The sequence below is a fragment of the Odocoileus virginianus genome, unplaced genomic scaffold (genome assembly GCF_023699985.2).
Source record: "Odocoileus virginianus isolate 20LAN1187 ecotype Illinois unplaced genomic scaffold, Ovbor_1.2 Unplaced_Scaffold_6, whole genome shotgun sequence".
Classification (NCBI taxonomy): Eukaryota; Metazoa; Chordata; class Mammalia; order Artiodactyla; family Cervidae; genus Odocoileus; species Odocoileus virginianus.
Genome location: NW_027224268.1, coordinates 331,620 through 403,708, shown reverse-complemented (window position 1 = coordinate 403,708; position 72,089 = coordinate 331,620). Strand labels below are relative to the sequence as shown.

Here is a 72,089-nt window from a genome sequence, read left to right as displayed (position 1 = left end):
AAACTAGACAAAGATACCATGAAAAAAGAAAATTACAGGCCAGTATCACTGATGAACATAGATGCAAAAATCCTCAACAAAAATTCTAGCAAACAGAATTCAACAACACATTAAAAAGATCATACACCATGATCAAGTGGGTTTATCCCAGGGATGCAAGGATTCTTCAATATATGCAAATCAATCAATGTGATACACCATATTAACAAATTGAAAGATAAAAATTGTATGATAATATCAATAGACGCAGAAAACACTTTTGACAGAATTCAGTACCCATTTATGATAAAAAAACTCTTCATAATAAAGGACATACTTAACATAATAAACTGTAACATAATAAAGGCCATATACAACAAACCCACAGCAAACATTATTCTCAATGGTGAAAAACTGAAAGCATTCCCTCTAAGATCAGGAACAAGACAAGGGTGCCCACTCTCACCACTTATTATTCAACACAGTTCTGGAAGTCCTAGCTACAGCAGTCAAAAAAGAGAATGAAAAGGAATCCACATTGGAAAGGAAGAAGTAAAACTCTTAACTATTTGCAGATGACGTGTTTCATTCTTTTAAATGGCTGAGTTATATCCCATTGTCTCTATGTGCCACTTCTTTATCCATTTGCTGTTGATGGACATTTAGGGTGCTTCCATGTCCTAACTATTGTAAATAATGCTGCAATGAACAATGGGGTGCATCTGTCCTCTCGAACTAAATTTTTCTCCGAGTATATGCCCAGGAATAGGATTGCTTAGTCATATGATAACTCTATTTTTAGTCTTTTAAAAAGGAACCTCCATACTTTTCTCCATAGTGGCGGTACTAGTTTACATACCCACCAACAGTGTAGGATGTTTCTGTTTTCTTCACACCCTCTCCAGCATTTATTTTTTGTAGATTTTTGATGATGGTCATTCTGACTGGTATGAGGTGATATCTCATTGTAGTTTTGCATTTCTCTAATAATTAGTGATGTTGAGCATCTTTTCATGTGCCTGTTGGCCATCTGTATGTCTTCTTTGGAGAAATGTCTATTTAGGTCTTCTGCCCATTTTTTGATTGGGTTGTTTGTTTTTTGATATTGAGCCCAATGAGCTGTTTGTAAATTTTGGAGACTAATCCCTTGTCAGTTGCATCATTTGCAAATATTTTTTCCCACTCTGTGGGTTGTGTTTTCATTTTGTTTGTGGTTTCCTTTGCTGCGCAAAAGCTTTTGAGTTTAATTAGGTCTCATTTCTTTCTTTTTGTTTTTATTTCCCTTACTCTAGGAGACAGCTCAAAGATACTACTGCAATTTATGTAGGACTGTATTGTTTTCCTATGTTTTCCTCTAAGAGTTGTATAGTATCTGATCTTACATTTATGTCTTTAATACATTTTGAGTTTATTTTTGTGTATGGTGTTAGAGAATATTCTAATTTCATTTTTTACATGTAGCTGTCCAGTTTTCCCAGCACCATTTATTGAAGAGTCTACCTTTCCTCAATTGTATAGTCTTGTCTCCTTTGTCAAAGATTAATTGACCTGGAGGCATGTGGGTTTATTTCTGGGCTATCCTGTTCTATTGATCTATATTTCTATTTTTGTGCCAATGCCATACTGTCTTGATTACTATAGCTTTGTAGTATAGTCTGAAGTCAGGGAACCTGATTCCTCCAGCTCTGTTTTTCTTTCTTATAATTGCTTTGGTTAGTCAGGGTCTTCTGTGTCTTCATACAAATTTTAGTCATTTTGACAATATTGATTTTTCCAATCTAAGAACATGGTATATCTTTCTATATGTTTGTGTCATTTTCAGTTTCTTTCATCAGCATCTTATAGTTATCAGAGTACAGGTCTTTTGTTTCCCTAGGTAAGGCTTATTCCTAGATATTTTAGTCTTTTTGATGCAATTGTAAATGGGATTGTTTCTTAATTTCTCTTTCTGATCTTTTGTTGTTAGTGTATAGAAATGCAACAGATTTCTGTATATTGATTCTGACATCCTGCAGCATTACTGACTTCATGGAGCTCTGGTAGCATCTTTAGGATTTTCTATGTATAGTATCATGTTATCTGCAAACAGTGACAGTTTTGAAATCATTTTGGTGTTGTTTAGGGGAACTTCAAAGAGCTCCTGGTCCTCTATGTCTAGCACAGAAAAGAATTCAGCGAGAGGTACAGTGATAGATTAGAAGTGATTTATTAGACTAGGACACTTGTAAGGTTACAAATGGGTAGACTAGCGTTGTGCCGCCTCAAGTACTCAGTGAGTTACATTTTTTATGATCAAAGGAAGAGAGGGGAGCGAGGGAGAAGGCCTTCTTTGTCTTTTTTGAGTAGATGTCACACTTCCATCATCAGTTTCTCCCCCAGTTTGGGCAGAGGAGTTTTCTTGTCCCTATATGGTCAGGCCAGGACTGTCATAGCACTTTGGAAAAATATTTTCAGGTCTCAGTACAATGAGGGTCTTTCATTTTGAAAAGTCACCTTTCCATAAATGATTGTTTTTTGTGTGCACAGAGCATGTCCTAGGGGTCATTAACTTGATGACACCATTGGGCAGGTTGTAGGCCATATTCTCTACTATTGTTTTATTGTTTGGGGAGCATTGTGCAAAAAACACGTCTTAGGGGCCAGAGAACATGTTTTGATGGTCGTGAACTCACTGAGCAGGATGTAGGTCTCACGCCACCATTGTTTTATTGTTTGGGGCATGTCTCATGCTTCTGTTGCATGGTTTTGTTGCTAAGTGAATGAGCTTGATTTTATTGTTAAGCAAGTTGGTGTGGCTTTGATGCTAAGCCACTTGTTCTGCTTTATGAGTCAAGCAAGCCCACATTAATGCTTCAGTGCTTCAGTTGCCTCATCTATAAATTGGGAATGTGTGTAACACCTTCTTGTAGATTTTCTATTTAATTTATTAAAACAGAGCATGTAAGACACCCAGGACATTGCTTACTAGAACAAGCAACATGCTTAATTTTAAAAAATAGAATAGAAAATTTTTTCCCCCAACAATTTAGGTAGACAATCCCCGTCCAACAAGCTTACTTTTATAGAAAAATACGATCACCAAAACGAATTTCTTTCAATTACTAGTAATTTCATTAATGCCTCTGTGCTTCAGTTTCCTCATCTTTGAAATGGGATGTTGACAACACCTCCCTTGTAAATATTCTTTTTAATTAAATGAACCCAATCATGTAAAACACCAGTGACATTGCATAGTAGATCTAAGTGACATACTTATGTATTTTTCTTTTTAGATACAATTGATACTGTGTTTTTCTCACCAAAAATCTAGACAGTCAATGATGTTTTGTGAAAATTGTACTATATGTCCATAAATCAGCTCACCAAATAGCATCTATTTCATTTACTAGTAAATTCATTAATGCCCCTTTGCCTCATTCCTTGTCTATGAAATGGGAATGTTGATAACACCTTCCTAGTTGATATATTTTTATTATTAAATGAGGCAGAGCATGTAAAACACCTAGGACATTGCTTAGTAGATCTAAGTAACATATTTAATTTTTTTAATAGAATTGAAACAGAAAACCACAAAATTCTGTAAAGCAATTATCTTTCAATTAAAAAACTAAAAAAAAAAAGAGACTTACAGGCAGTGTGCAGAGCAAGGCCTAAGATGTCAAGGTGGCTTGGTGTGTCTGAAGAAGAGTAAAGAAGCAAGCATATGTTGAAGGAATGAAGAGATAATAGGCAAAATCAGAGGGTTAGTGAGAGCCTAGAAAAAGCAAAAAAAAAAAAGGAATTGAAAGTGGGATTTTTTCCCCCCAACAAACTAGACAAAATGCCCTTTCCTACAAAGTTTTCTAAGTATAGATAAATACACTCACGAAAAAGCATCTCTTTCATGTACTATCAACTTCGTTAATGCCTCTGTGCCTCAGTTTCCTCATCTTTAAAATGGGAATGTTGGACACCTTACACATAGGGTTTTTTTTTTTTCAGCTAAATGAAGCAGAGGGTGTAAATCACCTAGTACATTCCTTATTATAACTAAGTAAGATACCTAATTTTGATTTGTTTTTTTTTTTTTCGTAGAATAGAAGTCGATTTTCTCCCCCAACAATCTAGGTAGACAGTCCCCTTCTGACAGCGTTTACTTGTATAGATAAATACACTCACCAAAATGCATCTCTTTCAATTACTAGTAACTTCATTAATGCCTCTGTGCCTCAGTTTCTTCATCTTTAAAATGGGAATGTTGATAACACCTTCCTCATTTATTTTCTGTTCAATTAAATGAAGCAAATCATGTAAAACACCAAGGGCATTGCTTAGCGGATCTAACATACTTAATCTTTTTTTTAATAGAGAAAATTCAAATAGAGACTTATTTTGCTCACTATCTAGATTGCCAGTGCCCTTTTTCATGAATTTTAACAAGTGTCGATGAATACACTCACCAAAAAGCATCTCCTTCACTTACTAGTAACTTCATTAATGCCTCTAGCCTGAGTTTCCTCATCTATAAAATGGAAAAGTTGATAACACCTTCCTTGTAGATTTTCCTTTTAATTTATGAAGCAGAGCATGTAAAACACCCAGGACATTTCTTAGTAGATCTAACATACTTAATTTGCTTTAAGACAGACAGACTTGAAATTGAGATCTATTTTGCTCACAATCTAGATAGTCAAAACCCTTTCCCACGAATTTTACTAGGTATTGATAAATATGCTCACCAAAAAGCATTTCTTTCACTTACTAGTAATTTCCTTATGGCCTCTAGACTCAGTTTCCCTATCTATAAAATGAAATGTTGATAACACATTCCTCGTAGACTTCCTTTTTAATGAAATGAAGCAGAGCACATAAAACACCCAGGCCATTGCATAGTAGATCTCAGTAACATATTTGATTTTGTTTTTTTTAATAGAATTGAAATCGAGTTTTATATCACCCACAATCTAGATAGTTACAGCCCTTTACCACAAAGTTTGCAAAGTTTCTATAAATATGCTCACCTTAAAGCTTCTCATTCAGTTTGGTAACTTCATTAATGCCTCTGTCCCTCAATTTCCTCATCTATGAAATGGGAAGTTTGATAGCACTTTCCTCATCGATATTTATTTAATTCAAAGAACCATAGAATGTAAAACACACAGGACATTGTTTCATGTAACATATTGATCTATGTAACATACTGAATTTTGATTTTTTTAAAATATAGAGTTGAAATCATGTATATTTATGCAAGAATCTAGATAGACAATGACCTCTCCTACAAAGTTTACTAAGTATAGATAAATACACTCACCAAAAGTATCTCTGTCACTTGCTAGTAAATTCATTAATGCCTCTGTGCCTTAGTTTCCTCATCTGGAAAATGGGAATGTTGATAACACCTTCCTCCTAGATTTACTTTTTAATTAACTGAAGCAGTGCAGGAAAAACACCCAGGACATTGATTAGTAGAACTAAGTAACATACTAAATTTGTTTTGTTTAATAGAGAGTAAAGAAGTCAATTTCCCCCCCAACAATCAAGATAGATAATGTTCTTCCCAAAACGTTTATTTGTGTATATGAATATGCTCACCAAAACATATCTCTTTCACTTACTAGTAACTTCATTCATGCATCTGAGCCTCAGTTTCCTCATCTATAAAATGGGAATGTTGATAACACCATCCTCATAGTTTCTTTAAAACTAAATTAAGCAAATCATGGAAAACACCCAGGACATTGCTTTGTAGATCTAAGTAACATATTAATTCCAGTTTTTTAAAATCAATTGATTGGAAATCAAGTTTTTTCCCCCCTACAATCTAGATAGACAATGCCCTTTCCACAAAGTTTACTAAGTATACACAAATTCAATAACCAAAAAGAATCTCTTTCATTTATTATTATCTTTTTAACCCCTCTGTGCCTCAGTTTCATCATCTATAAAATGGGAATGTTGATAACACCTTCCTCGTAGATTTTGTTCTTAATTAAATGCACCCAGTCATGTAAAACACCAAGAACATTGCATATTAGATCTAAGTAACAAACTTATGCTTGTTTTTTTTTTTTTTTTCAGATAGAATGTCAATTGCTTTTTATTCACCAACATCTGGATAGTTAATGACCTTTTGTCAAAATTATACTAAATGTCCATAAATACATTCCCAAATAGCATTTTTTTCACTTACTAGTAAATTCATTAATGCCCCTTTGCCTCAGTTTCCTCATCTATAAAATGGGAATGTTTATAACACATTCCTAGTTGATTTTTTTAATTAAATGAAGCAGAGCATGTAAAACACCCAGGACATTGCTTAGTAGATCTAAGTAACATATTTAAATTTTTTTTTATCAAATTGGAACAGAAAAACACAAAATTCTGTAAAGCAATTATTGTTCAATTAAAATCTTTTTTTAAAAAAAAGAAAGAGAATTACAGGCAGTGTGCACAGCAAGGCTTAAGATGGCAAGGTGGCTTGGTGTGTCTGAAGAATAGTAAAGAAGCCAGCACATGTTGAAGGAATGAAGAAATAGTAGGTAAAATCAGAGGGATAGCTAGGGCCTAAAATAAAAATAATTGAAAGTGATCTTTTTTCTCCCAACAATCTAGATAGAAAATGCCCTTTCCCATGAAGTTTTCTAACTATAGATAAATACGGTCACCAAAAACCATCTCTTTCATCTACTGTTAACTTCATTAATGCCTCTGTGCCTCAGTTTCCTCATCTTTAAAATGGGAATGTTGAAAACACCTTAATCGTAGAGTTTTTTTTATTTTTGTTTTTCAGTTAAAGGAAGCAGAGTATGTAGAACAGCCAGGACATTGCTTAGTAGACCCAAGTAATATATTTAATTTAGGGTTTTTTTTTTTCCATAGAGAGAATTGAATTCTGCGTTTTGTATCGCCCACAGTCTAGGTAGTTAATGCCCTTTCTCCACAAAGTTTACAAAGTTTTGATAAGTATGCTCACCAAAAAGCATCTCATTCACTTTGGTAACTTCATTAATGCCTCTGTGCTTCAGTTTCCTCATCCAGGAAATGGGAATGTTGATAACACCTTCCTCGTCTATTTTTATTTAATTGCCTGCACCAGAGCATGTAAAACACACAGGATATTGCTTAGTAGATCTAAATAGCATACTTAATATTGATTTTTTTTTAATATAGAATTGAAATTGAGTAACTTTCCCCTATAAATCTAGATACACAATGTCCTTTCCCACAAACTTTACTAAGTTTAGATAAAAGCACTCACCAAAAAGCATCTCTTTCACTTACTGGTAACTTCATTAATGCCTCTGTACCTCAGTTTCCTTATCTATGAAATGGGTATGTTGATAGCTTCTACCTTGTCGATATTTATTTGATTAAATGAACCAGAGCGTGCAGACCACACAGGACATTGTTTCGTAGATCTATGTAACAGATTGAATTTTGATATTTTTTTAAATATAGAATTGAAATCAAGTATATTTACCCTAGATTTTAGATAGACAATGCTCTTTCCTACTATGTTTATTAATTATAGATAAATACGGTCACCAAGAAGCCTCTCTGTCACTTGTTAGTAAATTAATTAATGCCTCTATGCCTCAGTTTCCTGATCTATAAAGTGGGAATGTTGATAACACATTCTTCATAGATTTTTTAAAAATTGAATGTAGCAGAGCATGTAAAACACCCAGAACATTGCTTACTAGATGTAAATGAATTGCTTACTTTTCTATTTTTTTTTATTAGATAGAATTGAAATTGAGTTTTTCCCCAACAATCTAGATGAACTATGCAGTTTCCTCCATAGTTTACTAAGTACAGATAAATACATTTACCAAGAAGCGTGTCTGTCACTTACTAGTAAATTCATTAATGCCTCAGTGGCTCAGTCTCCACATCTATAAAATGGGAATGTTGACAGTACCTTCCTCAATGATAGGTGTTTAATTAAATCAGAATGTTGATAACGCCTTCAAGTAGATTGAAGCACCCGGGGCTAGCTGCACTGGAGCAGCAGGCGGCTTGGGTGGTGCTAGAGCGGCTGTGAGGAGATACCCCCACGTCCAAGGGTGAAGGAGAAGCCCCAGCAAGACAGTAGGAGGGCGAAATCACGTTTAGAATCAAACCCCATACCCGCCAGAGATGCTCAGAGGGCTCAAACATACCTTGTGCGCACCAGGACCCAGAGACCCCACAGAGACTGAGACAGAACTGTGTTTGAGTGTCTCCTGAGGAGGTACGGGTCAGCAGTGGCCTGCTGCAGGGGCAGGGGCTCTGGGTGCAGCAGACCTGGGTGTGGCATAAGCCCTCTTGGAGGAGGTTGCCATTAACCCCACCATAGAGCTGCCAGAACTTACACAGGACTGGGGAAACAGACTCTTGGAGGGCACAAACAAAACCTTGTGTGCACCAGGACCCAGGAGAAAGGAGCAGTGACCCCACAAGAGACTGACCCAGACTTGCCCGTGAGTGTCCAGGAGTCTCTGGTGGAGGCATGGGTCAGTGGTGGCCTGCTGCAGGGTTGGGGGCACTGAGTGTAGCAGTGCATGCATGGGACCTTTTGAAGGAGGTCGCCATTATCTTCATTACCTCCACCATAGTTTGGCCTCAGGTCAAATAACAGGGAGGGAACACAGCCCTGCCCATCAACAGAAAATTGGATTAAAGATTTACTGAGCATGGCCCCGCCCATCAGAACAAGACCCAGTTTCCCCTCAGTCAGTCTCTCCCATCAGGAAGCTTCCATAAGTCTCTTATCCTTCTCCATCAGAGGGCAGACAGACTGAAAACCACAGTCACAGAAAACTAACCAATCTGATCACATGGACCACAGCCTTGTCTAACTCAATGAAACTATGAGCCATGCCGTGTAGGGCCACCCAAGATGGACAGGTCATGGTGGAGAGTTCTGACAAAACATGATCCACTGGAGAAGGGAATGGCAAACCACTTCAATATTCTTGCCTTGAGAACCCCATGAACAGTATGAAAAGGCAAAAAGATAGGACACTGAAAGATGAACTCCCCAGGTCGGTAGGTGCCCAATATGCTACTGGAGATCAGTGGAGAAATAACTCCAGAAAGAATGAAGAGATGGAGCCAAAGCAAAAACAACACCCAGTTGTGGATGATGACTGGTGATGGAAGCAAAGTCCGATGCTGTAAAGAGCAATATTGCATAGGAACCTGGAATGTTAGGTCCATGAATCAAGGCAAATTGGAAGTGGTCAAACAGGAGATGGCAAGAGTGAACATCAACATTTTAGGAATCAGCAAACTAAAATGGACTGGAATGGGTGAATTTAACTCAAATGACTATTATATCTACTACTGTGGGCAAGAATCCCTTAGAAGAAATGGAGTAGCCATCATAGTCAACAAAAGAGTCCAAAATGTAGTATTGGATGCAATCTCAAAAATGACAGAATGATCTCTCTTTGTTTCCAGGGCAAACCATTCAATATTACAGCAATCCAAGTCTATGTCCTGACCAGTAATGCTGAAGAAGCTGAAGTTGAACAGTTCTATGAAGACCTACAGGACCTTCTAGAACTAACACTCCAAAAAGATCATTTTCATTATAGGGTACTGGAATGTTATAGTAGAAAGTCAAGAAATACCTGGAGTACCAAGCAAATTTGGCCTTGGAATACAAAATGAAGCAGGGCAAAGACTAATCCAGTTTTGCCAAGAGAACGCACTGGTCATAGCAAACACTCTCTTCCAACAACACAAGAGAAGACTCTACACATGGACATCACCAGGTGGTCAATACCAAAATCAGATTGATTATATTCTTTGCAGCCAAAGATGGAGAAGCTCTATACAGTCAGCAAAAACAAGACTGGGAGCTGACTGTGGCTCAGATCATGAACTCCTTATTGCCAAACTCAGACTTAAATTGAAGAAAATGGGGAAAACCACTAGACCTTTCAGGTATGAGCTAAATCAAATCCCTTTCAATTATACAGTGGAAGTGACAAATAGATTGAAGGGATTAGATCTGGTAGACAGAGTGCCTGAAGAACTATGGATGGAGGTTTGTGTCACTGTACAGGAGACAAGGATCAAGACCATCCCCCAGAAAAAGAAATAGAGAAAGGCAAAATGGTTGTCTGAGGAGGCCTTACCGAAATAGCTGAGAAAAGAAGAGAAGTGAAAGGCAAAGGAGAAAAGGAAAGATATACCCATTTGAATGCAGAGTTCCAAAGAATAGCAAGGAGAAATAAGAAAGCCTTCCTCAGTGATCAATGCAAAGAAATAAAGGAAAATAACAGAATGGGAAAGACTAGAGCTCTCTTCAAGAAAATTAGAGATACCAAGGGAACATTTCATGCAAAGATGGGCACAATAAAGGACACTAATGGTGTGGATCTAACAGAAGCAGAAGATAGTAAGAAGAGGTGGCAAGAATACATAGAAGAACTATACAAAAAAGATCTTCATGACCTGGATAACCATGATGGTGTGGTCACTCACCTAGAGCCAGACATCCTGGAATGCAAAGTCAAGTGGGCCTTAGGAAGCATCACTATGAACAGCTAGTGGAGGTGATGGAATTCCAGTTGAGCTATTTCAAATCCTAAAAGATGATGCTGTGAAAGTGCTATACTCAATATGCCAGCAAATTTGGTGAAAACTCAGCAGTGGCCACAGGACTGGAAAAGGTCAGTTTTCATTCCAATCCCAAAGAAAAGCAATGCCAAAGAATGTTCAAACTACCACACAATTGCACTCATCTCACATGCTAGCAAAGTAATGCTCAAAATTCTCCAAGCCAGGCTTCAACAGTACGTGAACCATGAACTTCCAGATGTTCAAGCTGGTTTTAGAAAAGGCAGAGGAACCAGAGATCAAATTGCCAACATCCATTGGATCATCAAAAAAAGCAAGAGAATTCCAGAAAAACATCTATTTCTGCTTTATTGATTACACTAAAGCCTTTGACTGTGTGGATCACAACAAACTGAAAAATTCTTCAAGAGATGGGAATACCAGACCATTTTGAGAAATCTGTATGCAGATCAAGAGGCAACAGTTAGAACTGGACATGGAACAACAGACTGGTTCCAAATTGGGAAGGAATATGTCAAGGCTGTATATTGTCACCCTGCTTATTTAACATATATGCAAATTACAGTATATTCAATAGCTTGTTTTCATTTTTAGATTCCACATATAAGTGATATCATACACTACTTTTCTTTCTCTGTCCTACTTACTTCATTTATTTCACTAAGCATAATACTCTCTGAAGCCACTGAGCAGCAGCAGTCTAAACCTCTCTGATCTGCAATCTAAGGCAGTGGCCAGGGCTTCAGCTCCAATGGTGTCAGCAGACGAGCCACAGAGTCCTGGGCCCCCATGACTAAACCTCCCTGCCAACACCAGCTCTGTCTCTATAACCATCCCAACGGTCTCCAAGGACAGCTCTTATTTACAAATCAAGCCCACTCCTATTGATTATTTACTGTGCACTGAAGATGGATCGTTCAAAATGGGTCCCGTTCCCCTCAGTATGATTTTAAAAGGCACCCACTTTATCCTGTGCTCAACTTCCCCCATCATGAAGGTGCTCCTCCCCAGTGAGTGGGGTTCGTGGCAGGAATAGTAATAGGTGGGAGGACAGATGAGGCCATAAGCCAGTCCAGATCCTGGGACATCCTGGGCAGTGCTCACTTGCTTGGGGTGGAGGGGTGGGGGGCTGATGGGAGGCCCTTTAAGTAAATGTCCTAAAAATTTTTAACCAGAAGGAAATAGCTTCTTCTCCTGGTGCAGTTTCCCATCTTCAAGTCACTGAAAGTTCCCTGCTCCATTTTCTCCTGTCTGACATTAACTGCTCCTTGTACTAACCCAGCCCCCTTTTCTGTCTGATTGGAGGTGTGGTTTAAGCATAGATGGGACAAGTGAAGGAAATATCAGAGAGCACTGAGGTTCAGAGATGCGCCCCCTCTGCTCCCGGCCCACCCTGTGGTCAGCAACTGGGGTGGACCCTGCAACACCATCCTCATTCAGGAGCCGAATTGGGTCTGGGTTCTTCTGGAGCTGATGCCAGTGCTGCCCTTGCTGCCATGCTACCCTTCCCCCTCTGTTTCAGAAGAATAGGTGTTAACTCTCTATGCTTCAGGGAATTTGCCTGTGAAGCCATCTGGTCATGGACTTTTGTTTGTTGGGAGTTCATTTCTAGAGGCTGGAAAGTCCAAGATCAAGGTGGCAATCAATTCAGTTCCTGGTGAGAGCCCTCTTTCTGGTTTGTAGATAGCCACCTTCTCACTGTCTTCACATGGCACAGAGAGAGCGAGCCAGCTCTCTGGACACTAATCTTTTTGGATCAGGGCACCACCTTTAGGGCCTGATTTAACCTTAGTGACATTCTTACCCAAATATAGCCACACTGGGGGTTTGGGCTTCAGCATATGAATTTGGGGTGAAGACAATTCATTCCATAGCACAGTGCATCTCAAAAGTATATGTGCCAAAGCACCAAGTTGGTTTTGTTTGTTTGCTTTGGTTTTAAGTTTAATCTCTTCTAGACCATTCTTTTTATACAAATCCAATAGAAATGAATCCCTAGAAAAAAGGGAAATAGGAAGCAAACCTAGACATGCAAGGTATAAAACCTGATTTTTCTATTATTAGACCCAATAAATATAAAATTACTCTGTAAATAGTTTCTAAAAATACTTTTTATTGTGGTAAAATATATATAACAAAAAATATATAGCATAAAACTTATCATTTTAACCATTTTTAAGTGTACACTTCCCTGGCATTAAGTTCATTCACAGTGTTGTACAGCCATCATCACTATCCATTTCTGGAATTCTTTCATCTTCCCAAGTAGAAACTTTGTACCCATAATACTAATTCTCCATTCCGCCCTCCGTCAGTCCCTGGTAAGCACCCTTCTAACTTTCTGTCTGTATGAATTTGCCTGTTCCGAGTACCTCACATGAGTGAAATGATACAGCATTTGTCCTTTTGTGTCTGTCTTATCTCATTTAGCATATTTTCAAAGTTCACTCATGTTGTAGCTTTTCAAATGCTCCATCAGGCTCTTGTTCCCAGTTTCTCTACTTACTTGCTGGGGGTGTTAGCTTATTGTCTGTGGGCCAGCGTCAGCCCACAGCTTGCTTTCAGACCACACTCTGAATAGTACTACTCTAAGCTATTAAGTAACCAGATGTACACTTATATGCCTACTTTACTAGACATTATCCCTCAAGTAAAACCTGGGAAGGTTTGGATAATGCCAGGGAAAGCAAGAGCCATTTGTTTAGTAGGTAAGATTATCGTCATCCAGGATAACGCTCAGTGAAAAACAGAGAATCTTCTCTTGTATTTACCAAATCATAGGTATGTTGTATTAGCACTGCCAGTATGGTGGGTTGATGATCAGATTCGATGGGTAACATTAAATTAAGCAAAATTTTGGTACATTGAAAGCATAAACTTTATACAGGCAGTTGTACAGTTTTCCTCTTTAGAACCAAGCCTCCAAGCTGCTGCTTATTAGTATGTATTCTGTTATCAAATGGTCTAAATCCAAAACCATATTCTATTAGCATTCTAAGAATCTTGAGAAATTATCACCAGAGGATTCAATATGGTGGTGTGAGCACATGTCTATCTCCTCTTCCTCCTAAAAAACCCTCACTCCTCCAGTATGTATAATTTCCAACCATTTTCCAGTTCAAAACAAATCTCTCCCCCCCTCTCTCTTGCTGTTCCCAAAACCACTTGCTTCTCCCTAGCCCCATCACCTTCCCTTATGTGACCAAATTGAAATTTTGTGGCCTGTAAAAATTCTGTGAAGCAAGGAAATATTAGGGCTTGTTGGAAATAAAAGAAATGGATACTGAGGAGAGAGTAAGTAAAAATTCATGCTATAATAAATCAACTTGTCATATTCTTCCTCAATGCCAACTTAAACCTGGGTGAGCTGACTCAGAGAGGTCAGGCAGATGTGCTCACTGTTCTTCTCCTTTCTAGACCCAGATCCTGGAATTTCCCATCCAAAAGGCCTCAAGCCTACTTCTAGGACCTGAGCAAACATATTCCCTAAGACCCCCAGCTAGGGTGTACTGTGCTAGATTTCCGTTGTTGGCAAGAGATGGGTGGAGCTTTAATGTGTGGCCTGGGGTATCCACATGCGTGCATGGGGTCCTCTCCTGGTAAGGGCTAGACCCTAAAGAAGGAGGGGAAAGGGGGAATCCTCTATGTTGCCACCATGTGTTGTGGAGCCCGGAATCCAAGAAGCCTATATTCCAATCTGGCCTGCCAGCCACAACAAGGCGTATCTGTCAAGGCAGAGGACATATCTTCCTTATATTTATTAGCTTGACTGGCACCTTTTAGCCATTTAGACATAAAAGTGTGTGGACATTCTTTGTTTTCTTGCCTCAGGCACCAAAAATATTATTAGGACCCTGTCTCTCTTAAAATATTCTCATTCTGCTAGTGACAGTTCACTTTCTTGCAGCTCTCCTTGCCTGGCGACATTACAGGGACTGTACAACCAGGAGGCAGAGTCCAAATTCTGTGCTCTAAAGTTGATCAAATTGCCAACATCCATTGGATCATTGAAAAAGCAAGAAAGTTCCGGAAAAACAACTACTTCTGCTTTACTGAGTATGCCAAAGCTTTTGACTGTGGATCACAACAAACTGTGGAAAATTCTGAAAGAGATGGGAATATCAGGCCACCTTACCTGCCTCCTGAGAAATCTGTATGCAGGTCAAGAAGCAACAGAACTGGACATGGAACAATAGACTGGTTCCAAATGGGAAAGGAGTACATCAAGGCTGTATATTGTCACCCTGCTTATTTAACTTATATTCAGAGTACATCATGAGAAATGCTGGACTGGATGAAGCGCAAGCTGGAATCAAGATTGCCAGGAGAAATATCGTATGAATAACCTCAGATATGCAGATGACACTACCCTATGGCAGAAAACAAAGAACTAAAGAGCCTATTGATGAAAGAGAAGAGTGAAAAAGTTGGCTTGAAACTCAACATCCAGAAAATTAAGATCATGGCATCTGGTCCCATCACTTCATGGCAAATAGATCAGGAAACAGAGACTATTTTGCGGGGGCTCCAAAATCAGTGCAGATGGTGACTGCAGCCAATGAAATTAAAAGATGCTTGCTCCTTGGAAGAAAAGCTGTGACCAACCTAGACAGCTTATTTAAAAGCAGAGACATTACTTTGCCAACAAAGGTCCATCTAGTCAAAGCTATGGTTTTTCCAGTGGTCATGTATGGATGTGAGAGTTGGACTATAAAGAAAGTTGAGTGCTGAAGAATTGATGCTTTTGAACTGTGGTGTTGGAGAAGACTCTTGAGAGTCCCTTGGACTGCAAGGAGATTCAACCAGTCCATCCTAAAGGAAATCAGTCCTGAATGTTCATTGGAAGACTGATGTTGAAGCTGAAACTCCAATACTTTGGCCACCTGATGTGAAGAACTGACTCATTTGAAAAGACCCTGATTCTGGGAAAGATTGAAGGTGGGAGGAGAAGGGGATGACAGAGGATGAGATGGTTGGATGGCATCACCGACTCAATGGACATGAGTTTGAGTAAACTCCAGGAGTTGGTGATGGACAGGGAAGCCTGGCATGCTGCAGTCCATGGGGTTGCAAAGAATCAGACACGACTGAGCAACTGAACTGACTGAAAGTTGCTTGAAACATGTTTCCTGTCCATATGGCCATATTATCAATTTGATATTGACTTAGAGATGTATTTCCTTTTATTTTCAAGTTAGGCATTTGTTGACATTCTGAAATAATTTTACTTTTTGAATATGTAAAATATTGACATGTTATGTAAAAACATTAACTCAGTTAAGTCTTCCTTCCTTCATTCTCATCCTTCCCACCTCCCACACGCTAGAGGCAACCATTTTAATAAGTTGTTTATTTATTCTTCCCAGCATTTCTCCCTGCAGATAGAAGCAAGTATGTAGATGTGTTCTCATCTTCCACCCCTTTGTTGCACAAAATATAGAGTACTGCATACACAGTTCTGCATCTTGTGCTTTGTCGTTGAACAAGATAGCCTGGAGACCACACTGTACCAGTAGCTTTCTCAGTCCATTTTTATGGCCACATGGAACTCCACGGTATGAACATGACATAGTTTATTTTCACTAGTCCTATATCATGCATATTTGGGTTATTTACAATGTTTTGCTATTCAGATAATACTGCAGTCAGTAACCTTGTCATCTGTCATGTCATAAATGTGCAAGAATATCCTTAAGATAGATGACTAGAAGAGGGATTCTTGGGTCAAAGAATAAATGCATCTTTAATTTCATTAGACATTGTGAAACTCCCTTTCATAGAAGTTTGCTTTCCCCCCAGTAGTGTTTTTTAGTGCTCTTTTCCATAGCCTCGCCTATAGAGTGTGCTGTCAAACTTTGGAATAGAAATGATCTCTCAGTGTATTTTAACCTGTATTTCTGCTATTATTGGTGAGCTTGGTCATCTTTTTAGGTGTGTAAAGCCCTATTTACATCTCTTTTGCTATACTGTCTATTTGTCTATTTTGCTTTTGGTCTTTTTCATATAAATTTTGGGCTTCCCAGGGTGGTTCAGTTGCCAATGCAGGGGACACAGGGGACTTGGGTTTGATCCCTGACTCAGGAAGATCCCCTGGAGGAGGGAATAGCAACCCACTCCAGTATTCCTGCCTGGAAAATCCCAAGAACGGAGGAGCATCAGGCTACAGTCCATGAAGTCACAAAGGAGTTGGACACAACTGAGCACACACACACAGATTTTAGAAAAGATATTAACCTTAATTTTGTGATATAAATTACAAAAGCTTTTCCCAGATTGTCATTTGTCTTATGCCTTTTTTTATTGTACTTTTAGCCAGGCAGTTTTTTTTTCTTATTAAATATAGTCTAATATGAAACTAATCTTTTTTGGCTTCTGGGGTTTGTCATAATTAGAAAGGCTTTCATCACTCCCAGGTTATAAAGGAATTCGCCTTTGTTTTCTTCTGTTTTTTTTTTTTTTAATTGAAGGATAATTGCTTTACAGAATTTTGTTGTTTTCTGTCAAACCTCAACATGAATCAGCCATAGGTATACATATATATATCCCCTCCCTTTTGAACCTCCCTCCCACCTCCTGCCCCATCCCACCCCTCTAGATTGATACAGAGCCCCTGTTTGAGTTTCCTGAGCCATACAGCAAATTCCTGTTGGCTATCTATTTTACATATGGTAATGTAAGTTTCCATGTTACTCTTTCCATACATCTCACCCTCTCCTCCCCTCTCCCCATGTCCATAAGTCTATTCTCTATGTCTGTTTCTCCACTGCTGCCCTGTAAATAAATTCTTCAGTACCATTTTTCTAGATTCTGTATATATGCATTAGAATATGATATTTATCTTTCTCTTTCTGACTCACTTCACTCTGTATAATAGGTTCTAGGTTCATCCACCTCATCAGAACTGACTCAAATGCATTCCTTTTTATGGTTGAGTAATATTCCATTGTATATATGTACCACAACTTCTTTATCCATTCATCTGTCAATGAACATCTAAATTGCTTCCATGTTCTAGCTATTGTAAATAGTGCTGCAGTGAAGAATGGGATACATGTGTCCCTTTCAACCCTGGTTCCCTCAGGTTATATGCCTAGGAGTGGGATTGCTGGGTCATATGGTGATTTTTTTCCTAGTTTTTTTAAGGAATCTCCATAACGTCTTCCATAGTGGCTGTATCAATTTACATTCCCACCAACAGTGCAAGAGCATTCCCTTTTCTCCACATGCCCTCTCCAGCATTTATTCTTTGTAGACTTTTTGATGATGGCCATTCTGACCGGTGTGAGGTGATATCTCATTGTAGTTTTGATTTGCATTTCTCTAATAATGAGTGATATTGAGCATGTGTTTGTTAGCCATCTGTATGTCTTCTTTGGAGAAATGTCTGTTTAGGTCTTTTCCCCACTTTTTGATTGGGTTGTTTGTTTTTCTGGTATTGAGTTGTATGAGCTGCTTGTATATTTTGGAAATTAATCCTTTGTCAGTTGTTTCATTTGCTATTATTTTCTCCCATTCTGAGGGTTGTCTTTTCACCTTGCTTATAGTTTCCTTTGCTGTGCAAAAAGTTTTAAGTTTTAATCAGGTCCCACTTGTTTACTTTTGTTTTTATTTCCATTACTCTAGGAGGTGGGTCATAGAGAATCTTGCTTTGATTTATGTCATCAAGTGTTCTGCTTATGTTTTCCTCTAAGAGTTTTATAGTTTCTGGTCTTACATTTAGGTCTTTAATCCATTTTGAATTTATCTTTGTGTATGGTGTTAGGAAGTGTTCTAATTTCATTCTTTTACATATAGCTGTCCAGTTTTCCCAGCACCATTTATTGAAGAGGCTGTCTTTGCCCCATTGTATATTCTTGCCTCCTTTGTAAAAAATAAGGTACCCATAGGTGCATGGGTTTATTTCTGGGCTTTCTATCTTGTTCCATTGGTCTATATTTCTGTTTTTGTGCCAGTACCACACTGTCTTGATGACTGTAGCTTTGTAGTATAATCTGAAGTCAGGAAGGTTGATTCCTCCAGCTCCATTCTTCTTTCTCAAGACTGCTTTGGCTATTCGGGGTTCTTTTGTGTTTCCATATGAATTGTGAAATTTTTTGTTCTAGTTCTGTGAAAAATGCCATTGGTAATTTGATAGGGATCACATTGAATCTGTAGATTGCATTTGGTAGTATAGTCATTTTCACAGGATTGATTGTTCCCACCCAGGAACATGGAATGTCTCCACATCTGTTTATGTCGTCTTTGATTTTTTTTCCTTAGGGTCTAATTTTCTGTGTACAGTTTGTCTCCTTACGTAAGTTTATCCCTAGATATTTAATTCTTTTGTTGCAATGGTGAATGGGATTGATTCCTTAATTTCTCTTTCTGATTTTTCATTGTTAGTATATAGAAATGCAAGTGATTTCTATGTATTAATTTTGTATCCTGCAACTTTGCTAAATTCACTGATTAGCTCTAGTAATTTTCTGATACTATCTTTAGGGTTTTCTATGTACAGTATCATGTCATCTGCAGACAGTGAGAGCTTTACTTCTTTTCCGATCTGGATTCCTTTTATTTCCTTTTTCTTCTCTGATTGCTGTAGCTAGGACTTCCAGAACTATGTTGAATAATAGTGGTGAAAGTGGACCAAAGAAAGTGGACCAAAGATAGTCTTGTTCCTGATCTTAGGGGGAATGCTTTCAGTTTTTTCACCATTGAGAATAATGTTTGCTGTAGGCTTATCATATATGGCCTTTACTATGTTGAGGTAGATTCCTTCTATGCCCATTTTTTGAAGAGTTTTAATCATAAATGGTGCTGAATTTTGTCAAAGGCTTTTTCTGCATCTATTGAGATTATCATATGGTTTTTATCTTTCAATTTGTTAATATGGTATATCACATTGATTGATTTGTGTATATTGAAGAATCCTTGCATCCCTGGAATAAACCCAACTTGATCATGGTGTATGAGCTTTTTGATGTGTTGCTGAATTCTGTTTGCTAAAATTTTGTTGAGGATTTTTGCATCTATGTTCATCAGTGATATTGGCCTGTAGTTTTCTTTTTTTGTGTGTTGTCTTTGTCTGGTTTTGGTATCAGGGTGATGGTGGCCTCATAGAATGAGTTTGGAAGTGTTCCTTCCTCTGCAATTTTTTGAAAGAGTTTTAGAAGGATAGGCATTAGCTCTTCTCTAAATGTTTGATAGAATTCTCCTGTGAAGCCATCTGGTCCTGGGCTTTTGTTTTTTGGGAGATTTTTGATCACAGCTTCAATTTCAGTGCTTGTAATTGGGTTGTTCATAATTTCTGTTTCTTCCTGGTTCAGTCTTGGAAGATTGAACTTTTCTAAGAATCTGTCCATTTCTTCCAGGTTATCCATTTTATTGCCATATAGTTGTTCATAATAGTCTCACAGTCTTTTGTATTTCTGCATTCTTTGTTGTAACCTCTCCTTTTTCATTTCTGGTTTTGTTGATTTGAATTCTTTTTCTCTTGATGAGTCTGGCTAAAGGTTTTCAATTTTGTTTATCTTCTCAAAGAACCAGCTTTTAGTTTTATTAATCTTTACTATTGTTTCTTTCATTTATTTTTCATTTATTTCTGCTCATATCTTGATTTCTTTCCTTCTACTAATTTTGGGGTTTTTTTAGTTCTTCTTTTTCCAGTTGTTTTAGGTGTAAAGTTAGGCTGTCTGTTCGATGTTTTTCTTGTTTCTTGAGGTAGGATTGTATTGCTATAAACTTCCCTCTTAGAACTGATTTTGCTGCATCCCATAGGTTTTGAGTTGTGTTTTCATTGTCATTTGTTTCTAGAAATTTTTTATTTCCCTTTTGATTTCTTTAGTAACCTGTTGGTTATTTAAAACGTGTTGTTTAATCTCCATGTGTTTGTGTTTCTTACAGTTTTTTTTTTTTTTTTTTTTTGTAATTGATATCTAGTCTCATAGCATTGTGGTCAGAGAAGATGCTTGATACAATTTCAGTTTTCTTAAATTTACTGAGGTTTGATTTGTGACCCAAGATGTGGTCTATCCTGGAGAATGTTCCATGTGCACTTGAGAAGAAGGTGTATTCTTTCTGCATTTGGATGGAATGTCCTGAAGATATCAATGAGATCCATCTCATCTAATGTATCATTTAAGACTTGTGTTTCCTTATTAATTTTCTGTTTTGATGATCTGTCCATTGGTGTGAATGGGGTGTTAAAGTCTCCTACTATTATTGTGTTACTGTCAATTTCTCCTTTTATGTCTGTTAGTGTTTGTCTTATGTATTGAGGTGCTCCTATGTTGGGTGCATAGATATTTACAATTGTTATGTCTTCCTCTTGGATTGATCCCTTGATCATTATGTAGTGTCCTTCCTTATCTCTTGTAATCTTCTTTATTTTAAGGTCTATTTTGTCTGATATGAGGATTGCTACTCCAGCTTTCTTTTGCTTCCATTTGCATGGAATATATTTTTCTATCCTCTCACTTTCAGTCTATATGTGTCTTTAGGTCTGAAGTGGGTTTCTTGTAGACAACATATATATGCATCTTGTTTTTGTGTCGATTCAGCCGGTCTGTGTGTTTGGGTTGAAGCATTTAATCCACTTACATTTAAAGTAATTATTGATACATATGTTCCTATTGCCATTTTCTTAATTGTTTGGGGTTGATTTTGTAGATCTTTTTTCTTCTCTTGTATTTCTTGACTATTTAAGTCCCTTTAACATTTGTTGTAAAGCTGGTTTGGTGATACTGAATTCTCTTAACTTTTGCTTGTCTGAAAAGCTTTTGATTTCTCCATCAATTTTGAATGAGATCCTTGCCAGGTACAGTAATCTTGGTTGTAGATTTTTCCCTTTCAGTACTTTAAATATATCCTGCCATTCCCTTCTGGCCTGCAGAGTTTCTGCTGAAAGATCAGCTGTTAAGCATATGGGGTTTCCCTTGTATGTTACTTGTTGCTTCTCCCTTGCTGCTTTTAATATTCTTTCTTTGTGTTTAGTCTTTGTTAGTTTGATTAGTATGTCTTGGCGTGTTTCTCCTTGGGTTTATCCTGTGTGGGACTCTTTGTGCCTCTTGGATTTGATTGACTATTCCTTTTCCATGTTGGGGAAATTTTCAACTATAATCTCTTCAAAAATTTTCTCATACCCTTTATTTTTCTCTTCTTCTGGGACCCCTATAATTCAAATGTTGGTGCATCTGATATTGTCCCAGAGGTCTCTGAGACTATCCTCAGTTCTTTTCATTCTTTTTACTTTATTCTGCTCTTCAGCAGTTATTTCCACCATTTTATCTTCCAGCTCACTTATCCATTCTTTTGCCTCAGATATTCTGCTATCGATTCCTTCTAGAGAATTTTCAATTTCAGTAATTGCATTGTTTGTCTCTGTATGTTTATTCTTTAATTCTTCTAGGTCTTTGTTAATTGATTTTGCATTTTCTCCATTTTGTTTTCAAGATTTTTGATCACCTTTACTATCATTATTCTGAATTCTTTTTCAGGTAGTTTGCCTATTTCCTCTTCATTTATTTGGACTTCTGTGTTTCTAGTTTGTTCCTTCATTTGTGTAGTATTTCTCTGCCTATTTCATTATTATTTTTTTTAACTTATTGTGTTTGAGGTCTCCTTTTCCCAGGCTTCAAGGTTGAATTCTTTCTTCCTTTTGGTTTCTGCCCTCCTAAGTTTGGTCCAGTGGTTTGTGTAAGCTTCGTATAGGGTGAGATTTGTGCTGAGTTTTTGTTTTTTTTTTTTTTCTCTGATGGGCAAGGCTGAGTGAGGTGGTAATCCTGTCTGCTGATGATTGGGTTTGTATTTTTGTTTTGTTTGTTGTTTAGATGAGGCATCCTGCACAGGGTGCTACTGGTGGTTGGGTGATGCCAGGTCTTGTATTCAAGTGGTTTCCTTTGTGTGAGTTCTCACTATTTGATACTCCCTAGGGTTAGTTCTCTGGTAGTCTAGGGTCTTAGAGTTCTCACTCCAAAGGCTCAGGGCTTGATCTTATTCCCTGTGAAACAGTATAGTGGTCCTGAAACTGAGCAGGTCCCTGCTGTTTCTTTCTTTCTCTCTCTTTTTTTTAAAATTTAGATGGTTGATCAATTTAGAGGAACTTTTTTGGTATGTGGCATTGGCATTAGTCTTGAAGATTTTGATCATGGATGCCTCCACTTTGCTTGGGTTTTCTGTTATAAAGGTTGGGCTTGGCAATCCTGAGCATCTTCGCACTTTGATTAGTTATCTGCTGTTAGCTTTGACCATCAACCCATCCAGGGAATTCCCTTCCAGTTGTTAGGACTCCATGCTTCTACTGCTGAGGGCCAGGCTTCAATCCCTGGTCAGAAAATGAAGATCCCACAAGCCTCTTAGCATAGCCAGAAAGAAAAGAAATCCATACCTCTCATGAATATTTGTTTGCTATACAGGTTAGCTTTATCCTTTCCTTCAGATATCCCAGGGAACTCAGTTCTCCCAGACCCAACCATTTTTATAGGATTCTTGATAACTACTTTTTTCATGACATGCACAGGGCAGTGAAAATCTTGCATTTCCAAAGGTGAGTTTTGGGTTTTTGTTATTATTCCCACTGCTTATGAATCTGTATTTGGGCTGGAAAGATTGTGGGATGTCTAGGGGAGCAGGAGGTAGTAGGGAAAGGCAACACTGTGAAATGAGCCCGAGAAAGGCATGTGATATGAGCACTGACTGCCTTTGATTTTCCTGTGGTTCCCCTCCAGTTTCTTCTTGGCCTCGCCATTGTCTTGGTGTTCATTAAATAACGGTAATTAATCTTCTTCATCATTTGGGCATGTTTTTAAGAATTTTCCAATTCACTGCTGACTTGAAGTTTGCATAGGAGACTTTTCTCTGGGGGAAATGTAAATGAGCTGTTTCACTAAGGAAGAAAGTTTTCAGGTGTGAGAAAATGGATGAGTATTTGCTCTCTGTGAAAATTATTTTCATACTGAATAATGGAGCTGTCAATCCCCAAGTTGTTTCTCAAAAATTTACTGCCAAACTGTTACTTGCTGATCCATGCCTACAATGAAAGTTGTTTATCCATTTACAAGTCCTAAGCCTTGTTTGAGTGCTTTCTGCTCAAAGCAAAATGCCGCATGTATTCAGTTTAAATTGTCTAAAGCTTTCCTTTACCATCGTCTAGAATCTTGACTATTCTGATGGCTTAACCCGATCTTCTCTATCAAATATGGGAACTCATCAAAAAATGAACTAGCTTTTCCTTTACGCTGATCTTAATTTCAGTTTATTTCCAATCCAGTTGATCCTTATTTCAGTCAAAAATGCATTCGTTTTTAAAATTGAGATTATAATGAGGGGAGATGGGACATCTGTATTGAGTTGCCAGAGAGGAAGCTCTCAAAAGGTGCACGAAGTTGAGTGGGAAAGCATTTCCCCAATATTTTACTTGATTGTAAAGTTACTGTGCTGTGAGCAATGCTTTTATTGCTGGCAGATGTCCCAATATTGTTGGCCTGAAAGTACCTTGAGGGACAAGCACCATATTTAGAGTATGCCATAGAGCCATAGTTTCAGGGAATTTATTGTTATGTCAACTGAATATTTGATAATTGAAGTTTGGTGATAACATTATTCCTAATTTTTTTTATTTTTTCATTGAGGGATAATTGCTTTACAGAATTTTGTTGTTTTCTGTCAAACCTCGCATGAATCAGCCATAGGTATACATATGTCCCCTCCCTCTTGACCCTCCCTCCCACCTCCCACCCCATCCCACCCCTCTAGGTTGTCACAGAGCCCCTGTTGAGCTCCCTGAGCCACACAGCAAATTCCCGTTGGCTGTCTATTTTACACATGGTGATGTGAGTTTCCATGTTACTCTCTCCATACATCTCACCCTCTCCTCCCCTCTCCCCATGTCCATAAGTCTGTTCTCTATGTCTGTTTCTCCATTGCTGCCCTGCAAATAAATTCATCAGTACCATCTTTCTAGATTCCATATATATGCATTAGTATACGATATTTATCTTTCTCTTTCTGACTTACTTCACTCTGTATGATAGGCTCTAGGTTCATCCACCTCATTAGAACTGACTCAAATGCATTCCTTTTTATGGCTGAGTAATATTCCATTGTGTATATGTACCACAGCTTCTTTATCCATTCATCTGTCAATGGACATCTAAGTTGCTTCCATGTTCTAGCTATTGTAAATAGTGCTGCAATGAATATTGGGGTACATGTGTCTTTTTCAATTTTGGTTTCCTTGGGGTGTTGGATTGCTGGGTCATATGATGGTTTTATTCCTACTTTTAAAGGAATCTGCATACCATCTTCCATAGTGGCTGTATAAATTTGCATTCCCATCAACAGTGCAAGAGGGCCCTTTTCTCCACACCCTCTTCAGCATTTATTGTTTGTAGACTTTTTGATGATGGCCATTCTGACTGGTGTGAGGTGATATCTCATTATGGTTTTGATTTGCATTTTTCTAATAATGAGTGATGTTGAGCATCTTTTCATGTGTTTGTTAGCCATCTGTATGTCTTCTTTGGAGAAATGTCTGTTCCCTTCTTCTGCTTCACATATTCTGCTATTGATCCCTTCTAGAGTATTTTTAATTTCAGTAATTGTGTTGTTTGTCTCTGTATGTTTATTCTTTAATTCTTCTAGGTCTTTGTTAACTGATTCTTGCATTTTCTCCATTCTGTTTTCAAGGTTTTGGATCATCTTTACTATCATTATTCTGAATTCTTTTTCAGGTAGTTTGCCTATTTCTTCTTCATTTATTTGGACTTCTGTGTTTCTAGTTTGTTCCTTCATTTGTGCAGTATTTCTCTGCCTTTTCATTTTTTTTTTTTTAACTTATTGTGTTTGAGGTCTCCTTTTCCCAGGCTTCAAGGTTGAGTTCTTTCTTCCTTTTGGTTTCTGCCCTCTTAAGGTTGGTCCAGTGGTTTGTGTAAGCTTCGTATAAGGTGTGACTGCTGCTGCTTTTCTGCAGGAGGAGGTAAGTTTTATTTTTCTACCTCTGACGGGCAGGGCTGAGTGAGGTGGTAATCCTGTCTGCTGATGACTGGGTTTGTATTTTTGTCTTGTTTGTTGTTTGGATGAGGCATCCTGCACAGGGTGCTACTGGCAGTTGGGTGATGCTGGGTCTTGTATACAAGTGGTTGCCTTTGTGGGAGTTCTCACTATTTGATACTCCCTAGGGTTAGGAGTTCTCTGGTATTCTAGGGTCTTGGAGTCAGTGTTCCCACTCCAAAGGCTCAGAGCGTGATCTCTGGTGAGTTTTGCATGGTTCTATATATTCTTTTCCAGTGGTCAGGTACTCCTGCCCACTCTCAGCTGGTGTTCTGCAAGCACTTCTGTGTCTGAAGGTGTATTCCTGATGTATCCATGGAGAGAGATGTACTCCACGTCCACCTACTCCTCTGCCATCTTGTTCCTTTTAACAATACACTTCTGAATAACCAAAAGGTCACTTGTGTAGGCGTTGAAGGATCCCAGATGAGCCCCTAAAAGATGAAATAGGAATCTGTGTTCTTGTTCATGGACACATAAACATTCCTCATTTCTAATTTTTAAAGATTAATAAAAGAAGTTTAATATAGATAATATTTCCATTATGATTTTAAATATATGTAAAGTACAGAGGAAGAAATGAGACAAACCCACATGTAACATTCTACCTTTGTGAGATGCAGGAAATCTATATGAAATGTTGTCTTAATTTGGGTTGTCCCCCAGAACCCACTCCCAATGACGGATTCAAATGTAAAGAGTTCATTTGGGAGATGAGCCCACAGAAGAATAGGAGTGGAATGGATAAGTGAGAGAGAGAAAGGGAGGAAGCAAACAGAGGATGTTATCAAAAAAGTACCTCCTGTGGGCACCTGGGGCCAAAACCCCTGAATTCTGTAAAATAGTGCAGAGTGTGACTCAGAGTTGCCCAACTAAGAGGTGAGGAAGTCTGTAGCTGACTGAGTGCTATTCTGATCACAGTAACTCACTGGCAATTCCTGCCTGCTTCACTGCTGGAACAAGGCTGAGCCTGAGTGTGAATGTCAAGAGAATATGGAAAGAGCAGGAGCAAAATGTTTCTTTCTAAGGAAAAATGATGGACAGTGTAAGACAAAAAAATTCCATACTCTTTTGATGCAGTGCTGAGATCTAGAAATGAGTTGCTATAGAAAGTAATTCTCAGTGACTAAAGTCAGAGGAGATGGACTGTGAAAATCAAATGAAGTAACCAAAGATTTCCATTAAAGCAGTATGTTAAACTCTTTAAATAGTCATGATACATCCCGTAATCCCCTGGTAATGACTGAGGGTTTCCTAACTAAGAAATTGTTGTTGTTCAGTCACTCAGTCCTGTCCAACTCTTTGTGACCCCATGGACTGCAGCATGCCAGGCTTCCCTGTCTTTCACCATCTCCCAGAGCTTGCTCAAATTCATGTTCATTGAATTGGTGATGCCATCCAACCATCTCATCCTCTGTCATCTCCTTCTCCTGCCCTCAATGTTTCCCAGCATCAGGGTCTTTTCCAATGAGTCAGTTCTTCACATCAGGTGGCCAAAGGATTGGAGCTTCAGCATCAGTCCTTCCAATGAATATTCAGGACTGATTTCCTTTAGGATGGACTGGTTGGATCTCCTTGCAGTCCAAGGGACTCTCAAGAGTCTTCTCCAACACCACAGTTCAAAAGCATCAATTCTTCAGTGCTCAGCTTTCTTTATGGTCCAACTCTCACATCTATACATGACTACTGGAAAAACCATAGCTTTGACTAGACAGACCTTTGTTGGCAAAGTAATGTCTCTGCTTTTTAATACACTGTCTAGGTTTGTCATAGCTTTTCTTCCAAGGAGCAAGTATCGATTAATTTCATAACTTAAGAAATACAACTTCTTTAATACAATCCCACAAATTTCCAGTCACCATGCTAATAAATAGGCATCCAAAGAAAAAGATGGTTACGATACGATCTCTGCCCTGTTTGAAATACTAATTTTGGCCTTCTCAAAACTCCATTAATTTTTAGGTTGTTTTTGTTTTTGGTAGTGATTTTAGTAACTCATACATGGGGACTTTAATTCTCCCCCTCAATTGGAAGCATCAGGTTGGCAGGGTAAAAGGCAAAGAGAAGTGGGAGTCATCCAGAAGCCACTAAAGCTGATGATAATGTAGCTGTAAATCATGTAAGGGGGAAACTGATGACTGAAGATCTTTGGCTGGGAAATTAGGGGGAGTGGGAGAACTGTCTTCAGGTTATTTCAAAAAGGAAAATAGAGGTCAAGTTTGTCTATTGACTTTTACACCCTTGTGTCCTTCAAAATAAACTGTATGTGTGAGGTGGAGGAGGATGCCTTACAAATAGCTGAGAAAAGAGAAGCAAAAGGCAAAGGAGAAGAGGAAAGATATACCCATCTGAATGTAGAGTTCCAAAGAATAGCAAGGAGAGATTTAAAGAAGCCTTTGTAAGTGAACAATGGAAATGAATAGACGAAAACAATAGAATGGGAAAGACTGGAGAGCTCTTCAAGAAAATCAGAGATACCAAGGGAACATTTCATGCAAAGATGGGCACAATAAAGGACAGAAACAGTATAGACCTAACCAGAAGCAGAAGATATTAAGAAGAAGTGGCAAGAATACACAGAAGAACTATACAAAAAGATCTTAATGACCCAGATAACTGTGATGGTGTGATCACTCACCTAGAGCCAGACATCTTGGAGTGCGAAGTCAAGTGGGCCTTAAGAAGCATCACTATGAACAAAGCAGGTAGAAGTGATGGAATTCCAGGTGAGCTAGTTCAAACCGTAAAAGATAATGCTGTTAAGGTACTACACTCAATATGCCAGCAAATTTGGAAAACTCAGCAGTGGCCACAAGATTGGAAAAGATCAGTTTTCATGCCAATCACAATGAAGGACAGTGGAAAGAATGTTCAAACTGCCACACAATTGCTCGCATTTCACATGCCAAAAAGTAATGCTGAAAATTCTCCAAGCTAGGCTTTAAGAATATATGAACTGAGAACTTCCAGATGTTCAAGCTGGATTTAGAAAAGGCAGAGGAACCAGAGATCAAATTGCCAACATCCATTGGATCATCAAAAAAGCAAGAGAGCTCCAGAAAAACATCTACTTCTGCTTCACTGACTATGCTAAAGCCTTTGACTGTGTGGATCACAACAACTGTGGAAAATTCTTTAAAGAGATGGGAATACCAGACCATCTTACCTGCCTCCTGAGAAACTTGTGTGCAGGTCAAGAAGCAACAGTTAGAATCAGACATGGAACAACAGACTCGTTCTAAGTTAGGAAAAGAGTACATCAAGGCTGTATATTGTCACCCTGCTTATTTAACTTATATGCAGAGTACATCATATGAAATGCTGGGCTGGATGAAGCACAAGCTGGAATCAAGATTGCAGGGAGAAATATCAATAACCTCAGATATGCAGATGACACCACTCTTAATGGCAGAAAGTAAAGAGGAACTAAAGAGCCTCTTGATGAAGGTGAAAGAGGAGAGTGAAAAAGTTAGCTTAACATTTTGAATGTTGAACTCAACATTCAAAAAATGAAGATCATGGCATCCGGTCCATCACTTCATGGCAAATAGATGGGGAAACAATGGAAACAGTGAGACTTTATTTTCTTGGGTTCCAAAATCACTGCAGATGGTGACTGCAGCCATGAAATTAAAAGATGTTTGCTCCTTGGAAGAAAAGCTATGACAAACTAGACAGCATATTAAAAAGCAGAGACATTACTTTGCTGACAAAGGTCCATCTAGTCAAAGCTCTGGTTTTTCCAGTAGTCATGTATGGTTGTAAGAGTTGGACCATAAAGAAAGCTGAGTGCTGAAGAATTGATGCTTTTGAACTGTGGTGTTGGAGAAGACTCTTGAGAGTCCCTTGGACTGCAAAGAGATCAAACCAGTCAATCCTAAAGGAAATCAATTCTGAATATTCATTTGAAGGACTGATGCTGAAGCTGAAGCTCCAATGTTTGGCCACCTGATGTGAAGAGCCAACTCATTAGAAAAGAGTTAGCTCTTTCCCAACATCATGGTTGGGAAAGATTGATGTTGTTGAATGGATTGAAGGCAAGGAGAAGAAAGAGACTACAGAGGATGAGATGGTTGGATGGCATCACCGACTCAGTGGACATGAGTTTGAGCAAGCTCTGGGAGATGGTGAAGGACAGGGAAGCCTGGCACACTGCAGTCCATGGGGTCACAAAGAGTTGGACATGACTGAGCGACTGAACAATAATGTGTGGGGTGGAGAGCATAAGAAGTGGACCAAGAGAGGAGAGAAGGGGTTAAGTCAATAAGAACTGGAATCTGAGAGAGGTTCTTGGTGACTCAAGGCAGAAGTTGATAATGCACCAAGAAATGGGATGAGCCAAGATCTGGGGAAACAGCAGCTACCATGTTGTCAGTATTACTAAGAACAAACAGAAAGTTCAAAAGAGCACAGGCAAGATTTGTTCTGTAAAACAAGATTACAGAACTGAGAGTTTGGATTAGGACAGATGGGCCAAGAGAGCAATTGCAAAATAAGTGATGGGGCCCTAGATGATATGTGTTGGGAAACTTGGAGTGTGTGTTATATTAACAGACCAAAAGCTGGGGGAACCAGAGCTTAAAACAGAGATCAGAGATTGGAAAGGACAGGAATGTATAGCCACCAGACAGTCCATCATTGCCCAACTGTGCCCTGTACTCTCCTTCCTCTCTGCCTTTGCCCACATAGGCAATCCTAACTCTCCTTGTAAATTTATTTCAGATGCTGTCTCCTTCAGAGGGCTGGTGTTATCTTCTCTGTGCTTTCTTTGTGCCTCTATGATAATTTTTAGGACATTTTGTCTTACTTCTTCTCAAACAGGCACACAGACATATTAATTCTCTGAGAATGAAGATGCCTTACTGATTTCCTTCTGAGAATGAAGATGTCTCACGTACTCTCTAGGGCAGTGACTGCACATGGCAGTTCATCACCATATTCTCTACAAAAGCACTTTCTCCATACCTCCTGCAGCACATTTACACACATACACACAAAATGATAACAATAACTATAGCTACAGCTTATTGAGCACTTAACTATGAACCAGACACCAACACTAATAACCTCCATGCCTAACTTTCTCATCTGGAAAATTGAGAATAAGCCCACCTATTTCATGAAAATGTTGTCATGGATATATGAAGAGATGCAAGTGTGAGTCTTAGCACAGGGACTAACAAATACAAGCCCTTGACCAATATTTTGCCTCCATGTCTGTTTTAGTTAAAAGAAGGAAAAATCCCTAAGGTCACTAGGTGTGAAGGGATGCTGTTGGCTGAAGGACAAATGAAATGCTCAGGGATTGCTGAGGACCAATGTACCTTGTCTTCCTTTCATGTCTACTGTTTTGTCTATTCTTTCTCTTGGAGAAAAAGAGTCCGTCTTCTGTGGGTACTAGCTTTTTAGTAAGTTATATAAAGTTAGTACTAGTCACTCAGTCATGTCTGACTCTCTGCGACCCCATGGACTGTAGCCTGCCAGACTCCTCTGTCCATGGAATTCTCCAGGCAAGAATACTGGAGTGGGTTGTCATTCCCTTCTCCAGGGGATCTTCCCAACCCAGGATTGAACCAGGGTCTCCTGCATTGCAGGCAGATTCTTTACCATCTGAGCCACCAGTGAAGCCCAAGTCATTCGGTTGCTTATATGTTACTTAGTTTGACCACAAAGCATGTGAGAGATTGATTCAAGGAAATGGTGCTTACAAAGCCTTTGCATGAGGAAGAAGTCATTCATTCAGTAACCTTTTATGGGCATGTTGATATCAAGCACTGTGCTAGATGCAGGGGTTACACTGGTGAGCAAGGTAGCATCTTGTCTACATGGATATTTTGCTGCCAAATGAAAAATAACTAAGCAAGTAAGGGGGAAAAGTTCATCACACAGACCCTCTTTCTCACTTTTCTCTCTTACACACACACCCCATACATGATTTAACCCTAATTCTCAGAGATCTGGCTAAGGAAGAGGGCAAGAAACCAGGAGACACTGGCAAAATTTTGAACCCAGGAGATTAGACCACTCCAAGATGGGAGAAAAAGAGGATAAATTATTGAGTGGAGATATAAGGGTGAGAGGGTAAGAGGCTGGTTATCTTTGATTTGGGAGAATAGTTAAGCTGTGGAGGACCAGCAGATCCCAAACCTAAGGGAGGCAGCATCAAATATAGTGAGCTTAGCCAAGGTAGCACAGGGATGACAGGAGCTCTCATTTTTAAATGTCTAGTAGGAAAAAGACAAATTAAGAAGGAAAAAAGATGTTACTTGGGACAGATAATGTAACGGTAATAGATGATAGAGAAAGCAACCCTACTCAACCCGAAGCCATATTTCTATTAAGAAGAATGATCTTTGGACTGGATGGTATAAATCAAGCAGTATTAAGAGTGAATTGGGGACAAAGATGAGAAGACTTTAAGAGGGTAATAAGTCTTTTTATTTTAAGTTCTTTGGCTTGAACCAGTTACATTCCAGAACTCTGGGAAAACTTGCACATGAGATTATATTATTATATAATATATATTATATATTACAATATTATTATATAATAACTTTGAAGAATTGTAAGGTATTGAAAGATATTAAAAGCATGAACAGATCAAGTAGTCTTAATTTTTTAAAGGACAAAGAATTCTGTTATCTATAGGCTAATGAGCAATTGGTAGGACAAAATTTTAGAGTAACTTATTTAAAGGACTATTTATGAGGACTGAATGGTGGATGTGGTACTCATGGGTTGGGGGGGAGATTCTCTCAGGACCAGTAACATCTGGTCATTTTAATCTCACTTTTAATGAGGACATTTGAATGGTAAACTAGAGAATGTGGCAGCCAGAGAGAGTGTGAAGACTAGCAAGGTCATTGACAGTCTGTCACGATATCCTTGAGGACAGACTGAGTGAGAGCCGAGCTCATAGGGAAGGGTATCCAGTGCCTCATTGCTGGGTCAAGTCAACCTAGGGGGAAAGTTCTCAGTGGCTACTGAAAGGTTGTTGCTGAACCACGAAAGACGCCGGGATTCTTGGCCTCCGGAGGAGAAGAATTCAATCCGGGGCCAGAGATGAGGCTTGATCGCTCAGAGCTTTTGTGTAATAAAGTTTTATTAAAGTATAAAAGAGAGAAAGCTTCTGACATAGACATCAGAAGGGGGCAGAAAGAGTGCCCCCTTGCTAGTGTTAGCAATGGAGTTATATACCTTTTAATTAGTTATTACAGTGAATCAAAAGAATGTCTGGAGGTTGTAAAGACCTTACTAGACCCACTCCCATAATTTACATTTTAAGATAACAGGATTAGCCAGAAGGTTTTTTCCAGAAACTGTCCTCAAGCAGGATACATTATTGTTATATAATCCTAAGGAATGTAGAGGGAAAAAAAAGTTTGTCCTTTCCTCCTCCTTGAGAATTCCAGACCCCTCTCTCCTTGGGGACCCCCGGACTTCTTATCAACCTGCCTAGGAATTGACTCTCTCACTACCAAAAGGCTCTGTTCTCACCTCTGACCATTTGACATATTGATCACTTATTGAATGAGAAAATTGCTGGTATATGTGGGAATGACAAGAAGCTGGCTATTTTAAGTAGTACATTGGGTGGCATAATGCAGATCTGAAGACATTTCAGCAGACTAGATTTTCAGTTGTTTCATTATATGGTATCTGTCTTTTGAATTCCTCTAACATGCCACTAAATTTTCAATGAAAGTGTTATGAATGAATGGATGAACAAACAATAGAAAGTATCTAAGAAGATGAGGTTAGTTGCGGAAACTGCTAGTTGGCCACCAAGATTTGTCCTTCTTACCTTACACAGAAATGTAGTGTGGCTGGGCACATGATGACTCAACTAGGCTATATTTCCCAGCTTCCCTTGCAGTTAGGTTTGGTCATATAATTGAGTTTTCACTCATTAAATCTTGGCATACAAGATGAATGCTACTTCCAGGTCTGTCTGAAGATGTTGAGATATCTCCTATGTATTCTCCTACCTTTACCCACTGGCTGAAACTGGAATAGACTTGACAGTGGCCCAGCATCAAGAATGCAGTTGAAGACAACACCCTGAGACAACAGCTGAGCTACAACATGGAGGGTGCCTGAGTCCCAGGATGACCATATTGAGCAAAGGTTGTCTGATGACTTGGATTGCTCACTTCATAGCTGTTCAGTTCAGTTCAGTTGCTCAGTCATGTCCAACTCTTTGCGACCCCATGGACTGCAGCATGCCAGGCTTCCCTGTCCATCACCATCTCCCAGAGCTTGCTCAAACTCATGTCCATTGAGTTGGTGATGCCATCCAACCATCTCATCCTCTGTCATCCCCTTCTCCTCCTGCCTTCAGTCTATCCTCTGTCATCCTTCTCCTCCTGCCTTCAATCTTTCTCAGCATTAGGGTCTTTTCTAATGAGTCAGCTGTTCACATCAGGTGGCCAAAGTATTGGAGCTTCAGCATCAGTCCTTCCAATGAATATTTAGGATTGATTTCCTTTAGGATTGACTGGTTTGATCTCCTTGCTGTCCAAGGGACTCTCAAGAGTCTTCTCCAACACCACAGTTCAAAAGCATCAATTCTTCAGCGTTCAGCTTTCTTTATGGTCCAACTCTCACATCCATACATGACTGCTGGAAAAACCATAGCTTTGACTATATGGACCTTTGTTGGCAAAGTAATGTCTCTGCTTTTTAATGTCTCTGCTTTTCATAGCTGTTACATGATATATTGATATAAGCCACTGTATGAAGGGTCTACTTGTTATAGTTTCTTAGTCTTCACAAGGTTCAAGGTGAGAGTGAGACAGCCTAATATATAAGCAGGGAAGCATGGGTAAATGTCACAGAGTGAACTTTTCTCAAAAGAAAAATTTAATGGCCACACAAACACAGAATAGAGTAAACCTATCTTAACAGCCCCATGTTTGAAAAAAGGCTTGATGGTTTTAGGTTGATGGGAAGATTAATATAACTCAGTGGGCTACAACTGTATGGAGGGGGAAGGGAGGATGTAGAAATGAATGCAGTTCTACAAGGGTGCCATGCAAGATGAAGGCAGTAATGGTCAGATTGAAGTCTTTCTGCCCTTCACAGTGGAAGTTCACGATTCACAGTGCAGACTCATGTTTCTTTGACACATCTCCTCTGGTACCTTATGGGAATTTGATTATACCTTCGTGTTCCATGGATGCTAGTGAATGTGGTTAAAAATACTATTTTTGCCTTTAATTTTCTGGTAGACTATATCTGAATCAGGCAGTCTGAATGCTTCCAACACAGTGTATTCAGAGAAGATGAATTAGAAGGATGGACAAAGTTTAAATTATGTCCTATTAGGAATATTCGTTGGACTTGAGTGGGAAGGCAGTGGTCCACAATAATGAAGAGAAGCATAACAGAGACAAAATAGTGGATATCCTCAAATACTGGGGGAACTTTTAGAAGAGGTTTGAGATGTATTCTGAATGGAATCTGAAAATCCAGAAATTGAAACTGTACTAAAAAAAAAAAATCATCCCATATAAACCTGATGTATAAACACCTAAATATTTTTAAAAAATTAATTAAGCAATGCCCATTTAGATTGAAGAATTATCCCCTCTGTAAAAAACATCTACCTAAGTGTTCTTTTAACAGTAAGTTGTTCAGTTGCTAAACTGTGTCTGACTCTTTGTGACCCCATGGACTGTAGCATGCCAGGCTGCCCTGTCCTTCCCTATCTCCCATTGTGAGATAGTGTCCAAACTCAAACTCACGTCCATTGAGTTGATGATGCCATCCAACCATCTCATCGTCTGTCGTGCCTTCCTCCTCCTGCCCACAATCTTTCCCAGCATCAGGGTCTTTTGCAGTGAGTCAGCTCTTCTTATCAGCTGGCCAAAATACAGGAGCTTCAGCATCAGTCCTTCCAATGACTTTTCAGGGTTACATTATGAATTTAAGATTTTCATCTTTTGAAGTATAGTTGATTTATGTTATGTTTCAGGTATACAGCACAGTGATTCAGTATATATCTACTCTTATTCAGATATTTTTCTCTTATAAGTTATTACAGAATATTGAGCATAGTTCTCTGTGCTATACACTCAGTCCTTGTTGATTATCTGCTTTATATATAGTATATGTATCTCTTAATCACCAATCCTAATTTATCCCTCACCCCCATCCTCTTTGCTAACCATAAGCTTGTATTATACGTCTATGGGTCTGTTGTTGTTCAGTCACTCAGTCGCGTCTGACTCTTTATGACCCCATGGGCTGCAGCACGCCAGGCTTCCCTGTCCTTCACCTTTACCTTCCTGGAGCTTGCTCAAACTCATGCCCATTGACTCAGTGATGCCATCCAACCATTTCACCCTTGGTCGTCTCCTCCTCCTCCTTCAATCTTTCCTAGTATCAGGGTCTTTTCTAATGAGTCAGCTCTTCATATCAGGTGGCCAAAGTATTGGAGCTTCAGCATCAGTCCTTCCAATGAATATTCAGGATTGATTTCCTTCTGGATTGACTGGTTTGATCTCCTTGCAGTCCAAGGGACTCTCAAGAGTCTTCTCCAACCGACCACAGTTCAAAAGCATCAATTCTTCAGCACTCAGCTTTCTTTATGGTCCAACTCTCACATCCATACATGACTGCTGGAAAAACCATAGCTTTGACTAGATGGACCTTTGTTGGCAAAGTAATGTCTCTGCTTTTTAATATGCTGTCTAGGTTTGTCATAGCTTTTCTTCCAAGGAACAAGCATCTTTTAATTTCATGGCTGCAGTCACCATCTGCAGTGATTTTGGAGCCCAAGAAAATAAAGTCTCTCACTGTTTCCATTTTTTCCCCATCTATTTGCCATGAAGTGATGGGACCAGATGCCATGATCTTCGTTTTTTGAATGTTAAGTTTTAAGCCAGCTTTTTCACTCTCCTCTTTCACTTTCATCAAGAGGCTCTTTAGTTCCTCTTCGCTTTCTGCCATAAGGGTGGTGTCATCTGCATATTCAAGGTTATTGATATTTCTCCCTGCAATCTTGATTCCAGTCTGTGCTTCATCCAGCCTGGCATGTCACATGATATACTCTGCATATAAGTTAAATAAGCAGGGTGCTGTACTCCTTTCCTGATTTGGAACCAGTCCATTGTTCCAAGTCTAGGTCTAATTGTTGCTTCTTCACCTGCATACATGTTTCTCAGGAGGCAGGTAAGATGGTCTGGTATTCCCATCTCTTTAAGAATTTTCCACAGTTTTGTGATCCACATAGTCAAAGGCTTTAGCATAGTCAGTGAAGCAGAAGTAGATGTTTTTCTGGAATTCTCTTGCTTTTTCTATGATCCAGTGGATGTTGGCAATTTGATCTCTGGTTCCTCTGCCTTTTCTAAATCTAGCTTGAACATCTGGAAGTTCTCAGTTCACATACTGTTGAAGCCTAGCTTGGAGAATTTTGAGCATTACTTTGCTAGCATGTGAAATGAGTGCAATTGTTTGGTAGTTTGAACACTCTTTGGCATTGCCTTTCTTTGGGATTAGAATGAACATTGACTTTTTCCAGTCTTGTGCCACTGCTGAGTTTTCCAAATTTGCTGGCATATTGAGTGCAGCACTTTAACAGCATCATCTTTTAAGATTTTAAATAGCTCAGCTGGAATTCCATCACCTCCACTAGCTTTGTTCGTAGTGATGCTTCCTAAGGCCCACTTGACTTCACATTCCAGGATGTCTGGCTCTAGGTAAGTGATCACACCATCATGGTTATCTGGGTCATGAAGATCTTTTTTGTATAGTTTTCTATACAATTCTTGTCACCTTTTCTTAATATCTCCTGCTTCTGTTAGGTTCATACTGTTTCTGTCCTTTATTGTGCCTTTCTTTTCATGAAATGTTCCCTTGGTATCTCTCATTTTCTTGAAGAGATCTCTAGCCTTTCCTATTCTATTGGTTTCCTCTTTTCTTTGCATTGTTCATGTAGGAAGGCTTTCTTATCTCTCCTTGCTATTCTTTGGAATTCTGCATTCAGATGGGTGTATCTTTCCTTTTCTCCTTTGCCTTTAGCTTCTCTTCTTTTCTCAGCTATTCATAAGGCCTCCTCAGACAACCATTTTGCCTTTTTGCATTTCTTTTTCTTGGGGATGGTTTTGATCACCACCTCCTGTACAATGTTACAAACCTCCATCCATAGTTCTTCAGGCACTCTGTCTATCAGATCTAATCCCTTGAATCTATTTGTCACCTCCACTGTATAATCATAAGGGATTTGATTTAGGTCATATCTGAATGGTTATATCAGTAGGTTTTCCCTACTTTCTTCAATTTAATTTCGAATTTGGCAATAAGGAGTTCATGATCTGAGCCACAGTCAGCTCCCAGTCTTGTTATTGCTGACTGTGTAGAGCCTCTCCATATTCGACTGCAAAGAATATAATCAGTGTGATTTTGGTATTGACTATGTGGTGATGTCCATGTGTAGAGTCATCTCCTTTGTTGTTGGAAGAGGGTGTTTACTATGACCTGTGCATTCTCTTGGCAAAACTCAGAGCCTTTGCCCTGCTTCATTTTGTACTCCAAGGTCAAACTTGCCTGTTACTCCAAGTATCTCTTGACTTCCTACTTTTGCATTCCAATCCCCTGTGATGAAAAGGACATCTTTTTTGGTGTTAGTTCTAGAAGATCTTATAGGTCTTCATAGAACCATTCAACTTCAGCTTCTTTGGCATTAGTGGTTGGGGCATAGACTTGGATTACTGTGATATTGAATGGTTTGCCTTGGAAACAAACAGAGATCATTCTGTCATTTTTGAGACTGCATCCAAGTACTGCATTTCAGACTCTTTTGTTGACTATGAGGGCTACTCCATTTCTTCTAAGGGATTCTTGCCCATAGTAGTAGATATAATGGTCATCTGAATTAAATTCGCCCATTCCTGTTCATTTTAGTTCACTGATTCCTAAAATGTCGATGTTCACTCTTGCCATCTTCTGTATGACCACTTCCAATTTACGTTGATTCATGATATAACACTCCAGGTTCCTATGCAATATTGTTCTTTACAGCATGGACTTTACTTTCACCACCAGACACATCCACAACTGGGCATTGTTTCCACTTTGGCTCAGCCTCTTCATTCCTTCTGGAGCTATTTCTCCACTCTTCTCCAGTAGCATATTGGGCACCTACCAACCTGGGGAGTTCATCTTTCAGTGTCATATCTTTTTGCCTTTTCATACTGTTCATGGGGTTCTCAAGGTAAGAATACTGAAGTGGTTTACCATTCCCTTCTCCAGCAGACCATGTTTTGTCAGAACTCTCCACCATGACCCATCCATCTTGGGTGGCCCTACATGGCATGGCTCATAGTTTCATTGAGTTAGACAAGGCTGTGATCCATGTGATCAGTTTGGTTAGTTTTCTGTGATTGTGGTTTTCATTCTGTCTGCCCTCTGATGGATAAGGATAAAAAGGCTTGTGGAAGCCTCCTGATGGAAGTAGTGGCTGTGGGGCAAACTGAGTCTTACTCTGATGTATGGGGACATGCTCAGTAAATCCTTAATCTATGGGTCTATTTCTGTTCTATATATCTGCTCATTTGTATCACATTTTAGATTCTACATTTAAGTGGTATACTTGTCTTTCTGTGTCTGACTTACTTTACTCAGTATGACACTCTCTAGGTCCATCTGTGTTGCTGCAAATGGCATTATTTCATTCTTTTATGGCTGAGTAATAATCCACTGTATATATATACACCACATCTTCTTTATCTCTGTCAGTGGATATTTAGGTTGCTTCCATGTCCTGACTATTGTAAATAGTGCTGCTATGAATATTGGGGTGCATGTCTTTTCAAATTACAGTTTTCTCCAGACATATGCCCAGGAGTGGGATTGCTGAATCATATGGTAGTTCTGTTTTTAGTTTTTTACCCTCCATACTGTTCTTCATAGTGGTTGTACCAATTCCCACCAACAGTGTGGGAGGGTTCCTTTTTTTCCATACCCTCTCTGCCATTTATTACACATATTGATGATGGCCATTCTCTTTTTTAATTGGGGTATAATTGCTTTACAGTGTTGGTTTCTGCTGTACAACAGACTGAATCAGCTATATGTGTGTATATGTATCGTCTCGCTCTTGAGCCTCCCTCCCACCCCTCTAGGTCATCACAGAGCGCTGAGCTGAATTCCTCATGCTCTACAGCGGCTCCTCACTAGCTGTTTACACACGGTAGTCTAGATGAGTCAGTGCTACTCTCTCGGTTTGTTCCACTCTCGCCTTTCCCCCCTTCTGTCCACAAGTCTGTCCTCTACATCTGTGTCTCTATCTCTGCCCTGTGAATAGATTCATCAGTGTCATTTTTCTAGATTCCATTGTTGTTGTTCAGTTGCCCAGTCATGTCCGACTCTTTGCAACCCCATGGACTGCAGCATGCCAGGCTTCCCTGTCCCTCACCATCTCCTGAAGTTTGCCCAAGTTCATGTCCATTGCATTGGTGATGCCATCCAGCCATCTCATCCTCTGATGCCCTCTTCTCCTTCTGTCCTCAATCTTTCCCAGCATCAGGGTCTTTTCCAATGAGTTGTTTGCATCAGGTGACCAGAATACTGGAGCTTCAGTTTCAGTCCTTTCAATGAATTTTCAGGGTTGGTTTCCTTTTAGGATTGACTGGTTTGATCTCCTTGCTGTCCAAGGGACTCTTGGGAGTCTTCTCCAGCACCACAGTTCAAAGGCATCAATTCTTTGGTGCTCTGCCTTCTTTACGGAGAAGGCAGTGGCACCCCACTCTAGTACTCTTGCCTGGAGAATCCCAGGGACAGGGGAGCCCTGGTGGGCTGCCGTCTATGGGGTCGCACAGAGTTGGACACAACTGAAGCAACTTAGCAGCAGCAACTGCTGCCTTCTTTATGGTCCAGATCTCACAACCATACGTGACCACTGGGAAGACTATAACCTGACTATACAGACCTTTGTCAACAGAGTAATGTCTCTGCTTTTCAGCACACTATCTAGGTTTGTCATAGCTTTCCTGCCAAGAAGCAATCATCTTCTGATTTCATGGCTGCAGTCACCATCTGCAGTGATTTTAGAGCCCAAGAAGAGGAAATCTATCACTACTTTCACCTTTCCCCCTTCTATTTGCCATGAAGTAATGGCACTACATGCCATGATGTTAGTTTTTTTTTTAATATTTAGTTTTAAGCTGGCTCTTTCACTCTCCTCCTTCACCCTCATCAAGAAGGCTCTTTAGTTCCTCTTTGCTTTCTGCCATTAGAGTGGTATCATCTGCATATCTGAGGTTGTTGATGTTTCTCCCACCTATCTTGATTCCAGCTTGTAACTCATCCAGCCCAGCATTTCTCATGATGTGCTCAGCATATAGGTTAAATAAACAGGGTGACAGCAGACAGCCCTGTCATACTCCTTTCTCAATCCTGAACCAATCAGTTGTTCCATACAGGGTTCTAACTGTTGCTTCTTGACCCTGCATACAGGTTTCTCAGGAGACAGGTAAGATGGTCTGGTATTCCCATCTCTTTAAGAGCTTTCCACAGTTTGTTATGATCCACACAGTCTAAAGGCTTTAGCATAGTCAATGAAACAGAGGTAGATGTTTTTCTGGAATTCCCTTGCTTTCTCTATGATCCAGTGAATGTTGGCAATTTGATCTCTGGTTCCTCTGCCTTTTCTAAACCCAGCTTGGACATCTGGAAGTTCTTGGTTCACATAATGCTGAAGCCTAGCATGCAAGATTTTAAGCATGACCTTACTAGCATGGGAGATGAGTGCAATTGTCCAATGGTTAGAACATTCTTTAGTACTACCCTTCTTGGGAATTGGGATGAGGATTGACCTTTTCCAGTCCTGTGGCCACTGCTGGGTCTTCCAGATTTGCTGACATATTGAGTGCAACACTTTGATAGCATCATTCTTTAGGGTTTTGAATAGCTCTACTGGAATTCCATCACATCCACTAGCTTTATTAACAGCAGTGCTTCCTAAGGCCCACTTGACTTCACACTCCAGAATGTCTGGCTCTGGGTGACTGACCACACCATCATAGTAATCCAGTTCATTAAGATCTTTTTTGTACAGTTCTTCCATGTATTCTTTCCATCTCTTCTTGATCTCTTCAGTGTCTACTAGGTCTCTACCATTTCTGTCCTTTATTGTGCCCATCTTTGGGCAAAATGTTCCCTTGATATTTCCAGTTTTCCTGAAGAGATCTCTAGTCTTTCCCCTTCTGTTGTTTTCTTCTAGTTTTATGCACTGTTCATTGAAGAAGGCCTTCTTGTCTCTCCTTGCTATTCTTTGGAACTCTGCATTTAGTTGGATGTACCTTTCCCTTTCTCCCTTGCTTTTTGCTTCTCTTCTTTCTTCAGCTATTTGTAAAGCCTCCTCAGATAACCACTTTGCCTTCTTGCTTTTCTTTTTCTTTGGGATGGTTTTGTTTGCTGCCTCCTGTACAATATTATGGACCTCCATCCATAGTTCTTCAGGCACACTGTTTACTAGATCTAATCCCTTGAATCTATTCATTACCTCCACTGCATATTCATAGGGGATTTAAGTCATACCTGGCTGGCCTAGTGGTTTTCCCCACTTTCTTTAGTTTAAGCCTGAATTTTGCTATGAGAAGCTGATGATCTGAGCCACAGTCAGCTCCAGGTCTTGTTTTTGCTGACTGTATACAGCTTCTCCATCTTCAGCTACAAAGAATGTAATCAATTTGATTTTGGTATTGACCATTTGGTGATGTCCATGTGTAAAGTCATCTCTTGTGTTGTTGAAAAAGGGTGTTTGCTATGACCAGTGCATTCTCTTGGCAGAATTCAGTTAGCCTTTGCCCTGCTTCATTTTGTACTCCAAGGCCAAACTTGCCTGTTACTCCAGGTATCTCTTGACTTCCTACTTTTGCATTCCAATCCCCAATGATGAATAGAACATCTTTTTTTGGTGTTAGTTCTAGGAGGTCTTCTAGGTCTTCATAGAACTGATCAACTTCAGCTTCTTCAGCATTGGTGGTAGGGGCATAGACTTGAATTACTGTGATGTTGAATGGCTTGCCTTGGAAATGAACTGAGATCATTCTGTTGTTTTGAGGTTGCACCCAAGTACTGTATTTTGGACTCTTTTGTTGATTATGAGGGCTACTCCATTTCTTCTAAGGGATTCTTGCCCACAGTAGTAGATATAATGGTCATCTAAATTCACCATTCCATTCCATTTTAGTTCACTGATTCCTAAGATGTTGATGTTTATTCTTACCATCTCCTGTTTGGTCCTAAATTTCCAGGTTCCTATGCAATACTGTTCTTTGCAGCATCAGATTTTACTTTCATCACCAAAAAGTGTGTGAGTCGCTCAGTCGTGTGTGTATGTGACCCCTTGGACTATAGCCCTCCAGGCTCCTCTGTCCATGGGTTTTCCAGGCAAGAATACTGGAGTGGGTTGCCATTCCCTTCTCCAGGGGATCTTCCCAACCCAGGGATCAAACCCGAGTCTCCTGCACTGCAGGCAGATTCTTTACCATCTGAGCCCCCAGGGAAGCCTTCATCACCTGACACATCCACAACTGAGCATCGTTTCCACTCTAGCCCAGCCACTTCATTCTCCCTGAGGCTATTAGTAGTTATCCTTCACTCTTCCCCAGCAGCATATTGAACACCTTCTCACCTGGCGGGCTCATCTTTCGGTGTCATATCTTTATGTCTTTTTATACAGTTCATGATATTCTCACAGCAAGTTTACTGGGATGGTTTGCTGTTCCGTCCTCCAGTAGATCACGTTTTGTATATATGCATTAATATACGTTATTTGTTTTTCTCTTTCTGACTTACTTCACTCTGTATGACAGACTCTAGGTTCATCCACATCACTACAAATGACCCAATTTCATTCCTTTTTATGGCTGAGTAATATTCCATTGTATATATGTACCACATCTTCTTTATCCATTCATCTGTCAGTGGACATTTAGGTTGCTTCCATGTCCTGGCTATTGTAAATAGTGCTGCAGTGAACATTGGGGTACATGTGTCTTTTTGAATTATGGTTTTCTCAGGGTATGTGCCCAGTAGTGGGATTGCTGAGTCATATGGTAGTTCTATTTTTAGTTTTTTAAGGAACCTCCATACTGTTCTCCATAGTGGCTGTTAAAATTACTTTATAGGGGCCCTTCCATTTTGATAATAGTTGTGGTCTTGGGGGGACTCCTCTTTCCGTGTTTTAAGGAGAACTAGGGACCTGGTATTTATTTGTGAATGAACTGCTCCTTCCTCTGTGTTTTCAGTGGGAGCTGGCAGTTGCTTGTAGACAGTCCTCGATTGCCTTCTAAACTTGTCCTAGATCAATAATATGTCTCAGGACCTGGTTCACTTCCTCATCCAGTGGAATGCCAATAGTAAGAAAAGGTCATTTCAAATGGGCTAAGCCTCAGACCAATCTTGGGGGCTACACAGACCCTGAGAAGTGCAGTAGGAAGCAAGTTGGTTCACGGTTCATGATTTTCTTGGCAGAGCTTTGCTAAGGTTTTCTTTAAAGTATGGTTCATTTTCTCTACCTTCCCCGGGGGTGCCAAGAGGTGTGTAGCTTGTAGTCTATCCCTACAGCTGTTGTGAGCCTCTGGAGAGATTCTGGAAGTCCAAAAGGAGGAATTATTTCTCTTAAAGGGACTTACAGACCAATAATCTTTTCAGATCAGGTGGGGAAGGCTTCAGCCCACTGTGTGAAAATATTGACAAGCCTCAGAAGATATTTTTATCCTGATTGTGAGGAATTTGGGTGAAACTGCCAGTCTTCCCCTAGTTATGCACCTCAGCGTCAAATTGACGTGAGTTACAAAAGGAGCATTGGATGGGTCTGTGCCGGGCACATTAAATCACCGGCAAGCATTATTTGTTTTACTGTTCTTTTGAGCCCCTCCCTGAAAAGCCTTTTGCATCAAGTCCCATAGTGCATCCCTCCCATGGTGGTTGGCATCATGTAAGCTCTTGGTGAGTTTCCATTGTTGGGCCTCAGGGATTAGAACCTTATCCTCCTTTTTATACCAGCCTATAAACTTTTTATCCAGTTCCCTTCTCATAGCCCCATTTTTCAGCATTTTCTTGTTCTGATGGGGAATACTGGGGAAAGCTCGGGAATTCAGGGGGACAGTCTTTAGAGCCATAGCCTGTTCAGGTTCCTGCAGTGGAGCTGCCTGGTTTGCAGTTTGATCAGCTTTGCTATTCCCTTGGCTCACAAAAGACCCATCCCTCTGATAGCCCCTGCAGTGGATTCCTGTTACCTGGGTTGAAAGCTTACTCTAAAAGAGCCAGAACCAAATCTTTATGATTTATGGGGGAATTTCTAGTGGTTAACATTCTTTCCAAATGGCAGCATGTAGCATGTGGAACCCACAGTTAGAGTCAGTAAAAGTCTTTAATTTCTTATCCTTCCCTAATTGCAAAGCTCTCACTAATGCAGTTAGCAATGCACTTAGTTCAGCCTTCTGGGCCAAAAGCTGGGGTGGCAGGGCCTTGGCTTCTATAAATTCATCTAGACTAACTATGGCATACCCCTCCTTTAGGGTTCCCATTTGTATAGAACGGCTCCCATCAGTAAACCATGCAACCTCAGGGCTGTAAAGTCTCTTCTAGGAGATCAGACCTGCTGGAGTGAGTTCATTTTAGGGTCTCTATACTGATGCAAGAAGTCTCCACTCTTGACTGCTACAAGCAGAGTTGCTGGGTTCAGGGTTTTGCACACTTTTAAGGTAATTTCAGGGGTGTCCATTAGGAGGGCCTGATATCTTGCTGACTTTCTTCCAGTCAACCAATGATGTCCTTTAACTTCCAGTACCTAATGAGGGTTCAGTTCAGTTCAGTCACTCAGTCGTGTCCAACTCTTTGCGACCCCATGAACTGCAGCACGCCAGGCCTCCCTGTCCATCACCAACTCCTGGAGTTTACCCAAACTCATGTCCATTGAGTCAGTGATACCATCCAACCATCTCATCCTCTGTCATCCCCTTCTCCTCCCGCCTTCAGTCTTTCCCAGCATCAGGGTCTTTTCAATGAGTCAGCTCTTTGCATCAAGTGGCCCGAAAGTATTGGAGTTTCAGCTTCAACATCAGTCCTTCCAGTGAACACCCAGGACTGATCTTTAGGATGGACTGGTTGGATCTCCTTGCAGTCCAAGGGACTCTCAAGAGTCTTCTCCAACACCACAGTTCAAAAGCATCAATTCTTTGGCACTCAGCTTTCTTTACAGTCCAACTCTCACATCCATACATGACTACTGGAAAAACCATAGCCTTGACTAGATGGACCTTTGTTGGCAAAGTAATGTCTCTGCTTTTTAATATGCTGTCTAGGTTGGTCATAACTTTCCTTCCAAGGCGTAAGCGTAATGAGAGTTAACACATCTAAGTGTTGGCCCAGGGTGAGCTTGGAAGCCTCATTTACCTATAGTGCTGTGTCTGCTACTGCCTGCAGGCAGCTTGGCCATCCCAGGACCACTGAGTTCACTTGTTTTGAAAAGTAAGCCACTGGTCTCTGATCCAGTCCCCGGTATGGCTCAGGACACCTAGTGCTGTCCCTGACTTCTCATGAACATATAGGGTAAAGGGCTCATCCAAATTTGGAAGCCCCAGTGCTGCTGCTCTACTCAGCTCAGTCTAGAATCTCAAAGGCCAGCTGGTGGTTCCTATTCTATTGAAGGAGTTCCCTTTCTCCTCCCTTTAGAGCCTCATAGAGGGGTTTTACTAAAAGTTCATAATTTAGAATCCAGATTCGACAGAACCCAGCCATCACCCAGCCATCCCGAGAAAGCCTCGGAGTTGCCTCCTTGTGGTTGGAGATGGTAATGCACTAATTGCTGTTTTTCAATCCATGGCATGTGCCACTGGGGTCAAAACAAATCCTAAATATTGAACCCATTGCTGTGAGATCTGAGCCTTGGTTGGAGAGACTTTATATCCCCTTTTTGCCAGAAAATTTAGGACCTTAACAGTATTTTGATCTGAATCTTGACTTGTACTTATCAATAAGTCATCAACATGTGGTAGCAGACAGAGTTCCTGCCTCAAGGCTCAGTTCCCTTGCTAATGCATTTCCAAAAAGATGGGGGCTGTCCTGAAAACCTTGCAGAAACACGATCCATGTTTATTGGGTAAACCTCCATGGTGTCAGGATCCCTCCATTCAAAGACAAAAAGATATTGAGGATCCACATGTAGGGGAACACAGAAAAATGTGTCTTTGAGGTCCAAAACAAAAATACTGGGTGCTGTCTGGCTTTTGCGTGATGAGGGGGTGTGGGTTTGGCACCATCGGGTGAATAGGAATGATGGCCGCATTCACTGCTCATCTTGCATGGCTGTTACTACTGGGCCTCTGAACGGGGAGGCTAGGGCTGTTGCAAGGGGATTGTCAGGGTCTAATGAGACTGGGTTTTAGGAATTGGCTGAGCAGCTGATGAATTCCCCTCAGGTTTTAAAGGATATTGTCTCTTTGGGGCATATTTTCCCCCAGGGCTTAACCTTATTAGGGGATCACATTTTGCCCCTCCTGGCACTGAGGTATCTCAGATTGCAGGATCTACGTGTTCTCTAATTTCTTGGGGGATGTCTTGGGGAATATTTTGATGCCCAACAGGTGGGTCGTCTAGGGCAACTAATAGATGCATTCTCTGCTCAGATTCTTTACCTCCTTGGACTTCACCCTGTCCTAAGAATATACTAGCTCCTGATTCATTTATCAGATCTTTCCCGAGGAGGGGATAGGGCATTCTGGCATGTACAAAAAAGAGGAGGTAAACAATAATGGACCCAATTCTGCAAGCAAGGGGAGATGTAAATCGTCCTCCCTTTGGCTGGCTGTCGGCTCCCATCACAGTACAGCCACGGCTGGAGAGGGGGGCCGGCCGGCCAAGTCAGAACAGAGCAGGCGGCTCCAGAGCCAACAAGCCGTTTGGTGGTATGGATGGGTGGCCTGTGGCCGTCTGCATGTCCCCTGGCCTTACTCAGTATACATTCCTTTTTATCCGGGGAGACCCAAGGCTCTGTTGGAGTAGTGAGGATGGATGAGTGGGATCTGGAACTGGGTAGGCACTCAGGCCCCATCAATTGCTGTGTGGGAATCTCTAATCCAAGAGTTTCACAAGGAACTGGGGCCAGTAGGGTTGCCCCACAGGAGGGCACTCAGGACATTCTTGCTCCAGGGCCCCTCCTTCCAACCAAAGGCCACACAGGTTTGGGGCAAGCTGGGTTTTCTGCTGTCTGTCCAGCCATCTCAGGCCTCTAGGGTGCCCCAGGTGGTGGTGGGTGGATCAAGGCACCCAAAAGCTGCCTCTTATCCTTCTTGGCCAAGCTGCCTCTTATCCTTTTTGGCCTCTGTCATGGTCCATGTGTGGGTTGGAAAAGAATTTCCAGACAAGAGGCAGAATGAAAGAGAGTGGAGTTTATTAGAGCAGGATAAAAATCTTGCTATCGTTTGCTGATTACATGTGATACATATTCTTTCCTTATGCCCAGAAGGAGAGGAACAGGACAAACACCTTTCCTTATATGGGGTAGAAAAGGTACAAGCCATGCTGCCCCAGGGGGCTCAGAAATTCTGCAACAGTTGCAATGTGGTGGGAAGGGCGAGGAGGGTCTGGTGCTTTCTGGTCCCATGTTTGGAGGCCCTTCAGGCTTATCTTTTTTTGCCTTGGGCACCAACAGCCTCTTCTGTCAAGTCTTGGTTGTTAGAGACCTTGAAGGCCGCCTCTTCCAAGGCTGACAATGGGGCTTGGGGCCCAGCCTCAAGCTTTTGTAATTCTCTCCAGCTAGCAGAAGTAGCCTGGTGATAAATGCCTAACAATAGTGTCCTCCCTTCTGTGGATTCAAGGTCTGTTTTGGACTTCCTGAATGCCTCTGTCACCCAGCTCAGGAAGACTGTCAAGTTTTCATCTCTTTCCTACTCAACCTCTTGGACTTTATTGTAATTTTCAGGCTTCCATACACCTTTTCACTCCTTCTGATAGAAAAGTAATGTCTCCTCCTAGCCTGGCCTACATGATCTTCATAGACTCAGTGTGGGTCATGTTCTGGGGTTGCATCCCCACCCATCTGATCAATTTGGTGGTGTGGATGGGTGTCCTGCAGGCCGTTGATGTGTTCCCTGGCCTTTTTCAGTAAACACTCTTTTTCATCCAGGGTACCACAATGGGCCAGAATAACCACGATGCTCTGCCAGGTGAGAGAGAGCGCCAACCTCAGCCTGATAAATTCATCCCTAAACTTGTCATCATTCTCAGAGAACCTGGCAAATGTCTCCCTATAGAGTAACCCAATTAGTTTGGAATCTCTCTTTGGAATGTTCCAGAGGCCCCTTGAAGCACCCCAAAGTGAACTGGAAGTCAAGAAAATTTAAATTAGAATTTTATATTTGGAAAGTTTCTCAACTATTTTAAAAAGTTTTAAAACACCCAGTTAAATAGGATCATAGTTTCCTAGGAAATAAAACTTTGAGCTAAGGTAGGGAAAAAAAATCAAAAGTAAATACAGATCAGTTAGAAGAAACAGGAATTCACAGGATTTTTTTTTTCCTTAATAATTTTATTTATTTACTTATTTCTGACTCTGCTGGTCTTCACTGCTATACGGGCTTTGCTCTAGTTGCACTGAACGGGGGCTACTCTGCAGTCAGTGGCGCGCGGGCTTCTCGTTGTCGCGGCTTCTTTTATTGCAGCACGCGGCCCGTGTGTTCAGGCCTCAGCAGTAGGGGTGTGTGAACTCATCAGTGGTGGCTCCTGGGCCCCGAGCACAAGAAAACACTCAAAGCGAACGGACACAGTTGCTCCATGGCATGTGGGATCTTCCTGGATCAGGGATCGAACCTGTGTCTCCTATATTGGCAGGTGGATTCTTTACCACTGAGCCACCAGGGAAGCCCCCAAATTCAGTCTTATATCATCCTATTCTTAATGAAATCCATTTATCTAATTTAATTAAATCCACACGTCGAAAGTCCTAACCACATATAAAATTCTTTTCTCAATGTTATTCTTCAACATTCTGCACATTTCTATAACCGTACTTTCCCCCTCATTCTTTTCCCATTCAGAAATAGCCAGCTATAGGACAAAATCAAGCTGTTTCCTTTCATATATATATGTGTATATATATATATATATATATATACACATACATATATATATAAGAAACTATGAAGAGGTACTCACTTGGAAATGACAGGGGCAGGGGGGTCCTCACTTAGGAGAAGCTCAGTAAGTTAGAAACTAGTCTGAGATACTCACTTGGAGAAGAAAGGGGATCTTGAGTGAGGAAGAGCCTATAGGATATTGGGCAGATACTCAGAGAGGACAAAGAGGTTCCTGATGAGGAGGAGCACAGTGAGTCAGAAACTAGGCAGAGATTCCACAGGAGTGGCATTCCTGATTGACAAGGAGGACAGGACGCAAAATCTAGCAAGACGTGCTCACTTGGAAAAGAGTGAGAGGATCTGAGTAAGGTGGAGCGCGTTGGTCAGACACTGGGTAGAGATACACACTGAGAAATGGAAGTCTTGAGTGAATAGTAGCAGAGTCAGTTAAGTAGGCAGCGATACTCACTTGGAGATGAGTGGATGTCCTGAATGAGGAGGAGTGATCAGCTGAGAAACTGGGCAGAGATATTCATGTGGAGAGGAGTGGAGGGACTTGAGTGAGGAGGAGGGAAGACAGTCAGAAACTAGGGAGGGGTACTCACTTGGAGACAAGTGGAGGTCCTGAGTGGCGGGGAGCACAGTAAGTCGAAACTAGGCAGAGATACAAAATTCAACAGGAGTGGACTTTCAGATTTAGAAGGACAGCAGTAAATCAGAAATAGCAAGATGTACTTACTTGAAGAGGAGTGAGGGATTCTTAGTGATGAGCGCGTAGGTCACATACTGGGTATGGATACTCACTTGGAGAGGAGTGGAGGGTTCTGAGTGAGGAGGAGTGAAAAGATCAGAAACAAGTCAAAAATACAAACTCAGAGAGGAGTGGAGGTCCTGAGTGAGGAGGGCAGCATAGTTAAAACTGGGAACACACACTGACTTGGAAAGAAGTGAAGAGCCTGAGAGGGCAGGAGCACAGTAAGTCGAAAACTAGGAAAGGTACAAAATTATACAAAATTGAGAAGGAATATAGCAAGTAAGAAACTAGGAAGAGTTCTCAAATGGAAAACAGTGGGTGTTATGAATGAGGAACAGGACATAGGACAGAAAGAGGTCAGAGATACTCATTTGAAGAAAAGTGAAGGTCGTGTGTGAGTAGTAGCACACTAGGTTAGAAACTAGGCAGAGATTTACATGGAGAGGACTGGAGAGTCCTGAGTGAGGAGGAGTATATAGGTCAGAACATGGACAGAGATACTCACTTGGAAAGAAGTGGTGGTCCTGAGATAGCAGTAGCAAAGTCAGTTACAAACTAAGCAGAGAACTAACATGCGGAGGAGTGCAGAGTCCTGAGTGAGGAGGACATAGAATTCAAAACTCGATGAGCTACTCACTTGGAGAGAAGTGGAGAGCCTGAGTGAGCAGGAGCACAGTAATTCAGAAACCAGGCAGAAATACCAAATTCTACAGGTGTGTAGATCCTGACTGAGAAGGCGGGAAGTCAGTCAGAAACTAGGAAGAGGTGCTCACTTGGAAAGGACTGAATGTTGTGAATGATGGTCAGGCCATAGGTCAGAATCTGGGCAGAGATGCTCACTTGGACAAAAGTGTAGATCCTATGTGTGTAGTAGTGCATTAAGTTAGAAGCTAGGTACAGATACTAAGAGGGAGAGGACTGGGAAGTTTTGAGTGAGGAGGAGGGCATAGTTGAGATCATGGGAAGAGATACTCACTTGGAGAGGAGAAAAACTCTGGAGGGAGGAGGATCGCATTGGTGAGGAACTGGGCAGAGATACTCACTTGGAGAGGAGAGGAAGTCCTGAGGGAAGAGGGTCACAGAGGTGGCAGACATTCACTTGGAGAGGAGAAGAGGAGAGAATGGAGATCCTGAGTAAGCAAAAGAACAGTACGTTTCAATTTAGGTAGAAATTCAAATTCTACCGGTGTGTAGTCCCTGACTGAGAAGTACGGAAGTAACTCAGAAACTAGGAAGAGGTTCTCACTAGGAAAGGAGTGGGTGTTGTGAACAAGGATCAAGCCATAGGTCACAAAGTGGGCAGATATACTCACCTGGAAAACAGTTGTTATCCTTTGTCAGTAGTAGTGCACATAAGTTAGAAGCTAGGCAGGGATACTAACATGGAGAGGACGGGAGGGTCTTGAGGGAAGAGTTGCGCATAGTTGAGAAACTGGGCAGGGATACTCACTTGGAGAGGAGGTCCTCACTGAGGAAGAGCACATACGACAGAAACTGGGCAGAGGTATTGACTTGGAAAGAAGTGCTGGTCCTGAGACAGGAGTCAGGCAGTCAATTAGAAACTAAGCAGAGATACTCACTGGAGAGGAGTGAAGGGTCCTGAGTGAGGAAGAAGTTAGGTCAAAACTGGAAGAGATACTCACTTGGAGAGAAGGGGCGATCCTGAGTGAGCAGGAACTCAGTAAGTCGGAAACCATGCAGAGATACAAAATTGTACAGGTGAGTAGTTCCTGATTGAGATGGAGGGAAGTAAGTCAGAAAGTAAGAGGAGGTTCTCACTTGGAAATGAGTGCATGTTGTGAAAGAGGATCAACTGGGCAGGTATATTCACTTGGAGAAAAGTGTAGGTCCTGTGTGAGTAGTAGCGCACTAAATTAGAAGCTAGGTTTAGACACTAACATGGAGAGGACTGGAAGGTGTTGAGTGAAGAGGAGCACATAGGTCAGAACATGGCCAGACATCCTCACTTGGAAGCAAGTAGAGGTCTTGAATGAGTAGTAGCACAGTCAGTTAGACACTGTGCAGTGATACTCATTGGAGAGATGTAAAGGGCCCTGAGTGAGGAGGAGCCCAAAGTTCAAATCTGGGAAGAGACCCTCAGGTGGATAGAATGATAATCCTGAGTTACCAGAAGAATAGTAATTCAGAAATTAGGCAGAAATACTAAATTCTATATGTGTGTAGTTCTTGATTGAGAAGGGATGGAAGTAAGAAACTAGGAAGAGGATCTTACATGGAAAGGAGTGGGCCATGTGAAAGAGGATCTGGCCATATATCAGAAATTGGGCAGTGATACTCACTTGGAAAAGAGAGGAGGTCCTAAATAAGGAGGAACCCAGTAAGTCAGAAAATAATCAGTGATGCAAAGTTAAACAGAAGGGGGTTTCCTGATTGAGAAGATGGGCAGTAAGCCAGAAATTAGCAAGAGGTTCTCAATGGCCAGTTCGGGTGTTGTGGGTGATGAGGAGTTGATTGGTCCAAAACTGGGCAGAGATTCTCACTTGGAGACGAGTGGAGGTCTTGAGTGGGGGGGAATGCAGTAAATCAGCATGTAGGCAGAGATACTCATTTGGAGAGGAATTGGGTGTAGTACAGAAGAGCGCAGCATGTCAGAAATGATGCAGACATACTCATTTGGGGCACAGTGTAGGGTCCTGAGTGAGGACGAGTGCATAGGTCAGAACCTTGGCATAGATACTTGGAGAAGGTGTGGGTTCCTGATGAGGAGAAGCACTGTAAGACAAAAACTATGTGGAGATAGTCACTTGGTGTGAAGTGCAGTTCCTGCGTGAGGAGGATGACAGTAAGTCAGAAAGAAGGAAGAGGTACTGACGTGGAGAGCAGTGTGGGGTCCTGAGTTTGGAGGAGCACCATAAGTCAGAAACTGTGGAGAAGAGTGAATCATGTATGTGAGTCTCTGAGTTCCCTGGACTTGGGGGGCTTTCTCCTTTCCCATGCTAGGGAGTTTTTCAGTAGTAAGTATCTCTTCAGATATCTTCCAGGCTTTTTCTTTCTCTTATCCTCCTGGTTCTCTCTCTTATCCTTCTGGGAACCCTGTAATGCAAATGTTGGTAAATTTTATGTTGTCCCAGAGACTGTCCTCATTTCTTTTCATTCTTTTTTCTTCCTTCTGTTCTGCGACAGTGAATTCTACCACTCTGTCTTCCTCATTTGAGCTTCAAGATGACAGCAGCCTTAGCAGACAACTATACTGCAACCTGTGGCCACTGCTGAGTTTTCCAAATTTGCTGGCATATTGAGTGCACCACTTTCACAGCATCATCTTTTAGGATTTGAAATAGCTCAACTAGAATTCCATCACCTCCACTAGCTCTGTTTATAGTGATGCAATGGCCACAGGACTGGAAAAGGTCTGTTTTCATTCCAATCCCAAATAAAGGCAATGCCAAAGAATGCTCAAACTACCACACAATTGCACTCATCTCACACACTAGCAAAGTAATCCTCAAAATTCTCCAAGCCAGGCTTCAACAGTATGTAAACTTCCAGATGTTCAAGCTGGATTTAGAAAAGGCAGAGGAACCAGAGATCAAATTGCCAACATCCATTGGATCATCAAAAAGCAAGAGAGTTCCAGAAAAACATCTACTTCTGCTTTATTGACTATGCCAAAGCCTTTGACTGTGTGAATCACAACAAACTGTGGAAAATTCTTCAAGAGATGGGAATACCAGACCATCTTGAGAAATCTGTATGCAGGTCAAGAAGCAACAATTAGAACTGGACATGGAACAACAGACTGGTTCCAAATTGGAAAGGAGTACATCAAGGCTATATATTGTCACCCTGCTTATTTAACTTATATGCAGAGTACATCATGAGAAATGCTGGGCTAGATGAAGCACAAGCTGGAATCAAGACTGCCAGGAGAAATATCAATAACCTCAGATATGCAGATGACACCACCCTTATGGCAGAAAGTGAAGAAGAACTAAAGAGCCTCTTGATGAAAGTGAAAGAGGAGAGTGAAAAAGTTGGCTTCAAGCTCAACATTCAGAAAACTAAGATCATGGCATCTGGTCCCACCACTGGGGAAAGAATGGATACAGTGACAGACTTTGGGGCTCCAAAATCACTGCAGATGGTGACTGCAGCCATGAAATTAAAAGACACTTGCTCCTTGGAAGAAAAGCAATGACCAACCTAGACAGCATATAAAAAGCAGAGACATTACTTTGCCAACAAAGGTCCATCTAGTCAAGGCTATGGTTTTTCCAGTAGTCATGTATGGATGTGAGAGTTGGACTATAAAGAAAGCTGAGTGCTGAAGAATTGATGCTTTTGAGCTGTGGTGTTGGAAAAGACTCTTGAGAGTCTTTTGGACTGCAAGGAGATCCAACCAATCAATCCTAAAAGGAAATCAGTACTGAATGTTCTGGAAGGACTGATGCTGAAGCTGAAACTCCAATACTTTGGCCATCTGATGCAAAGAACTGACTCATTGGAAAAGACCCTGATGCTGGGAAAGACTGAAGGCAGGAGGAGAAGGGGACGACAGAGGATGAGATGGTTGGATGGCATCACTGACTCGATGGACATGAGTTTGAGTAAGCTCCGGGAGTTGGTGATGGACAGGGAAACCTGGTGTGCTGTAGTCCATGGGGTCACAAAGAGTTGGATATGACTGAGCTGAACTGTACTGAACACTGCAACCTGGTGAATGAGTCTGAATCAGAGGCCTTCTGCTAAGCCATATCTGGATTTCTGACTCACAAAACTGAATTGGAGACAAGATGGCAGACTAGAAGGACTGTGAACTCACCTCTTCTCATGAGCACACCAAAATTACAAGGAACTGTTGAACAGCTATGAGTAAAAAAGACTGGAACATTGCAAAAAATATATTCTATATCCCAAGATATAAAGAAGAAACTACAATGAGATGGCAGGAGGGGCACACTTGCAATATAATCAAATCCCATACCCCAGGTGGGTGACCCACAAACTGGAGAATAATTATGTTAAGTATGTTCTTCCACAGCAGTAAGAGTTCTGAGCCCCATGTCAGGTTCCCAGCCTGGGGGGCCAGCCTTGGGAGGAGAAGCCCCCAGAGCACTTGGCTTTGAAGGCCAGCAGGGCTTAAGTGCACGAACTGCACATGACTGGGGGAAACAGACTCCACTCCTAGAGGGCGCATTCAAGGTCTCACACTCACTGGGACAGAGGGCAAAAGCAGTGACTTCAAAGGAGCCTGGGCTAGACCTATTTGCTGGTCTCATGGGGTTTCCTAGGGAGGGGGGTGGTGGCTGTGGCTTCCCTGGAGACATGGACGCTGGTGGCGGAGATCCTGGGTGAGTGTTTATCTATATGAACTCCTGCTACAGGTGGACCTCTTTCTTGGCTCATTAGCACTGATGGCCCCACCCAACAGCCCGTAGGCTCCTATACTGGGATGCCTCAGGCCAAACCACCACAGGGTCAGAACACAGCCCCACCAGTCAACAGAGAAGCTGCCTAAAGACTTCCTGAGCCCACAGCCACCTCTTGACATGGCCCTGCCCACAGAGAGCTGAGACCCAGCCTCATTGACCAGGAGGCAGACACCAGAAACAAGTAAAGAGCAATCATGGAACCTGTGGAACTGAGTCTGCAAACACAGGTCAGAACCTACCCTGGACCAGCTGGTCCCTGGCCCTTGGGCTACAAGAGGGGTCACACAGAACATCCCCTATAGAAGGCCACATCACCAAAGTCGAGAAATGTCACCTGCCACATATGTAAAAATATAGAAATTTAAACAAAATGAGATGGTAAGGGAACATATTCCAGGTGAAGGAACAAAATAAAACCCGGGAAGAACATCTCCACTTTGAGAAAGAGTTCAGAGTAATGATCGTAAAAATGATTCAAGAACTCAGAAAAAGAATGGATGCAGAGAGTGGGAAGTTACAAGTTTCTAACAAAGAATCAGAAATATAGAACAACCAGAGTTGAAGAATATGACAACTGAAATGAAAAACACTAGAAGGAATCAACAGCAGGATAAATGAGGCAAAAGAACATCTGCCTCAGATGTTCTGAGTGTGAGTGTGCTAGAAGACAAGGTTGTGGAAATTAGTGCCATGGAACAGAATAAAATTTTTGATTTGTGAAACAACCTTACAGGAATATACTGCATCACTCAAATCCCTGGCATAGCAGTCAGCTAGGCTAATGTGAAGAGACTTTTATAAAGAAATTGCTGACAAATGTGTGGGAGGCAATAGGGAAATCACCAGAAACAATGAAGTACCCTCTGCCCCGTCTTTCCTTCAGCAGAGGGATGCGGCATATCACGATCCTACAGGACGAAGTGGGGAGACAAATACCTGGAACTGCACTCCTTCCCCTTCATGCGATCAGCCAGGTCTTCTCATTGGCTGAACCCAAGTGGAAGCCAGAGGCCAGAAAGTGTATTCATGGAATCCATGCAGGTCAGCCTTTGAGTCCTGAAAGGAGAGTAGAAAGGGTGGAGAGTTGGTCTGCCAGAGCAGATGGAGGCCATCTAGGAAACGGTGTGATCTGGAACTTTCTACTTTATGGATGAACTGTCCTATATCTTTGCCATTTGTTTCATATCTGAGCAATACTAAGGAAACCTTGGTTAGAACAGTGTCCAAAACAAGCCATGTGAACTAATCTAAAGTGAAAATTAAAACTCCGCACAGGGGAAGGGAAGCCCGTGGTTCTCACCTCTCCATTTGTTTAGGTTTTAAATTAGACAAGTGTTCTTTCACTACCCTCCTTTGCTCAGAAAGAGTAAAACATGTCTCACTGGCAATTTTTATTTCACCTTGACACCCTTTTGTAAATAACCTCTCATGATTTTTTTTAAAGGCCTTGGGTAGATTCACACATTTTGTGTGACTGCTGATGCTCCCACACCACTTTTTCCTTCTCTTTCTTACAGCACTCATCATTTTGTATCGTAATTGTTTAACATGTCTGACTCCCTTGCCCCCAAGAAGGATCATGCTTTCTTCGTCTCTGCATCCTGGAGTCCCTGGAGTACCTTCCCCTGAGTATACACCCAACGAATATTTGTCAGGTAAATTAAAAATGAAGCAATCTTGCTTCCCACTTTTCCTCTTGAGGGGAAATACTGTCAGACTGAAAAAGAACACCATCCCTCCTATGCATTCTTAGGAATGAACCTCATGGTTTGGGTTTTATTTTTTAACTATTTTGTACTTTAACTGTTTTGTGCTTGTATCTGAGTGTACTATACAAGCATATGTTTGATTTTTTTTTTAATTGAATCACTTACAGCTGAGGTTCATAAGCCTTTTTACCCCCCAGGGGCCAGATAGTAATTACTTTAGGTTTTATGGGCCATGTAGTCTCTGTCATAACCACTCAGCTCCTCTCTGTAGCACAAAATCAGCCTTTAACCCATATGTAATGATTGCATGTGGCTGTATTCCAGTAAAACAGGCCTTTCTCACAACCTAGTACCCTACTGTTGGACTCTAGTGTATGAGCAACCTTCTCCACATGGCCTTTCTTCCATGTACATGTGTATCTGTAGTAGCGATGTTAAGAGGTGGAATTACTGGGGCAAAGAATAAACACATCTGGTACCAACTATTATGTATAAAATAAGCTACAAGCATGTATGCTACAACACAAGAAATACGGCCAATACTTTATATTAACTAAATGAAGTGTAACCTTTAAAAACCATGAATCACCATGTTATACACCTATTACTTATATAATGTTGTACAGCAACTATACTTCAATATAAATACATACATACATACATATGTACATAAATAAATAAACCTCTAAGTTTGGTAGATCTGGCCAAATTTGTATTACCGTTTCAAAGAAAATAACAAAAATAAGTACACATGCATACTTTCAAACTCAAAATTGTTTGTAGCTTCAACTGTCAGAATCACAATAGGAATTAAATCATCAAATACTTATTCTCTATCATCCATGCCTATCCTACACAAAATGGAAAAATCAAAGCAATAAGACGCTGTCTCTTCATGTAAAAGTTCTAAAACCTGGTCAATAGAGATCACTCAAAATGACTGTGTGACTGCTGTGTTTTTTAATGAATTGGGTAGTTAATGACTTACCTAATAGAAGATCTACCCCAAACTCATCATGATGGCTGAAGACATCCGTGGCTAAAAGTAGTCATCTGGATCTGGACTAATACCATACTTTATTTTTGCATCTTAAGAATCTCCCATTTCATGTTTTGCCTTATATTAAGGATCTGCATGTAAACTTTTATGTCCCCTACCTTGCTGCATATGTAGACTCTGTTTTGGGGAAATGCTTGAGGACTCTTGGCCAACCCAGCAACACAAAGTCTGCCTAAAGCATGACGTGAGGGTGGTGGCGGCATTGAAGTCGGTGGTGCTAGAGGCAGTTTCGGAGGAGGAGGTCGTGGACAGGGAGGCAGCTGATGTCAGTGCCGGTGGCCACAGTGGAAGTGGTGCAAGAGGAAGAAGAAATGCAAGGAATAAACTGAATTATTCTATAGTACTGGACTAATAACCATAACTAGATTTATAATGAGTATATATTTGTAATATCTAAAAGTGTTTTATGAAATATTAAAGGAGGAGGAAAATTAAGGGCAATATAACTTTAGTTTCAATTATATCACATTATCTTCTTAATCCTGGAGGTTAGTTCAGTTAAATATGTCTTTCATCTGCAAGTTTTTCCCAGTACTTTAATGTCTTTATTAAAAGAACATGGTAACATTATAGGATCTATTGGGAACTTGGTGGCCATATGGGTTTTTTAGTTTCATTATAACTCACAACCCAGATGTTTAAACATGTACATGTAGTACTGTTGGTAGAAATTACAGAGTAAGCTGGTTAATGCTCAAACCAGAAAATTCAGTTAACTAGACTACTAATCCCTTAATATTTCCAGAATAATCAGTTTACTTACATGTTATGGGTGCTCTCTTTAACATATTGAGTTGAGCTAAACTTATTCTTCATTTTCATTTGTATTCGTCTCCTAGGGCTTCTGTAACAGTACCACAAACATTCTGGAACCTAGAATTCCAAAATCATGATATCAGCAGGGTCATGCCCCCTCTGAGGGCTCTAGGAATGAATCCTTCCTTGCCTCTTCTAGCCTCTGGTGGTTGCCAGCAACCCTCCACACCCCTGGGTTTATAGATCCATCACTTCACTCTCTGCCTTTTAGCTCATGAAGCTCTCCCTGTGTGTCTCTTGTCTCTTCTTCTTGTAAGGACACCAGACACACTGGGTTAAGGGCCCATCCTACTCCATTATGATCTCATCTCTACCTAACTACTTCATCTGTGGTGACCTACTTCCAAATAACATCACATTCTGAGGCACTGGGTAGTTAGGACTTAAACATATCCCAGAGGGAAACACAAGTCAACCCATAATACCTTTCCATAAGCAGATACTATAATTTAGTCCCAGTGAAAACCTATCCATCCTTAAACTGAAGGAAAAAACCAAATTTTAATTTCGTGGTCACCTGATGCAGGGCAGGAGAATGTGATGACAGTGGGATTGGCTCTGGACTTCCTGCACCAGCAAACACCTCTCTCGCATTCCCCCCAGTTTAGGTTCAAACTGGGAAACAGCATGCACAAATCCAGGCCTCCTAGGGATGACAATCAGAAGAGGAAAGAGCCACCAAGTCCCTAATGGCTACAGTGCGCTTGAGCTCCGCTGCCTTAGAGATCATCCCTGTAACATGAGTGCAAACACCCTGATGTTAAATCAGCACCAAGTGATCAGTTCGTTTCTTCTAGGTTAGACTAGCCATCTTCCCCACTCGAAGCAGACCATCTTTTGTTTCAAGAGGTAACTTTTTATCACCTTTAGCAAGTAAATAACATTAGTTTTCGAACACTACCCCCTCATCCGTTCCCTTGTCTGTCATCAAGGTAGTGAAGCAAAGTCTATAAAGCATAGGAAAGAAAAAGAAACGAGAATTAGTTTATCAATTAGATATGCCTTATTAAGACAAAAATCATAAAATTGAGTGAAAAAAGCAAGTTTATATCATGTGCTTCATATAACACCATCTCTGTCAATGTAGAGGAAAAACTACCAAAAAACAGTACTAATATCATTTGTGAACACATTTGTACATAATGAAAGTATAAACACAGAGTAAAAAGTGGTTGTGTCCAACTCTTTGTGACACCATGGACTGTAGCCCTCCAGGCTCCTCTGTCCATGGGATTTTCCAGGCAAGAATACTGGAGTGGGTTGCCATTCCCTTCTCCAGGGGATCTTCCTGACCCAGGGATCGAACCTGGGTCTCCTGCATTGCCAGGCAGATTCTTTACCATCTGAGCCACCAGGGAAGCCCATTGCCAAATTCATGGTGGAGGTTGCTTCTGGGGAAGAAGAGAAGTAAAGACAGAGGAACGAGAAGGTTTGGGACAAAGATAACAACATTTCAATTTCATGTGGTACAAAGTAACATTAGGAAAAAATATGCAAAATGTGTCTGCTGATTCAAACTGGCTGGTATTTGTCACGTAATCTGTAATTTCTTAATTTTTAAAAATTTTTTCAAAAATACATAAATTAAAAAATAATTGTCAGATAACACACAAGTATAAATGAGCAAGAGATCATTTCCTCCTAGTCCTACATTGTGGTTAATCACCTGAAAGGAATTTTCCCAGCTCTACTGAGGATGATCTCAGCAACATGTAGTTCCAGGAGCATTGTCTTCCAGTCTAAATGAACTATACAGCTTACTCTCTGAAATGGAAAGAAACACAATTTCTTTTTTTTTTTTCTTTTCCATTTATTTTTATTAGTTGGAGGCTAATTACTTTACATCATTGCAGTGGTTTTTGTCATACATTGAAATGAATTAGCCATGGATTTACATGTATTCCCCATCCTGGTCCCCCCTCCCACCTCCCTCTCCACCCGATCCCTCTGGGTCTTCCAAGAAACACAATTTCATTAAAAGTTTGAACTGAGATGACCACAGCCTACTGTCTCTCTAATGTCTCTAAACCCTAGACTAGCTGTGGTTCTCACATCAGGGTCCCCTTAACGGCTTCAATCCCTGGTTAGAGAATTGAAATCCTACAAGCTGTGTGATAGAGCCAAAAAACCAAAAACAAAACAAAACAATATGACTATAAATCATTGATAAAGGGAACTTAAGATGAGAAGATATCCCATGCTTCTGGACTGGAAGAAAACTTAAAATGACCATACTACCCAAAGCAATCTACAGATTTAATGAGATCCCTATCAAATTACCCATGACAGTTTTCACAGAACTAGAATAATCCTAAAATTTATATGGAACCATAAAAGATCCAGAATTGCCAAAGAAAATACTGAAGCCTGCACATCTAGAGCCTGCGCTCTGCAACAAGAGAAGCCACCATAATGAGAAGCGTGAACCACAATGAAGAGTAGCGCCCAGTTGCTGCAACTAGAGAAAGCCCATGCACAGCAGTGAAGACCTAGTGCAGCCAAAAACAGAATTCTTTCTTTTTTAATGGACAGAAGTTCTAAAGAGACTTTTTTCCAAAGAAGATATATAGATAAATCAATAGGCACATGAAAAGATGCTCAGCATTATTAGAGAAATGCAAATAAAAACTACAATGAGGTACCACCTCACACCAGTCAGAATGGCTATCATTAAAAAGTCTACAAATAACAAATGCTGGAGAGAGTGTGAGGAAAAAGGGAACCCTCCTACACTGTGGGAATATAAATTGGTGCAGCTAGTGTGGAAAACTATGGATATTCCTTAAAAAACTAAAATAGAGTTGCCATATGATCTAACAATCCCAATCTTGGGCATATGTCCATTCAAAAAGACACATGCACCTCAATGTTCATAGCAGCACTATTTACAAGAGCCAAGACATGGAAGCAACTTAAATGTCTATTGACAGAAAGATGTGGTACATACATAACATGGAATGCTACTCAGCCATTAAAAAATAATAATAATGCCATCTGCAGCAACATGGATGGACCTAGAGATTATTATACTAAGTGAAGTAAATCAGAGAAAGACAAATGCTATATGATATCACTTATATGTGGAATCTAAAATATGACACAAATGAACTTATCTACAAAACAGACTCACAGAGAAAACAAAGTTATGGTTACCAAGAGGAAAAGAGTTGGGACCCTCCCCTTTGGTAACCATAACTTAGGAAGTTTGTGGGTAGATTAGGAGTTTGGCATTAATGGATACACACTACTGTATATAAAATAAACAACAAGGTCCTAGTGTATGAGACAGGGAACTGTATTCAGTATCCTGTAATAAACCATAATGGAAATTATAACTTAATTAAGTATATAACTTAATCACTTTGCTGTTCACCAGAAACTAACACAACATTATAAACAACTACAATATTTTTTTTAAAAAATGAAGGCCCAAGCCAATCATACAGAGTGAAGTAAGTCAGAAAGAAAAAACAAAGATCATATATTAGCACATATATATGAAATCTAAAAAGATGGTACTGATGAACCTATTTGCAGGGCAGCAGTGGAGACGCATGGGGAAGGAAATGGCAACCCACTCCAGTATTCTTGCCTGGAGAATCCCAGGGACAGGGGAGCCTGGTGGGCTGCCGTCTATGGGGTCGCACAGAGTCGGACACGACTGAAGTGACTTAGCAGCAGCAGCAGCAGTGGAGATGCACACATAGAGAACAGACTGGGGGACACAGTGGGGGAAAGACAAGGAAGGATGAATTAAAAGAGTAATGTTGAAACATACACATTACCATATGTAAAACAGACAGTCAATGGGAATTTGCTGTATGATGCAAGAAACCCAAATCCAGTTTTCTGTGAAAACCTAGAGGGGAGAGATCAGGTGGTAAGTGGGAGGGAGGTTCAACAGGGAAGGGACATATTTATACCTGTAGCTTATTCATGTTATGTATGGCAGAAAATAAGAGAATATTATTAAGCAGTTATCCTCCAATTAAAAATAAAAGAAAGCCCAGTGTTGGATTTGTTTGATAAAAATAAAAAATATTTCTAGAGAGATGTGTACAATATGCAGTACATGCATAAATTAATGGCTAGTTTCCTGGTCATCTGTTTGGGGAGCAAATAGAGAAAACCTCAGTCTCTTGTGTTGCAGCCTCTAGTCCTACTACCTGCAAGAACTGCTCCTGCCGGATCGCCTAGCATTTACTTTGCACACCTGTGACCCCATGGGGTAGCCTTCCAACTCACTGCTGCCAACTTCTCAGGTGTTTGCATTTTATATTTTGCTGCTGGTTGGCCAAGATTCCTTATCATTATTCAAATTACTGTGATACACAAACTTTGATGATGCTCTCTGAAAAGAAACATCTTGCTCTTATAGCTCTTTCTAAGAGCTCAGTTTCACAATTCATATTTGAGCACTTATTTTCACAACTATTGGATGGATAAGCCATCTTCCTAAAGTAGTGTTTTAGTTTCTCATTGCAATCCAAAAATCTTTGAAGATCCATGCATGAAAATCCAGGAGTAAAATTCTAAAAGCTAACCATCATCTGCCTTTAAAATGCTATTTTCTCAAAGCTAAATTTATCAAATGGCTTCCAGTGTTTTCCATGAGGAGCAAAGGCAAAACAACTGTCAATTGAAGAGCAGTTGGTGTGGCTTCTTCCCCCATTACGGCATCCGACTGAACTAGAACTCTTAGCAAATTAAACACTATGAAATGAGAAAGAAGGAAAAATTGTGACCACCCCCAAAGTTCCTCAGCTTCATTCAAATAGGACTTCATGCACATGTCTCTGCAAAGCAAACATTTTTTTTCTCCTTCCCTCTGAACATGGATTCTGGATGCTGAAAACATCATAGCATGGCAGTAGTCCAGAAAAATTACTATGGTTGGGCAGAATTCAAAATGTTATAGCCCTAGGATCTAATTCAACAAATAATTTCTACATTAATTCAAGAACTTTCCCCTTTGGTTATGGAATGAAGGCTCAAGATCATCAGCCAATAACTATTACCCAATGCCCTAGGCTCTCAAACACTGGCTGACACATGGAAAGCTAAAAGAGGAGACTTGCAGTCTGTGACCTGCAGCAGCTTTTAAAAATGGGCTCACTAAAGCTTCCCAAAATACTGGCACAAGCAAAGAACCAATGTTGCTACAGAAAAAAAAAGTATAGTAATAAGAGTATTAATCACAATTAACAGGAATGGGCTGCTGTACCTAATAGAGTTTTTCATTCCAAGGAACATTAAGCAGAACATTTTTTTTCTGTTTTATGGTTCCAATATTGTTGCAAACACATGGTGGCACTAGGTTTTGTGGACTGGCTTGCTCAATTCTGCTCCAACTCCCTTCTGGGCCTTCCTGGCTCACAGAGACTTGAAAGCTGCAAGGTCTGTTTTTCAGATCCCTTAGAACTAAAATTGTGGATGAGATTTAGATTCTGCATAACAGATGCACACATCCAATGCTCAGATTTGGAACCAAGTTATGTGGCAATAGAGGCCAGGTGCGAGAATTTCATTCTGTGGATGCAGAGCATAACTGAGATGGCCTGGTTCCAATGCCAGCAGCTGAGGCTGTAGTTTCCTGACTGAGCAGAAGGGGCTCCCCTGGCAGCACTTCAGTGGTAGTGGCCCACTCAAAAAGCACCTTTCAGATTGTGGCAGGAACACCAGCGCCCCTGGAGAGTCAGTTTTATAATTTGCTTTAGAATTGGGTTCTAGCCATCTAGCTCTCTTCAGTCCATCCAACAATATTGCTACTTTACACCCCTTGTGCTGAGGCACTCCATCGTGTCTGGCTCTCTGTGACTCCATGGACTATAGCCTCCAGGCTCCTCTGTCCATGGGGATTCTCCAGGCAAGAATACTGCAGTGGGTCGCCATGCCCTCCTCCAGGGGATCTTCCCAACCCAGGGATCAAACCCAGGTCTCCCACATTGCAGGCAGATTCTTTACCGTCTAAGCCACCAGGGAATCCCTTATACCCCTTACTATTCCCGTTCCACTCAACCCAGATATAATTGATTCTATCTCTGTAAGTAATTTCCAAATACAATAGATGTTTACTTTGCTTTCTTACTACAATATATTTACTTGATGAGTAAGTACCTTAAAAATCTTCAAAATCATTGCAAAGAAAATGAAAGTTTTAATCAAATGAAATTAATGAATGCCAAATCACTTTGAACCTTCAAGAGTGACTTAACTTCACGTAAACAAATTTCTCCTGTCACACTGTCATAGCGAGTGACATGAGTACTGAAAGCATTACCTTTAATTAAATCAATAAATATGGCTGCATGTTGGTAACAGGTTTAATATTTCAGTAGTTTCTGGTAGAGACTCCAGCCAGCAACTGTCCGGTAAGTGCCGGAGTGGTAAGAAGGGGACGGCTAGTAGAGCAAAGATGGTGAGTATTACAGTTTAGATTCCCCCAGAAGGACACGTTGAGATTGCAAGTACTTTTTAAGAGATACAAATCTGTAGGGAGCAAGGAAGTGTATTAGTTTTCTATTGCTGGTGTAACAAATGTAATAGCTTATTCTCCTACTGCTCTGGAGGCAAGAAACTCAAAGTCAGTTTCACTGGGCTAATGTAAAGGTGCTGCAGTGCTGGTTCCTTCTGGAGTCTCCAGGGAGAATCCATTCCTTCTCTTCCTCCAACCTTCTAGTGGACATCAATATTCTTTGCCTTCTGGCCTCTTCCTGAATCTTTGAAATGCATCACCCAATCTCTGCTTCCATCATCACGTCACCTCCTACTCTCACTGACTTCTCCAGAATTCGTCTTTAATAAGGATTCAAGTGACACTACAAGAAAATTACAGGCCAGTATCTTTGATGAACATAGATGTAAAAATCCTCAACAAAATATTAGCAAACCAAATTCAACCAGTGCTTTCAAAGAATCATATACCATAGTCAAGTGGGATTTATCCGTGGGATGCAAGAATGGTTAAACACACGCAAATCAATGAATGTGATATACCACATTAACAAAATGAAGGGAAAAAAATCTTATGATTGTCTCGATGGATGCAGAAAAATTATTTGACAAAATTCAACATACTTTCATAATAAAAAATTCTCAATAAATTAGGTATAGAAGGAATGTATCTCAATATAACAAGGGTCATATATGATAAGCCCACAGTTAACATCATACTCAATGGTGAAAAGCTGAAAACTTTTCCTCTAAGATCAGGAACAAGACAAGGATGCCCACTCTCCACTTTTATTCAGCATAGTACTTAAAAGTCCTAACTAGAGCGCTTAGATGAGAAAAGGAAATAGAAGGCATCCAAATTGGAAAGGAAGAAGTAAAATTGTCTCTGTTTGCAATGACATGATCTTAAATACATATAAGTCTATAGACTCTACCAAAAGAACTGTTAGAACTAATAAACAAATTCAGTAAAGTTAAATCAACACTCAAAAATAAATTGTGTTTCTATACACTAACAATAAGAAATCAAAAAGAATGTTAAGAAAATAATACACGTACAAAACAAAATCCACTTAGAGGAGCGATCAATATGGTGGAGTAGTAGGACATGAAGCTCACCTTCTCCCACAGATATTCGTACATCAACACGATTCTCACAGAACATCTACATGATTCTCACAGAACATCTAAAGATAGAAACAGATTCAAGGACACAGAGAACTGGTGGCTGCCCAGGGGGAAGGGGGTGGAGTGGGAGGTTGGAGTCAGGAGATATAATCTACCATATATGGAATGGATAAACAACAAGGTCCTACTGTATAGTACAGAGAACTATATTCAGTATCCTATGCTAAACCATAATGGAAAAGAATATGAAAAAAAGAATATATATATATATAACTGAATCACTTTGCTGTATAGCAGAAATTAATATAATGTTGTAAATCAACTATACTTCAATAAAAATATAAATAATAAAAAATAAAACCCACTTACAATTATTTAAATTGATAAGAAAGTTCAGTAAGGTAGCTACACACAAGGTAACTATACAGAAATAGTTTTCCTTCCCCAAAGTAACCAAGTAGAATAAATGCTTGAAAAACAGATCACACCCACAAGAGCAACAAAAACAAACTGCATTTATTTAATATGCAGAACTCCAATTATAAACTTTTACTAAGACATCTAAAGACAGAGTTAAATATATAAAATTGTGCAATACTCCTGGTTGTCATGACAGAATGTTATTAAGATGTCAATTCTTCCAAAAATGATTTAGATTTAATGCAATTCCAATCAAAATTTCACTTGTAAAATTTTTACCTCAAAACAGTGCTATGATCCCATCTTTTACTCTATCTGCATAAGGTCAAGCAAGATGAAAAAACTGAAGATTTGGCCTGTGGCAGCATCAATGGCATCAGAGGAGTATCCTGTGCTTTGGAAGAACACAGGGTTCCAGAACCAGGACACATGTTCATGTCCCCCACCCTGTCTCAAGCACGGCTGTTGCTCTTCAGTCTGTACTTCTAGAAAAGAGAGTTACCTGGTGGTTACTTCCATCAACTTTTTTCCCTTTTCTTAACAAGTTAAAATTGAATATTTATGTACATCTGAGCATTTGCCTGCTTATCTACAAATTACGGACATGGTGGAAGACCCCAAGGCCCAATATATCTAAAATAGTCCAGATTCTTCATATGCTGGAGATCATGAGATGCCAAGAGCACATTGAGAGAAGATGGGAGATGAGCCAAATCTCTGTTTGCAGCACTGGGTGAGTTACACACGTCCCTACAGGGTGCTTCCAGTCCCGTCATGAGCTGTGGAAGAAGCTTACTGTTAGGCTGGTTTGGAAGATTCTTGACTACTCACCAGGCCTCCATAAAAGACCCATACCTTGGAGACAGGATTCAGTTATGTGGGTCCTATGCAGCCTAATGGTTGTGTGAGGGTTCTTCTAATCTTCCCATTGAATTGGCCCTTGCCCTCTTTTAATTATCCCAGGACTCCCGTGATCCTGGGAATGAAGTCATTTAAGACTCATGGGTCCCTCCATCTGTGACTCCAAGACCCCCCGGAGCACAGTTCTTATCTCCCTGGTCAAAGCCAGGCTGCAGGAAGTCTGGCATTACGGCCGGCACAAGAGGACCCAGCAAAGGAGTTGGAAGCTGCACATTTTCAAACGGCATTGAGGAGAACTTGGTCCCGTGGATACACCTAATTGCAAGGGGATCTTGGGGTGTAGATTCTACCACCTGGGAGAGGAGAATGGATTCAGGGAGCAAAAAGCCGCCTTTCAAAACCCCGTTCATAATCTCTGCATGGATCAGAGCAGTGAAGGGGCACAGGCTTAAACGTTTCCAAACCAGGGGCAGTCTCGCCCTGTTTGCACACTGGGTGCCTGCATGCTCTTGTGAAAGCACTTCCCCGCTGAGAGGACTGGCCCGTCTCAGCGTCACGCTTTCCCAGATGTGTTGCGGAACAAATGTGCTAACAAAATCTCAGGCATTTGGGGAAGGACCTTTATCCAACACACAAATTTTGTAAAGTCCCTTCTGGGTTTGGCTAAGTAACTTTCTCCCTCTTGCTTATTATATTTCCCTCGTGGTTCAAAGCCAAGCATTAGGGGAAGGACTTGTCAGTTTTTAACCAATCAAGTCCAAAATGGCCTCCTAAATGTATTTTTCTCTGGCTTTGTGTTCTTTATTTATCGCATGCTTTGATGTTGTTACACCCAAGGCCATCTTCCAGCCCCTCTTCTACTGAAAATGAATCACATTTATTTCTAACTAAGACACCCTTGGGGAAAAGGGAGAGAAGAAAATAGCTGGTTTCCTTAAGTAAAGAACCAAGAAATGCAATATCCCGCCTCAGTTTTTGGCAGCTCTTTCCTGAAGCCATAATATATTCCTCTCGATAAGCACAACTAAGAGGTACCGCAGCAGCAGCGGAGGAGACATTGTTCAAAAATACCACCTGTTTTTTTTTTTATAAAAATGTAATTGCCTCATTATTGACATTGATCAGAATAATCCAAGCCATTGCATTTGATATAAAGATTAGTCTAAATGGAACCTGGAATCAATTCTATTATAAATGGGTGAGTAGTTGGAAAAACAAAGTGGTCCTTCCTCAGGCAGCGGAGTCTCAACTACTGATGACTTATCTGTGTTGAGTACGATCTTAAAGTGGATGAAACCTCATGAGGCTTCTTTGTGGCTGCCTTTCTATACATTGCACAGCACTTCTGTTCACTTTTACTAAAGAATGAGGTGAATGTAAGTTGAAGAGTGTAGCAAATGAAGTGGCTATCGACAGTTACATCTAAGGGATAAATCTTTAAAAAAAAATCACATTGCTTTTTATATTGGTAGGAAAGGATAATAGATGCTAGCACTGCCACCAGAGGCAATTTATCTGGATCTCAGCAGAATAACTGATGACCTTTGGTATTGTTATTGTTTAGTCACTAAGTCTTCTCTCTGTGCGACCCCATGGACTGTAGCCCGCCAGGCTCCTCTGTCCATGGGATTTCCCAGGGAAGAATACTGGAGTGCGTTGCCATTTCCTACTCCAGGGCATCTTCCTGACCCAGGGATCGAACCTGCGTATACTGCATCACAGGCAGATTCTATACCATCTGAGCCATCAGAGAAGCCCAATCTTTGGTATTGTAAACTAATATGATTAAGGAATTTGAAAGATCAGTGCTAACATCCACACATGGAAATTATCCTAACTGGAGTTTGAGACACAGTATTTTAAAGGCAATGGTACCAGGACTTCCCTGGTGGTCCAGTGGTTAAGAATCCGCCTGCTAGTGCAGGGGACACGGGTTTGGTCCCTGGTCCAGGAGGATTCCACAGCCCACAGGACAACTAAGCCCACAAGCTGCAACTGAAGCCCATACGCCCTGGAACCTGTGCTCCACAACGAAAGAAGGCACCGCAATGAGGAGCCCACCCACCACAACTAGAGAGTAGCCCCCACTCGCTACAACCAGAGAAAACCCACAGCAATGAAGACCTAGCAAAGTAAATACACAAATGAAAATAAATAAACAAAAGTCTAAAAAAAACTTAATAAAGGCAATGCTACCAAATATATCATAGTAACTAGGACAGAAAGAAATTCCTACTCTTCACTTAGGCAAGACACAGGTAGAAATTCTACTCTAAATAATAAAATTTTATGGAAAAAAAATATATGTTTCCCTATTTAAGCCTAAATATAGAATCTCAGTTTCATAATATTTTTAAGTTTAATGTATAGTCATAGCTTTTTTATAAAAGGAAATCACTCTTGCCAGTCACTGCAAATTGGAATTCCTTAAAACTTTCCTTGGAAATCTGTTTGTAAAACCAATGTGACTCTGAAGTTGCACTACCAAAGGCATGGCAAAGAAGGCTTTTACAATCTGGTTCCAACATATCTTTCAACATTACTTTCCATCACACTCTGTCCCTCCATGCTTTTCAAGCTCTAATTATTAAAGAATAGCCATTCTTTCCAGAATAGGTCATTACTCTCCATCTTACTTTGTAATTTATTATTCCCTCCACCTAGAATGCTCTTCTTCCTACCTCCCCACCCCCACCTTCCCCACCACTCCCCTCTGGCATCCTGGCAAAATCTTGCTTACCTTGATCTCATTAAGAACCAGTGCACAGACTTCCCTGGTGGTCCAGTGGCTAAGACTCCACACTCCTAATGCAGGGGGCCCAGGTTCGATTCCTGGTCAGGGAACTAAATTCCACATGCCACAACTAAATATTTCACAAGCCACAACTAAGACTTTGCACAGCCAAATGAAATAAATTTTAAAATAAATATTAAAAAAAAAAAAGAACCAGTGCATACGTCTCTTCCTTTCTGAGATGGTCCTTAATGATCCCAAGCAGAGTTGATTTTACTTTCCTTTGTTTTCTTACAGTGTATACACCAACTCCAGCCATGGCCACACTCTGTTGCCATTTTCTGTCCGGGGTATGAGTGCCCCAAAGACAAAGAAATGATCACAGACATCTTTGAATTCCCAGAGTCTTCCCCAGTGCGTGAGGGATAAAGGAACTTATATGCAGTAACTGCCCTTGGTGCCCTGCCCACATGCACACAGGCTCAGCTTCCAGCTGCGAATCCTGCAGCGTTTTGCCAGGGGGCTTTCTCCAGCTGCTGAAGCTTGCACTGCCCATGTCCAGGCTGAAACTGTGGAGCAGGCTAGCCACACAGGAGCAGACTTCAATCACTGGCTGACATGAGTTGGTGGGTACGACTCCAGCCATCTCACCCTTTAAGATCCATAATCTCTACTGTCAACCACCATTCCCCAGACTGGGATTAAGCTCACATTTCCCTTAGTTTAATGTTTTAATACCAAACCCTGCAATGACTTCCCTACCTTCCCCCCTCATTTCCCCATGCTCCTACTGGTGCTTCCTGGGAAGACCTCACACATTAACTCAATAGCACTCAATCCTTGTCTTCAGGTCTATTTGTTGTGGAACCCAAATTAAGAATACAAAATACTGAGCTGAATATGGCCCCGAGTTTCCAGGGGCTATCGGTTAAGGTGAGTGTGTCCTTGTAGAGACTATTTGCCTGAATTTGCACTTTAGATCAAACGCACCCTTTCAGAGATCACCTGCCCCAGCACTGGGAGTCTTGGTCCTTGAAACAACAGAAAGCTTTTACAGCTTTTTGAGCAGAAGACTAGCCTAATATAAGCAGTGTTATAGGACAGTTATT

General features: G+C 40.6%; 1 long non-coding RNA gene and 1 other non-coding gene across 3 annotated transcripts; one reads left to right on the top strand and one right to left on the bottom strand.

Moving 5' to 3' along the window:
* Positions 1-49,708: 49,708 nt before the first annotated feature.
* On the bottom strand, positions 49,709-59,425 carry LOC110133062 (uncharacterized). Of its 2 annotated transcripts, XR_002312650.2 has the most exons (5): positions 59,332-59,425; positions 58,667-58,828; positions 56,736-56,855; positions 50,392-53,460; positions 49,709-50,306 (listed from the first exon to the last, which is right to left on the bottom strand). It is a non-coding gene; the product is annotated as an uncharacterized lncRNA (long non-coding RNA). The 2 variants fall into 2 exon arrangements; XR_002312649.2 differs by having other exon boundaries at positions 49,709-53,460.
* An 11,592-nt stretch (positions 59,426-71,017) lies between these two features.
* On the top strand, positions 71,018-71,090 carry TRNAR-CCU (transfer RNA arginine (anticodon CCU)). Its single transcript has one exon. It is a non-coding gene; the product is annotated as a tRNA-Arg (tRNA).
* Positions 71,091-72,089: the final 999 nt, after the last annotated feature.